This window comes from Populus euphratica, unplaced genomic scaffold (genome assembly GCF_000495115.2).
Source record: "Populus euphratica unplaced genomic scaffold, PopEup_1.0 scaffold178.1, whole genome shotgun sequence".
Taxonomy (NCBI): Eukaryota; Viridiplantae; Streptophyta; class Magnoliopsida; order Malpighiales; family Salicaceae; genus Populus; species Populus euphratica.
In genome coordinates, this window is record NW_011500062.1 from 138,487 (window position 1) to 210,275 (window position 71,789).

At 45.2% G+C, this 71,789-nt stretch overlaps 1 protein-coding gene and 1 non-coding gene across 2 annotated transcripts; one reads left to right on the forward strand and one right to left on the reverse strand.

Moving 5' to 3' along the window:
- The first annotated feature begins 1,954 nt into the window (after positions 1-1,954).
- On the forward strand, positions 1,955-2,028 carry TRNAF-GAA (transfer RNA phenylalanine (anticodon GAA)). Its single transcript has one exon. It is a non-coding gene; the product is annotated as a tRNA-Phe (tRNA).
- Positions 2,029-16,183: 14,155 nt separating this feature from the next.
- On the reverse strand, positions 16,184-55,832 carry ABCI5 (Cytochrome C assembly protein). Its single transcript, XM_011002232.1, has one exon. It carries the CDS (start codon positions 37,904-37,906, stop codon positions 37,154-37,156), a length of 753 nt encoding a protein of 250 aa, XP_011000534.1. The 5' UTR covers positions 37,907-55,832; the 3' UTR covers positions 16,184-37,153.
- Between the last annotated feature and the right edge of the window lie 15,957 nt (positions 55,833-71,789).

Below are 71,789 nucleotides of genomic sequence, written 5' to 3' on the forward strand. Positions count from 1 at the left end.
CAGGGCGGGAAGCTTAAGAAAGAGATCCGGGATTCCCACGAAGCTAACTAAAGAGAAGGGGCATACCCAGATCGAGTAAAGAAAAAGGGAGCGGGGACAAGATGATCGACTTCTAGTTGCAGCGGATCCTGTGGTCCTCCTCCTCTCATATCAGAATCAGAAGAGAGAGAAGATGCTTGCCCGATTAAAGCGGCAGGGATAGGAGCTTTGGTACGAGACTCAAATGGTTCCAGGGTGCCGGAGATGAAAGCTTCTTCTTTAGATCACGAGGCGGGAGGTTACCGGCTTTCTTCGAAGTTAGGTTAGGGTTTGGCGAAAGAAAGATAAAAAAAAAGTATGTCGACGCTAAGCATAGCTACCAATGCAAACCAGTCTGTCTTATAATAAGATAGTAGCTCGCTTCCGACTTGCATGTGTTAAGCATAAGGCTTTCTCTTCATTGAAAGATAGATCTTCCAGAACCGGTCATACTTATACCTCAACCGAGGTTTGAATACTTGCTTCCTAGTAGCTCTCTTTCCTAGCTTCAGGGAGAAGCCCGAGAATATCATCGCTCGATTCGAAGTACCCGACGATTTTAGTCACCGATAACGGACCAAAATGGATTGTTTAGCAAGTTAAGGATTTTTGACTCAAAAAGTTTACGAGCGTATCCTAATTCGCTCGTATCACTCCCGAGGGACCGGAAAAAAGGTTTTTCGGGCTGAACAAGGGGGGGCTTCACACACTCAAATGAGTAGAGATAAGGGGAAGGCTTCTCTCGAAATCTTCAAGCAACTCGATTAGGGTAGGCAGTGTGCATTCTTCTCTCGGCTCTAGAACAGGAAGAAGGGAAGTTAGCCTTTCTTCTTTCTTTGCCAAAGCAGGGCCCACCGCTATCATGCATGATGCAATCTCTTGGTCTTCATCTGAGGAATGGTTTTGTTGTTCTCTTTGATTTCAGGTGGTCCGCGACGGGTGACCGGAACCGTCGAATTCTTGCTTTGGGGTAACCACTTCCCAATCGTCATCCTCATGGAGATCGGGGTCTCCCCACATTATATCTCCATCTGGGCTATTGACAGCTACCAACCCCCGCTCTATCTCTTCTGAGTCATCAGGGATGCCCCGAACTTCGGTGTCCAGAGGATCCATCTCTTCGACGGGTATAGAGGCTGGTTGCAGTGCTACAAACCTTATATACACCATTTTTGTAGTCGCTTGTCTTATGAGTGAATCTCGATATATATCTATCTATGGCCTATTTGATTGAAGCTGAAGGCCTGTTCAAAAGATCAGATAGGCGGGTGGAAGCAAGAAAACGGCTGGCTAGCTCGTGCAATCTCAAAACACGTCCTTCGCTTTAGTAAAGTAAGCTATCTTTGGTTTCTAAGGTTCTCGGGGCACTACGGTAGGACGTAGATCGATCATGACGAGAATGGACTTCTCCGTAATGTAATAGAAGAGTCACAGCCCCTTCTCGACTAGACGAAGGAGATATGAATTCCATTCAGGCTTGGCTTGACCCTCCTGGAGGCGCAAAGTTCATCATTCAGTGTGGTGGGGAGCCTCGCCTGGCAGATTGGGATGACTTGGATGCTGGGCAGATCCGGATAGAGTCTCGCTCATAGATAGAGGAAGAGTACGCGCGCTACGGGCATCGGATCAGATAGCCCTTCGGGCAACCAACCGCACATCCAATTCCGATCATGGAGGGATGGCTGAGTGGCTTAAGGCATTGGTTTGCTAAATCGACATACAATCTTCTTGTATCATGGGTTCGAATCCCATTTCCTCCGGCAGAACGGGCGGGCGTGAGAGAAAGAACCTCTTGGCGGAGTTCCCAAAATAGCACTACTTAGTGACTAGGAGCGGAGAGCCTGTTTCGCGTTTTTTTTTTTTTACTTTTCCCTTACTAGTCAAGTGGTAAGGTAGGGCGCTCTTCGATGAATAAAACACAGACTTTAGGAAAGTGGTTCAGGTAGCTCAGCAGGTTAGAGCAAAGGACTGAAAATCCTTGTGTCAGTGGTTCGAATCCACTTCTAAGCGGGCGAAGGGTCATGAGGACACGTAGCCGGGAGCGAGCCGAATTTGGAAATTCAAGTGAAAGAAAAAGCCAAAAAATCTCGCTCCTGCACTCTACGGCTTTTTGGCGTCGCCATATCTTGCTGGAGGCAGATTTTCTAAAAAAAGCGGTTGATTACTCGGATTGGTTCTCGCCTCCCTGTGTCCAAAAGGATGGGCGAGTTCGGTTCAAGTCTTCATCGATCGGGTGGATCTATATGCTCCGGGGGGGTGAGACGAGGTGTAGCGCAGTCTGGTCAGCGCATCTGTTTTGGGTACAGAGGGCCATAGGTTCGAATCCTGTCACCTTGACCAAGGAAGGGCTATTTTTTTTTATATAGATCTGACACCCTTTCCCGGGAAAAGAAGTTAGGGATCACCATTTTGGGCAACAGAAAAGCTGTTGTTTTGCTTCTCCATTTCCAAGCAACCCTGTGATGTGACTATCTGTAACCATATAAATGATGAGTATGAATAACGAACTGCCGTAGCCCCTTTCTCATCTCTAATGGCCATGGATACATAGTGGCTGGTCGAGGGGTTCTCGCTGGCACTACTTCCACTTGATCGCTTCGTACTTCACATTCGATCAGCAACTTTAGGCTAGTTTATTTCCCTTCGTCCTGACCTGGCATACAAATAAAAGCCCATGACCCTCTTTTCGTCTTCAAGGAATGTCTGTAGCGTTCTCATCTCTGTACTGAATGATTGAGCTACCCATGCTATGACGGAACTACTCCACTGTCAACTGATCGAACTAGACTGATCTAGCGACACTAGCATCTATCCATCAAGGAACTGAGCCACGGATGTCGCTCTGACTGAACTACCGAGACTGACTGACAAACGAACCCAGCTCTCAAAGACCTAGCTATACTACTTAATTACTGACCCATGCTACCTATTCTAGTGCGCTAGGTAGGAAAGGGAGACAAGAACTACATTGCTATACCTGAATCAGTTTGACTCAATGCTTGCACTTAGACCTTTCCCCCAAGCTTCCTTCTATGCTGCCAGAAGCGGAGAGGAGGGTTTTCACTTCTTAGAACAGAACACTTAAACCGAAAGAAGAAATGCCCTAGCTCAGCTTCCTAGCATGACACATCAGCTACGCCATCAGAGACTGAATTAGAGCCTGGAATGATCCTCCACTTGCTAGTCAGGAAATATCACCGCTCCGTCTTTCGTTGCTCTCTTAAGCTGCTTTACGAGTGCAACCAAGTTCAAGAAACTGCTAATTAAGATACTATGCTGGTATCTATCTAAAAGTCAATATCTGTGAGAAGCTTCTTTCTCATAAAAATCCGAAGCAACGAGAGATGTCCAAAATCCTATTTCCTCTTTCCTCCATAACCTTACCAATACTCCCTCGCCTGGAATTCTCCCAGTAAGTTGATCAGACACAGCCCTGGACTTCCCTTCACTACCAACCCCTCCCCTTAAGATTCCTCACCGCCTGGGTATGAAGATCCCTCACTGCCTGGTTATGTTTGCAAGTTGCAGAAAGCATTGTATGGTCTTAAACAGGCATCACGCGCTTGGTATGATAAGTTTTATAGCTTTTTAATCAGTAAAGGCTTTCTTATGAGCCGTAGTGATTCCTCGTTATTTATTCAAACTAACACGAACTACAATTCTTGCGGTTTATGTGGATGATATTATTATAACTGGCAGTGATACCTCTTATATCTCCACTCTAATCACTGAATTAAGTGCTCAGTTTGCTATAAAGAACCTCGGGAACTTGAACTATTTTCTTGGCATTGAGGTACTCAAGACAAGAATGATCGTGGACTTTTTTTAACACAGCAAAAATATGCGTTGGATCTCCTCCAGAGAGCTGCTATGCTGAATTGTAAGCCCTGCTCTTCTCCAATTAACTTTAAAATCAGTCCTCTGCTGCAGTCTCTTCTACTCCATTTCATAATCCATCTCTGTACAGAAGCATCGTTGGAGCCCTGCAGTATATTACAAGACCTGATTTGGCCTTTGCTGTTAACTCTGTTTGTCAACACATGCAATCTCCTACAGATGACCACTTTACTGCAGTAAAACGTATCTTGCCTTATCTCAAAGGGACTGTTACAACTTGGTATTCAGTTCACTAGAGGACCTTTCACTCTTACTGCCTATTCAGACGCTGATTGGGCAGGTGATACTTGTGATCGTCGGTCGGTTAGTGGCTATTGTCTTTTTATGGGTAATAATCCCATTGCCTGGTGTGCTAAGAAGCAGGCCACAGTTGCCAGATCTTCAACCGAATCTGAGTATAGATGCTTAGCTCATACTGCCGCTGAATTATCGTGGCTTCGCATGCTCTTCAAAGACTTACAGATTCCTTTGTTTCATGTGCCAACCATTTGGTGTGATAATATATTTCAGCCATCTCCCTCGCCTCTAATCCTGTGTTCCATGCTCGCACGAAACAAATAGAGGTGGACTACCACTTTATTCGGGAGAAAGTTATCCATAAAAATCTTAAAGTGCGGCATACGAAACTTATAGCACAAAGTCGGTACCATTGACTGAACACAAACACAAGATCAATCAAGTCTCACATGTGAACGAAATCGAGAGGGAAGAGCATGGATGCTAGCAGCACCGGAAGTTCTCGTTCAGTATGAAGTTGAATGCAAGCCTATGTCCATCTCGTGTAGTTGAAGAGGCCCGCGACAAACCTCAATTTCTTCTTGCTGCTAGTGCTTCTTGTTAAAGCAGCTTTCAGTTTTCTCTTAATGTTACAAGCTGTTGTTGATCTAAAAAGAGTAAGTATAGTTACGGTTCTTTCCCCGAGCTAGAAGCAGTTAAAAAGATTCTCAAGTTACAGTTTTTAATTCACTCCAGATGGGGTAAATGTTCAGTGGCTATCTTCTCGACTGTCTGCTTTACGGAACGAAATCAAGTGTGATTGAAGTAGCGAGGTTGAGACAGGTCGGCCTTCTTGTCCTGCCTTGAGAGAGGACTTGATTAGATCAACTGCCCATGATAGTGCAATCGAGAGAGTGAAGGGAGAGAGACCTCTGGGGCCAGTCAAGTAGGAGGTTTAGCAGTAAATTACATCTCGAAGAAGACCTCCTAAGGACGCCAGCCAGTAGAAAACAACAATTTAGTTGTAAGGTCTTGTCCACCCTTTCTTGCAAATCGATGCCCCATGAACAACGTTTATGAGAAGTTGATCAAGGACCCATTTTTCCAGCCAAACCTTAATGCTTGATCCCTATAGAGGCTTACTAGTAAAGGGACCGGTTGGAACGACTGACAGAAGAAAGAAAAGCGCGAAGGGAGATGATCTTCACAACCGCAAGGAACGGCTGCTGGGAGTCGGCCTCCATTGCTGCCGGGTTCACACCGCTGCTGCAACTTGTCTGCCGAAGAGGAGGCTGCACACCGTCATCAGCATGACTGTGAAATGATGAGGATGGCCGCTGCTCCTCTTCTCTTGGCTTTCATGAGGTTTCATCCGTGGAGAACACAACTTTTCGTCTGCGCGTTGCTCCTACCTTTCTTTGCTGAGGTTTTCCAAGCGGCTCGTTAAGGCTAATGCTCATGGTGGATTTTCCCATCAGATGCAACCGTAGCAGGGCTTATGGCAGGGACTCTTGCTGTTGTGTGATTGCAGCACCCGAGAAGCACCCACCACGGTCTGACATTTCACCACAAGGACCAATCTTTTGTCACTCATGCGGTCCATTTTCGATCATGATGGAGATGGGAGAGTCATGCTTTGAGTTGAATCTCTACTACTCTGCCATCCACTTCCGAAACATCACCAAGCCTGATACCGAACAAGGCATCCATCACCGTCTTCCTGCAGCAAAGGTTCTTTGCTTGACAGCTTTGAAACGTCGTCCCCGACCCCCTTCCCTCGCGAGGTTTGGCTATGCTCTATAATTGCCTTCTCGGAGAAAGAATGTAGCCGGCTTTGAAGCCGTGACCGCACCCATGGCATGATGTTTTAAGATCGGTCCTAACATGGTTTGCTAAGCATGGTGTTAGCATGGCGTTCCAAGACCAAACCTGATGTGTTCTCTTCATTTTGTTAACAAAAAAAGAAGAAGGAAAAGAAAATGTTGAGAAAATGGGCCTTTGGGCGTGGCCCTCACGAAACGGGCCCGGTGCCAGTGTGCACGACCCGTGTAACATGGGCTTTAGACCTCTACTCCCCTTAACTAAATCTCCAGGCCTGCCAAAGACTGCTCACTTACGAAATAGGCCTAAGCCCATATAGACTCGGCCCGTCCAAATGATGTTCAGCGGTCTAAACCTACCTGGATCTATTGAATCACCACCCGGCAATCATAGAGAACCTATCAGAAAGGGTATGTTTCATTCGATATAAAATCCATTTAATAGGTCCGATCCAAGCGACCTTATTGCTTGCTCCGACCCAGGTAGTGCATCCATAGCTCAATCAATCTCATTTGGTGGTAACTTGGGGTCCATCTCCTTTCTTTCTTCCTTTAGGGGTGAAAACCTTCCGGACTGGCTTATCATAAAGGCCAGTGAAAGGGGTTAGGACATAGGTTCCAAATTCTATGGCAAGGACGTCTCGATGCGAGTATCATATGTATATCGAATGGATAGAGAGAGTATCTATCACACTAACCAACCAACTAAGATGGATTCAACTGGTTGTTTGGGTGCCGTAGATATGCGAGATCGTATGTGGGATTATTCCCCTTGTTGATGCATTGGCACTGTAGGAGTAGTAAAGTAAACCCATTGGGATTGGCATACCACCTCTCCATAGAGAAACTTCTGGAAATAACATTATTATTCACTAATACAATCCCTTTAATGTCCCCGAGAAGGAGAAGCTAGTCATACAACCCCGGTTTCTAAAAAGAAAAACATTTCATGAAGTGAAATCCGATGGATTGGACCTTTGTATAGATCCCAACATAAGGAAGGGTCACGTATTTGAACTCAAACCTCCTGTGAAAGGGTCATGGGTAGTGCCGTTGTGAAGACCTGTTGAGCTAGCAGTCTCTGCTGCTATGGCATGGCTCCAATGATTCAGCATCTTGAGATGGATTTCTCATCTCCGTCCTCTATGTGCCCCGATTAGGAGAGAGAGGGGATTCAGCGAACCCATCCAAATGAGGACCATGGAAAAATGTGCAATGAGGAGGTTTTTTAAATCTGTCCCAAACTAACATGGAGGGATTTTCTATTCCAAAGAGAGACGAGTATCGGCTGTATGGCAAGGACCCTCAACCGATGTGGATGAGACACTGGCTGGATGACGGCCGGCTAGCTGCAATGATCTCCTGGGAACTTACTTATGTGTCCTCCCTGTGAATTAGGCTCCTTTGATTAGGGGCCCCTGTAGCACACTATGTGTAGCTCTACGTGTAAGCCTCATCCTCGTTACCTATATGGTGTCTTCAATTAGAACAGCTCTACATTGTACTAACTGCTGAATACTCCTTTCTCCTCTAGGTCTTGTGGATTAGTCCTCTCTCCCGATATGTGTGAAATCAATCAGTCACTAACCAGTACTTCCTGGACCACTCCTTTGTATCGTATGTGGGGAATCAATCGATTACTAACCGGTGCCACTCCACCTCCACTCCCCATCGACTGGCATTCTCTGGCGTGACCGAACTCACTCTGTGTCTGTCCACCTACCTTATCCTAATCACTGGATCGTAAGTAATGCCTTGTTTATGTAATATTATTTCTTTCTTGTTACAATGGACTAGGTCAACGTCTCCATGGCGATATCGTATATCAATGAGAAGTAGTACTTTCTATCTAGTAGTTCTACTCGTAAGCTACTACGGAAGCGGACTGGGACTGTGCGTACTGGGGAAGGGGGTTGCCTTCCTTGCTCTCCCTTCGTTTATTACGGAACTCAACTAAGTAGGATTAACTCAACTCTTTTCTTACGAGTAGTTCGTCAAAAGTCCTACATCCTCGATTGCAGGCGAAGAGGCAGACCGTGCAGCTACGGCCATTTAACAATATGAAATACCTGCCTTAAGAGTAACAAACTCCTTGAGTGCACTCACACGCCTAAAAAGGAATTATTAAAGCCCGGCCCCATCCATATTCAAGACAGGAATGGGCTAAGGTCCGACCTATCCAATCCTAAGAAGGTAGCTAGATCTTCTCTCTTGTTTCCTAGCTGCTATTAGTCCTATCCGAGTTGCTAGTAGGAAGCTCTCCGTCTAGCTATTAGTAAGTATTAAGAAAAACGTCAATAGCAGCGTGAAGTTCCCCCGATCCCTCTGCTGGACCTATCCGCTCTTTCTTGACTATCCGCCCTATCCGAGTTAGCCCTCTCAATCTTAAGGGGGCACCTTAGCGCAACTTGAAGGACAGGAAAGGGGCAGTTTTGGCTAGACTAAGAACCCGAACCACGCCTATTTAGGTATTTATTAACAAGGCCCTTTGCTCGGTCGGAGATAGCATCTGGGGCCAAGGCCCTGTTCTGGTTACTATAATTAGTGTAGCACCTTTCTTTTTAGGGCTTAAAGGCGAAGCGCTTCGTCCGGGTTTTCTCCCCGGGCGGCTTTGAGTGGGCTTTATCCGTATGAGCGGAGCGTTCAGCGGTGTGGGCAAGATCTGGAGAGATTTGTTCATGAAAACATCCCCTTTTCGGTTCGGGGTATTCCTCTTTAGTGATTGGCACCTTTAGTCATTTTTCTGGCAAAGGCCATGAGGTTTTGGTGTTTGCCGGCCTAACTCACTAAGCTTCCAGTCTCATCTGTCTGAGATCCTAACTCGACGAAAGTATAAGCTGAAGCAGAGGCTTCACCAAGAGGGATTTCCCACACTTGGGAGTTGGGTCGCGGGAATACTTTCTCAAAAGGATTTGTCTCTGTATGACCGGTGTCTGACCAGGAAAACTAACGCAGATTGACTTGGATGAACCCGACCGGGTTTGAAACGAGCAATTTATGAATAGGAAGATGCCCACCAAATGGAAGCTTTTCATAGTCTCTCCCGAACCCTCCGGGGTATGGTATAGATAGGGCTCAAGATGTCTTTTTTGACCTGGCCGAGTTCTCTTAAGCAAAAGTTGAGATCTTGACCTAGTTCTCTGACTGCTCTAGATGGGCTTTGAAGCATGCTGCTCTCCTTGAATCAAAAGAGGAATTCACTACAAAGAGATGCAAGCTAGACTCCCTCGGTGCTGTCCTTTTTGATACACCCTCTTGGGCTGTTTCCCCTATCTATTGATAGTTGTATACTCAAATCTTACCTACTAACGTTATTCTAGCTGAACCAGGCTGGCTCTCAGCTATACCCGCCACAGCCGCCCTTGATAGCTTCGATGACCTGCCTTTCCCAGACAAGAATACTTGGGAATTTACTACTATGGATCAACCAATTGGTTGTGACAGAACGGAGAAGGGGAATTTGTCTGAACTTTCTCTTCCTGGGAGCCGTGCCGTGAGACTACCTAACCGGTACCAATTGGGATCTCCTTTTCTAGGGACAAAGAAAGAAACCGTCTCGTGGTCTCACCAACCTCATGCTCAACGCGTTGCTCAGACAAGCTGATAGCGAACGGTTTATGGCAGTTCTGAAGCTCCGAGGAACCGGGCACCAGCTCTCGATTCTTCCTTTAGCCGTGGACCGTAGAAGCGATGTGCTCAAGAGCGGGGGAAGGTTATAAATGTAGTTTCTTCCATGGTATTCAGTAGTTCCCTCATTAATTAGATTAAAATTCCTTTGGTTTCGAGAGCTGATTGAGATGCTCGGAAGAAAGAAGAAAAAACGAGAGACAAAGCAGAAAAAAAAATAAGATAGATGGGAAGTCGAATAGAGCTTAGCGGTTAGAGGGTTACATCCTAATTCCAAGCACTAGAGAAAAAGATGAAGTGATTCTTGGTTCAGTCGAAGACTTTCCACTTTTCATGGAATTAGCAGATACTAGATGACTCGATGGCGATACCCATCCTTTCGATCGTTTCATGCGGAATGAGAAGTTGTTGGAGAGAGACCGGGATAGAGTTGGAGGTTACCCTAAGGAGAAAGGAACGAGACGGATGTGGGCTCTTTGCTCCTTCCCAGATCGGACTAGCTTCGTAGTTCCATGGATTCGAACGAAGTGGTTCCAACGAACCGGACCGGGAGAGAGCAAGAATGATTTGAACAAGGGGTCCGGTGGGGTGGCCCCGAGCTCGGTTTGGAAGGAAGGTTTTTCTTTTTGAGAAAGGGGTTCCTATACAAAATGCAAACGTTTGTTCTAGAAAGAGAATGCCTACTATACATAATCTAAGGGAAAAGACATGAGATCAAGTGAGAACTCAAGAATGTTATTGCTCCTCAAGAAAGAAAAGACGGCAGGGAACTAAGGTGATGGCTTGTAGCTTTTCCACCTACCTATCATACAATCTCTACTTTGAGACCTGATGAATGAAGGGCGGGAGCAGAGTCTTCATCTGCCACCTCTATTCAATCACTGAAGCCCAGCAATAGATGTTGATGGATTCAGCCCAATAGAGTGTAGTGTCACATGGCTGCAAATAGACTGGATTAGGTTTCACAAGATCTCCTCGTCCTCGGTCAAGAAGTGGAACCAATTGCTTAACTTCGCGCAAAGGCAGACATGCGGTGGTTAGTACGCCTTGAGTGAGGAGTGAAGTTCAGGGCTGAGTCGCTGCTGCTGCTTTCTGTCCGTAGTTATAGCTGCTTTATAAAGGATGAAGCTAGGCTTTGAGGAGCATTGCATTTCTTTTGCCAAAGGCCAGTGATTGACTAACTGTGTTCTACGGGTGTGATCGACTAGGCTGAGGAACTACTCTCTATATAATAACTAAGATAATAGAAAACTCGCTTGATCTTGTTCATACAGATGGCACTAGAAAAAATCCCGAATCTTCTTCTGTTATATACCATCACTAAGATACTCGATTCAGACTCTGCCTCAAATAACTTTTTATTAGGGAAAGGGTCAAAAAGAGGTACTTTCGCCCATGGTGAGATAGAACATTCGCTAGATGAGTGAAAACTTTTTCGATCTGATACCCCATAATGAGAACTGGTTCATAAGGTTTGCCACTAGGGGATGGATAGAGCTAGACCTTTATTGATTGGAGACCCAGATTATAGAGGACTTTTTGACAGAGGGCATAGCGTTATTCCTTTTACGGATAGGTGGGACTAAGACCGATATCATGGTCTTCCTCCTTCTCGATGCGCGGTAAAAAGTCTATTTTGGAATTCCTTTAATGGACGAGTTCATACAGCCAGTGATTGTCCAGAGACTTCGACTGCTGCTTAGCGCTTAGCGACTGAATCAGCCCAGGAAAAAAACCGATCGATACATCGATACATAGGGTGGTAGTCTATCTAGCTTTTTCAAGCAAAGGTAAGCTTGTTGACTCAATTAAAATGACCTTCGACCACAAAGAGTTTTTCAATCTTTATAAAGTCAAGCTCAATAGGAATCCCTTTCCTAGTGAATGAATCGTCAAAATCCTTCTCAAACCGAGATCTTATCTTATAGGGGCACAAATCAATGGGTGCCGGCGCTGCTACAAAAGAATTGCATTAGCGGGAGCTGCTGTCTAGGTCTATATACAGTACGTGATTTGTTCTGCAAGGAAGGCACAAGAGACTTCTTAGAAAGAAGAGATTGAGAAGAATGAATTCCTCCGCGGTAAAGTCTTAATTGGATCAATCGTTAGCCTGAATAGCCTACCAATAGCAAGGAACAGAAGAGTCACCCGTGACGTGAAAGGAGAGAAAGTCAATAATTTTTTCAAAGTCATTTAGGGCAACAAATGGTAGAGGAACGAAAGTAGCTCGACCGAGACCTAAAAGGTGGGAAGGGCCAATGCCAATCATTCCCTAAGTGAGAGGAAAAAAGCTCATAGTTAGGAAGTAACTTCAACTTTCTCGAGTTGCAGGAGTGAAAGAAAGAGTCTCGACTAAGAACTCAAAGTAGCGGAGTCTGAGGTTAGAGGCATATGAACAAGGAAAGTGGGAAAGTGACACAAGATCCACTCGACGAAAGGCAGGAAATAACGGTAGCTAATTCGGCTTCGGTTTACTCATTACATCCCTGCCTACCTTGCAGCACTCTTACCGCGTAGTGGGAAGAAAGAGGAAGGAGTGGCTGTAATTCGAAAACGGCAAACAGTGCTTACTCATTAAGCAGTCCTCGGTAAAAGAAGGCTGGAAAAAAGAGATCAAGATGGGAGCATCTCACTCAGCTGTGAGGGAATGGTCCGCTGTTGTGACGAATAAGGGCTTCAGAAGGTGCTCTAGGCGATGGGATTGTTTGAAGGCATTACCGGTCTTAGCAAGAAGGACTTGCTTGCAAGAGGGAGCTCTTTTACATCGTTAGTGAAGCTAGTACCCTAAGTTAATCAAATCCTTCTCACTGAACTCCGATTGCCCTAAGGCAAGTAACTGAACTGACTTAATCTTAATGTCCGAGATTGAATTAGAATAGGAAGTTGTTTCAGAAGGAGCTCTTACCGTGAGAGTATCCGCTCTTAGTCTTTTGCCACTAGATCAACTTCTTATCAACATTACCCTCCTCCACATTTCCGGGAAAACAATCATTTTTCTTTCTGCAGAAAAAAAAACTTTTCTATACAGCTTTACCCAATTTCATTTTCATTCCCTGTCTTTCTCTCTTCTCTTGTTCTAATGAGAGAAGAATACAATAATTGCCTTTTTTTTTGGTTAATATTGAAAAAAGCAAATAAATAATAGTGTTATATAATCTCACACTCTCCTTCAAGCTTCAGGGGTGAAATCACGCTTGTCTTTCAATTACTGAAAGCGAAGAGAAGATAGCCCTTGTTCTAGTCAGAATAGAGGGCAGTTGGTCAGATGATGGCACAAACTTAAGAATAAGATCGGCGGAGGCCACTCTTTCTCGCAGCTATTGAAATGGCTGCTATCTTCCTAAACAGGAAAGGGGGAAAGAGGGGTCGGGAAGCCCAAAGCACGCCTTAGTTCGTTCCGCTGGGACGAACAGGTCGAGACGTGGTGTATGTAAAATCACTTTGGTGAGAGATCGCTATGCCACGTGTCCTTAAATAGACTGGACATATTGCTTAAAAATAAAAAAACTCACACACAACAGGTTGGAAAGGCCTGAAGGGTGGCCTAAAAGCTTTGGAACGGCTTTCGCGCGACTCACCATTATTATTATTCTTTGTCTTCGCATTACCCCAGTTCCTTAATCCAAATAGCCATAGGAGAAGCTGAGCTAGCTAACCTAAGTCCGTAGCTAAAGTTCTCAAACAAGAGTTCCATTCCCCTTACTCGTATTGCAGGCAAATCCCGTTACTAGTAGTTCTGGTTAGCCCATTTGCCCGAGCACACTCTCAACTTGTAGATGCGCCAATCCCGCCTTCCCCGACGAGAACAGAAAAAGCAAGAGACTACGAACACCAGCACGCATGAAAACAGCCCTTTTTAAAGCATACCCAAGGAGAGCGGGCATCCATCCAATCTTCACTTATAGACATGGCCTTATTTCCGTTTTCCGTTCGTTAACTACTTCTAACGAGCAAGTTTTCAGCCTACCTCGGCTGCGAGAAGGAAATAGAATAGTGGACAAACAGCAATAACCGTGCTTATCCTTCTAATAAAGAAACTAAACCTTACCTAAGAAACCGATTTCACCCACTACTGCTACTACTAGTATAGAAGAAGATCTATTAAGACGCACGACTACCTATATAACAAGTTGCCTCTGACCTCTCCGTCTCACGACCGCAAATAAAACCTGTAGCTTCATGCCCTGACCTGAACTGAACTACTACTGGCTTAGCTGTCTAGCTACTAAAAACTTGGCACCCGTCCTGCCAATATAATATAGTAGAAAGAGTATAAATAGGATTCCCCTCAGGGCACACTTGTTAGCTACAGTTCCCATCTGTCTTGTAAAGAACTCGAACTGCCCGCAGTTACGAGACTAGCTCCCCTGGCCGTAGCAACTACAGTTACTCTTGCTCCTGCCAAATCCTTACTTCAGGGGATTAAGGTAGTTTACTTGCTGGCTGATAAGTCAAGTAACGAAGCCTAAGATTAGATGACTGATTAGATTACTAGTTTGTTTAACTGAGGTTCTCCGCCTCGCCTAAGTCTCATATCTTAAAGTAAAGAAAAGACTATAACTCAACAGCAAGCTGCCTTTACTTGGCTTCAAGTCCCAAAACCCAAAAGGTGTTATAAGTTGGAAGCTAAGAAGCTACTCGTTTATGAGTAGGAGTTCCCATCGGTCCAGAACTAGAAGTAAACTCAAAACCTGGATTTGGCGAAAAGGACCTATTATTTGCATTCTCCTACTCCTAATAGTACCCATTATTCTTATTCTAAAGTACCATTAGAGCTCCTTTTCCCGACAACAGAGGGGGGATCTTACTTTCTCAAGTCATACGTCTTTTGTTCAGCCACCGATAGTCAACCACATGTTTCATAAAGTCCAGATTCTATTCCCAAACAAATCTCATTCCTCTTTGAAAAAGTCCTCGTTCTAAAGAAAGTAAACTTAGGCTCTGTTAATTCCGAATTGAGAGATGAAAGGAGAATAGAGGAGAAAGAGAGAGAGAGAAAAGGAAAAAGAAGATGGTAGAAGAGAAAGGATGATAAAATTAGGGCTCAAGAATGAAGCCCTCCTTCATTCTATTAGGTAAAAAATGACATTAAAAAAAAAAAGGATTATACAAGTTTCAAAAGTATACTAGTATATCCCTACTAAACACTACCGTTGGAGCATAGATGTTAATCATGCCCAACTTGCACATTACTAGCTCGATCAGTCTATCCCTTGAGAGTGCTTTAGTAAATACATTGGCTAATTGGTTACGGAAAGCAACATGTGGTGTGATATGGGACTCAATCTTTTCTCTTAATGAAGTGGCAATCCACCTCAATGTGTTTAGTCCTATTATGAGAAAGTGGATTGTTGGCAATATGTATAGCGGCTTGGTTATCACAGTATAGCCTCATGGGTACTTCTACCACCTCGCCAACCTCTTCCAAGAGAGACTTGATCCATAATCCTTCGCACATACCTTGTGCCCTGGCCCTATACTCAGCTTCTGCACCCACTATAGTTGCCACCACTGATTGCTTTTTACTTTTCCAGGACACCCCCTAACAAATGCACACCATCCTGAGGTTGATCTCCTGTCCTCTACTGAACCAGCCCAATCAACAATGCCAGTGAATGAGGAGATCGACACGCGGGGGCGTCGACGGAAAAAACATCCCAACTTCGAAACCCCCACTGATGAAAGGTCAACCCCCGCGGCTGCGGAAGTCAAAGAAAGAGCTACAACTATCATACTAACCAAAAATGCAGCGCTATGAGGAGATTTGTAGGAAGGAAGGCTTACTGCTTTTTGGTTGTTACAAGCGAATAGCTTTCCGGTTGTCTGCTAGCCTGTGTAATAGTAAGAGCCCCCGATGGCTTCTTCCCTTCTAGCATCTCCCGTAGCGGAAAAGGGACCTCTTGCTTCGAATCAATCCTATCATTATCATCAGTAGGGGCCTAATGCCAGTCTTCGAGGCAAGCGAATCAATCGTATCAACCTTTCCGGCACTAATCCTTGTGCTAATTCTTGTAGTGCTTGACTCAGTCTATCCGTCAGTCCTAAGTCCTAAATCCGTCTCGATGGAATAGGCTTGGATGACCTCTCCTTCCTTTCATCTTTGGCATCTCTCTTACCTTACCACTTTAGGGACTACCGGAATAGAATAAGACTGGTAGGAAGACTTCCAGGGCTTGGAATGATTACTCACGCCGGTAAAGCAGTTACAACCACACTTCCATTCACTCACAGAACAATAAAAAGACTTGACATCGCTCCTCACTCAACGAAGACGGAAAAGGAAGGAATTGCTTAAGTAAGGGGAGCAGCTTCACTCGCTGAGGCAAGAAAGAGAAAGAAGGAATGAATTGCTTCGAAAAGCAGTTTTTAAGGATAAAGGAATAGTGTTCCAGCGGCCTGAAACAAAAAGCGAGATGCCAGTGGGGATAGACCCGGCATTAATAGAAAGTGAACGAGCAAGACCGGGAGAAACTTCAATAACAAAACCAAGAGAAGGAATTGATGCGGCTTTCGTAATAGAAAAACGTGAGGTAAACCCTAAGACAAGGTACCTTAAGCGATAGCGCAATGGGCATCCAAAAGGAAAAGCAATAAGCGTACGGGGCCCTCCAAGACCCGTGCTTTACTTAAAAGTGGATAGGAATGAAGGCTTACATAGACTTGTTGAGCTGAAAGCGAGCCCAAACTGATTTATGATATGGGACAGCTTAGGCCTTATCCGATACGGCAAGGGTGCTTACACATGGAACCCCATTTCCTCCTTCTTTCTTATCTGATTCTGATGGCTTGACAGAGTCAGGGACTAATGGGACTGAGAATGGTAATCTAGAAAGTTTACCTCGGGGACTTGATTCTAAAAAGCGGGCGACCTCAAGCATTCGGCTTGAAATAAGCCTTAAACCATTTAGAGACTAGCGGCGATTGAGTTTTGGTGGAACATGATTCCCGAGCTCCTTTAATGGTCATTGCTAACAAGCTATTCTGTCAAACAAAAGAGTGACTTCTGTCGGGGATGGAATTTCATTCCTGACAATCAGTCTGATTCCAACAAGAAGGCAAGCAACTTCAAGCTCTCACCTATCAAAGTAAAAGGAGATGGGATAGATGTTCTAGAAGAAGCTCTTTGCCGGATAACCTTGGACAAATCCTATGCAAGAAGAAGCTCTTTGGCACAAAGAGAAAGAGTTGGGATTGAGCTTTTTCATTTCGTTATGCCAAGCCAAGAAAGGGCTATTTACGTAGCAAGTAAGTCTAGGCTTTCCCAACTTCAACTCCAGGTAAGGCGTAAGCACTTTTCTTTTAAGGCTTAAGGACGAGAAGATTTTACACTAGCTTTAGACCTAGAACCAGCTGACTTAACATGCCTCCTAGACCAGCTCTCTTCTTTGAGTAGCTTTCTTCCTTCGGTAACGGAGTCTTAGCCTCGGGATACTACTTTTCCAGGAAATGAGCTTAGTGATGGGCTGTATCGCTAGGTAAACGGGGATCAAACCCTAAAGAAGCACTCGATCTATCGCTCACTTGTTGAGTAAAGTCAGCAGTGTAGAGAAGTGATCGAAGCATGGGTTCAAAAAATCTACTCTACATACTTAAGATATTTTGGATTGGGGCCGCAAAGAAAAGAACTTCCAAATCAAATAGATCTTTGCTAGCACCGGTGAAGTCTTAGCTGTCGAACAAGCAATGAGGGGTGAAGCCCAGGCTCTAACGAATATTGAAAGAAGGATTCAAAAAGTCTATAAGAACTTCTTTTTCCTCCCTAGCTGTAGAGGCTTCTTTCTTCGCTAACGCTTGGGAATTCCTAGAGAAAGTCAGTTGAGTTCTATTTCTAGCTTTTTCCTAACTCGAAAAGATATTTCTCTATCTAGCTTTCACCCTCTAGGTTACCTTAACTGAACCCAATCCCATCCTTCTCGTTCGATCCGTGCTTTTAACGAATTACCACTTATTCTGTGGCCTCTAGCCTTCTACCCCTCTCCTGACGTCGAGCCGCTTCGCCCCTTAGTCCAGAGCAGGAGCAGCGGATTCGCCTACTTCAAAGTCTAAAGTCAATAATCCGGATTTCCCCTCTTTCCTTCAAGCAAGGATGACTTCATTAGCTATAGGTAGACTTCACACAAATCCAATCGTACAAGCAAGTAGATCAACATCAACGTTGAATAGTTTCATTCCATCTAGGGTTCCCTGCAAACTTCTTATATCTACCGGGGCAACAACCTCTTCCTTGAAGACCCTGTATTGCTTGTCTTTCTTCTCCTAGTTACTTCTTGGATTCGCCGCAAACAGATGACTAAAAGCGCTTACTAAGCATAGTCCCGGAAATTCCAATGCAATTAGCAGCGAATCTTGCACTTGAGGAGCAGATCTCTATCTGTAAGAGCGGATTAGGCGCATGCCATGGATGCGACTTTACTTTAACAAAGAACTTAGTTAATTATAATTAAAAGGCTCTGCGCAGCAATTTTCCTCGTAGGCAGAGGTTGGACAGAGACTCAAACATATAAGGCAAAGGTGTGCAGGAAAGGCACCCGGACTTATTTCCAATCGCATATAGAGTGAGCGAAGCACGGGTAGATCCCATTACAGATTGAGTAGGGGGAACCCCAACTAAAGTAGCAAAGAGAAAGTCAGCAGCAATTGCTAATCTCTTGATCTATGCACTTTCAATAGCACGCAGAGGTGAGGATCGACTAAGCATTTCCCTCGACATAAAATAAAGTAGGAGAACTCGCCCAAAGGGAACATTTAGAGTTGTTCCAGAAAGGTCCGCAGGTGAAAGAAAAGAGACTGGCTCTCTCTATCTATTATACGCAATATCTTGAAAGGCGAAGAGTGACTACTTCTTTCTGCTCGTACTTCCTGTTCCTGTAGTGATACAGGACTCGTGCAAGAGCGCTTACGGCAGGAGATGAGGCTTAGAATCCAGATCAGATATGGAATCTGATCTTTCCCAAACCAAAGCCGAATGCTTACTTCGAAAGTGCTCTTAATCACTTCTTTACTTGGCCTTCTCTCTCTCTCCAATCCAATAGCAAGAGAAGGTAGAGGAAGAAAAAACCTTATGAAAAAGCTTAATGCTTACTTAAATACTCTTTTCCGAATCATGCCTTACCCTACTTCCTTCATGCCTGATCTGAATGCCATTGATTACCTCCTTCATGCCCGTGGTCTGCTTTGCTCGTGGCTAGGGGAGCTTTCTTCTCTTCAGACCAAGAATATCGTATGTGATGTTAGAGAGCATGCTCAGGCTAGTTGGCTGAGGATTCTCCGATAACGAATTCTGCTTCTTTACCTGGAGCGGAAAAATGGTAAAGGAATATCTCAGAGCCGATGCGCGATCTCCGTGCTTTCCCACTCCGGGGGAGCGGGGAAGAATCCGCATGGGGGGTGGACCGGTACAACTCAGAAAGAATAAAAAGAGGAAGCCCTATCGCCCGAGAAAAGGGGGTTTAACAAATGTTGGGCCACTGACTTCGAAGCAAGAAGGATTTTGAGTCCCTTGCTCCAGAACCAGGATTTTAAGTCCTGTTGCATCTTCTCTCGGCGAAAAGAAGGTCCTACTTGCATGTGTTAAGCATATAGCTCAACCATAGTGGATGATGAAGAAAGTACTGAACGATGGAAAAGGAAGCATGGGAGGAGCTTGCTTCAATCGATGGCGTATATTATATAAGAACATAAACATAGAGTAGAGTGAAAGGGTCCACCCCGAAAGCCGGGTAAGGACAGTTTTCACATGCCACAGTTAGGACTTGCAAGTACGATACTGACTCTTCACTTTATCAAAATTGACTAAGTATAAAGTGAAGTGTGTACCGGCTTTGTTGACCGTTAACTTTAAGCGGGCGAGCTTACTAAGCTAAGTGAAGGCCCTCTCGTGCAGGCAGGGGTTAGCTTTAACACTATACAAAGACCACTACGAAAGAAGGACCAACGACGATGAAGGAGATGTGAGCTCGGTTTGGAATAATGGACTTCCTCTTTCGATGAAAAAAAGGACCTTTTTTCCGGAACTTAAGGTGCGCCCCGCCCGGAGATAGCGAAATCTCCCCAACCTAAAAAGGGGGGACGTGCTATATCCGAAACGTACAAAATATAGTAAAAATCGTAAAGGCAGATGTAGTAGGGGTTGCAAACCAGACGGTACACAACTTGGTTTTGGAAGATATGGCACTAAAAGTTGTAAAGCTGGTCGTCTTTCATATCGAGCCATTGAAGCAGCGCGTCGGGCTATAATCGGACAATTCCGAAGAAATGGTAAGATATGGGTAAGAGTTCTCGCAGATCTCCCTATTACCGGGAAACCTACAGAAATAAGAATGGGAAGAGGAAAAGGAAATCCTACGGGTTGGATTGCTCGTGTTTCTACGGGACAAATTCTATTTGAAATGGATGGTGTGAGTTTGTCAAATGCTCGGCAAGCCGCTACATTAGCGGCGCATAAACCATGTTCGTCAACCAAGTTTGTTCAGTGGTCGTAACGTAATTGCTTAGTGGGGGGGCCGGGATTATGAGAATTAGGCGAAGTCGTTCTTCCTGAACGACGGAAGTCAAAAAACAGAGAGGGAGAGGAACTCCTTTTGTAATCGCCGAAATTGTACGATGAACTCTTTCAGACGTACGACCTATAAACTCAAAATTCTCCAGTCTGGCCAACAAGTGAAAAAAAAAAAGAAAGAGAAGAGCTTTCTGTCTGGTAGCAAAGTCCAGTCTGGCCCGGCCCTCTCACGAGAGTCGAAAGCAAGGGTCAATGGACGGATCTTTTAGATAAAGATTTTGATCCGAGGTAGGAAACAAAGATGGGCCGGCCCTCCAAGCAACTTCTTTTGAGAGATAAGCGGAGTAAGGGTCTAAAGACTGTTACCAATAGCAAGGGGCAGTCTTAGTCTTAGAGAAAGAAGTTCCTTAACAACTCACTAGCATCCTCCTATCGGCATATATGTGTCAAAGATCGTATTCTCTCCATCTTATACTTATATTTCCTGGTATGAAAGAAGTAGCTAGCTCCCTCACAGTGGGATTCCCTCTTGCATTTGATGCCATCTTATTATACGATGCATGCCTCCTCTTCCAACTGAAACTCATTCAAAAGGATGCAGCTTCTTATATTCCCTTTCTACCCGGTCTGAGCTCCTAACTCGTTGACTCACGGATGTCACTGGGGATCCTCCATTGCTTTCGCCTGCTCTTCTCATTTTGCTTGTATTGCACCTTGAGCTGAGCCGGGTGCGGATATGCCGACAATTCTTCTTCTTTTTGCTCCTCTTGTGAAGAGCTTTTTTTGTTTAACTTCCCCGAGGATCACTCGCTTCCTTAACCCATATGCCCGTACCACCAAAAGCAGTTATTCCGACAACAGATGCGGATGAAATGGCTGCTTTTTCTCTTCTTGTATCTACGTCAACTTATGATTCAAAGTGTGCTTTTGCTTGAACTGAATCCTGAAATAGGTAAAAACCCGGTGAGACCGTCTTCCCAAACTCCACTTCTGAAACGTCGAGCAAGAACTGCTTCGTCCTTTGCTACTGATGCCATAACTTCTTCAGTCGAATGCTCCTACTCCTTTTGGTTGAAAATTCCTGTTGTCCCCTCGGGTTCCTTCACTCACTTTTCGAAAAAAGGCATTTTCGGGGCTTCGACGATTTCGAATCATCGAAGTGGGCTAGTCCTAATTACTATTGCAGCTCTCGGGTCTACTCTTGGTAAGAATGAAGCCAATCTCTCCTGTTGATGGTTCATAAGCACTGCTAGCCCCGTAGAAGCTATTAATGGCATAGCCGCTCTTGGGAAAGTATCAGCTCTTCTAACCACTGCTGGTGATCTCTTTGCAATATCCGCCGATAGCCCCGTTGGAGCTCTTGGTCTATGAGTTCTCGTATCAGCTGTGATTGAATCCGCTCTGCCACTTTCTTTTTTTGAACTAGTGGCACATCTTCCTTAATAGGAGCTGAACTCAGACCTTGTCTGGTATAACTGCTTGGAGTTTAGGTCAATAGACAGAAGATCGCTTTTAATATGATGATACTTCACACTAAGCCAATCAATGGGATGAGATGGGAGTCGTCATCCACATAGACGATTGGATTCGGACAAAGAGCAAAAGAAGAAAGCCAGAGCTCATGCGAAGAGCTAACAGGAGCCGTTCAAGTTGGTAAGGAAAGAGAGGAGGTGATTGGAGAGATCACAAGCCTATTTCACTTACCGACGAGACTCTTCTAATAAAGAAATGGGTCTGGAATAGTCACGGAAGGTCAGAGGACACTGTCTGGCTTGACGAGTGCCTGTACAGGCAGTAGCTAGAAAACTTGCATGTCGAACAGATCTAATCACAAGGAGATTGGGGGCGACATGACCTAGAAGCTATGGCTCAGTTCATACTATAGTAGAGGCTAAGAACTGCAAGGGTAGACCATAGTTGGTGGGGTGGCTAGATCATTGGCGACTCACCCCCTCCCCGCTTCAAAAAGAAGGTCCAGCATTTTTTTTGTTATCCGATAGCTAGACTGAATCAAGCTGATAATTGGCAAGGTCCCACATAGTTGACATAATAGCTTTTCTCTTGCTTACGAAGCGTTTGGCGGTATCGTATATAAGATCACTCGCTACCTTGAGAACAGTGAAAGCTCAATCCCAACTCTCTTATCTGGGGCAGAACCTACCCTAGAGCTATTGCCAGATTTCATCTCAAATCGAGCTGCAGTTCTTCTTTCAAACCTAGCTAGGGCGCTCTTCCGTAACTCTTATCTACGATAGCAGCAAACTCCACTTCTTCAACAAGAGAAAAGATCACATCGGCAAGAGCAAGTAAAGTCTGAAATGCCTCAGAAGCAAGTCTCGGCTTAGCTGCATTACCTTCCTACCGATGTCATACGTCACTCTATTATGACCTGAGGTGAACTATCTTAAGCCTCGAAGTCACTTCTCCACCCTCTCGCCCGTCGTATGCTATGGATGTTCACACTAGCCCCTCGATGGCATGGCGGGATTTCCCATTGACTGTTCCTGAGGTTTTTGGGAGATCCTTAATCCCGGAAAGAAGAAAAGGCTTGCATTCACCCGTTCGATCAGTTCTACCTCGACTCGAAGCAGACAGTTCAATTGAAGCGCGAACTTAATTCACCAAGGGTTCGCCTAAAGGCAGAAAAAGAGTACTTCGTTACCGGAAAGGCGGGAGCAGGCGCCTAAGAAAGAGAGCCATGTTTCAGATGCCGTGACCTACCAGCCTTCGTATTTAAAGGTAGACGGATGCGTAAAGAAAGAAAAAAGACAGACGACGTAGTAAGCCGAAGGAGCCCAAAGAAAAGAGGTAGCCAAAAGAGTGATTCACTTTATAGAATCATGCCTTTTTACCCCGCTCTGTTCACGAAATCGAATACTAATCAGCCTTGTTGAACCAGGCCAACCTAAGATAGAGCCCAGAGAGAGACTTTTAGGTAATGCAATTGGTGATGAGAGATGCTACTATATATTCGATTTTATATAAGATGGAATAAAATGCTAGTCCACACCTATCGAATCAGAATTCCACGGCGAATCTGGAATGGTTTTCGTGAGTGTAATGATCACCATGGCTTAACGCTCATGAGACTCCCATTGGATCTGGTCTACTCCAATTGGAATCAAAGCTAGCAGCTCACCTGGGAATCAATTCACATTGACCCTTCTCTACTACCTACCCAAAGTCTGCCTTTATTCGATTCGCTAGGCGTGGTCTCATATGTAACGATAGCTGGCTGACATCTAGGAAAGGAATCGCTTTCACACTGGTTCGTCTACCTTACATCGGATTGAATTCTCAAGATCCCTTTAAAAAAAATATGTCTTGATAGCTTAAGACATTGAAATAGGTACTATAGTAATGGCAGTAAAGGATGCACCTCCCACACTAGTCCATGAAGAAAGACCTAAAAGCTTCTTCTTCCCGCTCTTTCTGCCAATAGGCTTGAAGTAAGTAAATAAAAGAGCTGAGTGAGTCATAGCCCGAGTCCAATTGAACATTACCTTTTTACTGATTAATAGAATCACCCCTGAAAACAGTAGACCAGGATTAAAGATTTTCTCCATTGAGAATCGATCTTAACCTAGCCAATTGCAAATAAAATGACTTATCTATTCCCATGGCTTCGCTTAACGCTCTTAACGTCCACGCTCCGCTTTCACAGCTTATAAAGACTTCCACCTATCGGCTCTAAACTTCGTTACCTTGTTTCAGAAGGAGAGTGAAAGCCTTCTTTAAAGATTCTTTATCATAGAAGATGATTCCCAATTGCAGCCTGTTTGTTCTGTTTGTTGATTTCGGATTCTGCCCCCACGGACCTCACGTGTGTGACTCTTTCCCCCTAAGTTTGCTAGTCCGTCCATCCGGAAGAGTTTCCCCCATCTGGAAAGGGCTTTTCTGCCTCCTGTTACTCGTGTATCGTCTTTTGATGCCTAAGTTCTCCTTGACCTATAGCTAGTGAGAGTTTTGTCATAGAGTGTGAATGGGGCTCAGCTCTGTATCGATAGGCGTTCTCATTCTCATATAACTTCCTTCTTGATCTGAGTGAGATCTCCCGGTAGGCCTTTCAGTCTTGAAAATGAAGAGCCGATAGGCGAACCCGTAGTCGGTAATCGTTCGATTTGGTCTCTTTCTGTCCTGTATCGCCTCTCTACGAGTTGACCGCACTGGACACTCGTTTAAAGCGGATTTTGAGCAATATCACAGTCAAAGGCCCCAAACGAAGCCTATTGGCTTTCCGCCCAGATGTTTTCGAATCGAGTAAATGTTAATTGGTAGTGGTCAGTCTGATAGTCAAAAGTCAGTAACAAAGGGCCCCTATTCTGGTTCTATTCCACAGGCAGGATAGAATCCATCCATTTATAATAAGAAATAGAAAGCTCACGTAGATGCCACTCTTAACGGCTAGGCTAAAAGGTCTGTCTCCCTTAGAGATGCTTACTCTCGAGGTCTTTACATTGACAGCTCACTAATGCGTACACGTTAACATAGTAGGGGCGGGAAGGTCAGGTCACGACATCTTATCCTCTGCCAACTTCGGCTCTCTATAGAACCGTCGGTTAGAAAGACAAGTCTTTGTCATTCAGACCCACTCCTCGGTCTCGTTTCAAACATCTCATATTCGTGTGAGGAAGAATCTTTCGAGTCACCTTAACTTAGAAAGAAAGGCTTCTTTGATGGACATCTTTATACAAGATTCTAAGCTCCAGATGCTGCTACCGGGTTTGGAATAGACCACCTATCCGATCTTGATTTCCTTCTCCCTTCCATACGTAATTTATTGATGACTAGCCGCATTGAATCGAATAGGGCTTCCCAGGTTGCATTCGAACCTACGCTATGACCGGTCACGTCACTTAAAGTGCACAGCCGATCGCTCCACCACTGAGCAACTGGGACGAGAGGTAGTTGCCTACGACGTTTTCATCACTACTATTTAGCCTAGCATAGGTGACGGGAGGAGTTATGGAATCCGGGACTTGACATGGATACGAGCTCACGAGGGCACATCTCCTGTTTCAAACATTATGTCTGACGAGAACAAACCGCTGGCTCTCTATTCAGCTTCTTGGCTTAGTCAGCTCTTCTTTCAGGCGCTCCATCAGCAAAGGAGGCGAGGAATGAGTCCGATCGATCTTATTAGCTTATTCCAAAGTCATTGACAAGTCTCCCTCCCTAGCTACTAGAACTATAGGACTAAAGATCATGGTCGTAGGTCAACCTGTATGGAGTTTTACCTGTGCCATCACTAAGGGTGGCCTTCCAACATCAATTGAACCCACCCGAGTTTACTGAAGCTATCTTAGTTGAATTGGACGGTCTAGAGGAGGAAAGGCTGAAGGCCCTAAACACTTGGCTTTCCGAAAAGAGTCATATCATAAAGGATCGTAGGCAAACGGTGACCGGCCACGAAGGCTCTTTGGGCGCTGCTCCTTCTCCTTGTCTCTAGAATAGCTACCTCCCGGACGAGAATACCGGGATTTTCGGAGGATGGCTGCGTGAATGGGGAGAGCTGGAAAGAAGTGGAAGTCCTTACCAGATAGAGGAAAGTCAACTGACGTCAGAGGGAGGCTTACGCACTATATCCACCTTGTCGAAAAAGGAAAAAAGAATGAATGTATAGCTGTAAATACCAAATCCTTAATCAGTAGTGGACTACTAGTTAACACACTACTAAAGCAGAGTAGCCAGCATGCGCACATCATGATTTGCCAGAGGAGCTCAGAGCTCAGCGAATGAAAGAAGGCCGAAAATAAAAGGCTTTGTCATAACAAAACGGAAGGTGCGGAGCAAGGGGATTCCGAAGAACAAAGAGTTTTCGCCGCTGAGAGATCACTTTTCCCCTCCTCGTGGATGAAAGGAAGCAATGCCAAGTGCCCATGGAGTCTCTTCCCAGACCGGTGAGCGTGAAAGCCATGCTATCAAGAAAGAAAACCAGCCCCTCTTCGACCTTGAAAGCAGCGCTGGAAAGGACGCTTTGCTCCCTGGATCAGTCAGTCCTTAAGTAAGTCAGTAAATAGTCTTCCCGGTAGTGGAAGAGTTCGATTCCCCTTTTTTAAGCAAATAAGCTACTTTTTTCAAGACTGAAAGGAACGAGCTCTATACTTTGACTATCGGTTTCGAGGATCGATGTAATAATTGACGGACCAACGGGAGAAGAGCTGAAAGCCACTCTTTAGTAGGGTTCGAGCATAATAGAAAGAAGTTTTTTTTCTTTAGCACAAGGGTAGAAGGAAGCCTAGAGGCAAGGGCGTTAGCCTCTTCCTGAAATTGTGCTTAGTCTCGCTACCTCTTTAGTTGCCGCCCCCTAAAAGTCAGTGCTTGCTGCAGACCGATGAGCATGGATTATCCAGTATTGAGCAGCGGTCTAGCATCCCTACGCCTTCTACTAGTCTAAGCCACGCTGGGACTGAGAGTGGAGTCATTCCCGTGTGAATTAAAAAGGAATAGAATTACCTCGGTGTCGGCTCTGCTTGTTGTCGGAGGATGAAGGGATCTTCGCCTTTCTCCCCCCTGTGATTAGGGCTCGCCCGCCCAGTCTAGTACCAAAGCATCCCGGTTCAATACCCGGGAGTAGAAGAGAGAACTCCTCTTTCTCATAAGTAGTGCTTCTCCTTCTCTACTACCGTAGCTGTCGGAAATAGCTAATTTGACTTCTTTTCCCCTTTCCCTCATCTTCCTAATGGTGTTGGCAAGAATCTCTTCGCGAATAGAACTATTATCCTTCTAAGACTTTTAAGGACGCTACAGGTGATCGTAGAAAGAGAGACTTTTTTTAGTTTTTTCCTCAGTTCGGATTCTTATCTGCTTCTCGGGAAGATGAAGAGGAGAGTCGTCAAAGGGATCAATAGTTTTCTTTGAGTCTTCTTGTCTGCGGTGGGGAAAGCATTCCGGTGCGATGTCTCCGGTTTAGACACCTGGCGCCAACCTTCCTAAAACGCTCTGTCTTTAGGTGAAGGCGAGTAGGTCAGCGCCAAAGACTGGAAGTCTATTTAACAATGAAAGACAGATTCTTGATCTTCTAGCGCTTTGGTGCGCAGGCTTGGCTCCGGATCTTTGAAAAAGTCCTCGTTCTAAAGAAAGTAAACTTAGGCATCTTCAAGAGCTATATGCTTAACACATGCAAGTCGTATTAGAAGTGGAATAAAAAAAGACTTTTATAGTACCGAAAAGTATTTGCAAGCAAACCAGTAATGCCACGGGGTTGAGAGTTCTTAGATGAAGCCTATGTTAAACCCACTGGGAAAAAGAAGAGACCTGCCATACTATAATCTCCCATACCTTAATGCCTACCTTCCGCCTTTTACTATAAGCGAAGATGATTAAGAATATGCGGGCATAGGAAGTTCTAAAAATAATGCATGACTTTCAGGGTGAAAATCACATTATTTAATCGCTTTCGGTATTTACTTACTATTGACTTTCAGGATTGGAAAAGTGTTCGTACTACTAATAAGCATTCGGCTTTCGAATCCTCGCTGCGCAATGAAATTCTTGCGTGCTCCTTCGGGTGTGGTTGCAAGATCTCGCTTTCAGTTTGAAAATGTGTATGTAGCTTCCTTGTACAATAGCTCTCTCTCTGAGAGAGTGATCGGGAAGCATTCTCTCTTTCCATCCGTATCTGACCCACCACCCTTGCTTAGCTTGCTTCGTGGTCTGGCTTGGTCTAAACCTACCTTTAATGGCTTGTTTACGTACTAAACTAATGGTTAAATTTATTACTTTTCTTCTCTAGCTTGAAAAGCCCTGTGTTATCACTCTTAACCTTCCGATCGATGGTCAAGAACCTCTTTCTCTTTAGAAAAAACAACAATTTGAACTTCTCGTATCGTATAAGGGCTGAGCTCGTTGGCTACTTTTCCTCTTCTGGTTCTTTTCTCCTCTGGGAAGAGAACGTTCCTCTGCTTCGATTCGATTCTGGGAATCAGGCCAAAGGCCTTCTCCTTCATCTGCTTTATCTGAGGCGGATGTTGAAAGAACAGCTTCCGATTCGGATGCTTTTTAAAGAGCTGCTTCAGCAGATTATTCTAAAACAGTTGATTAAGCGGATTCGTATGCTTCGGGTGCTTCTGTTCCAGCTTCCTTACCCTAGGAATTGAATTTTACCTATTCTCTCTTGTTTAATGAAATTCCTGTTTTAGAGAGAGTGGGAAAGTCAGAAAAGCTGGTGTCTTCCGCCCGAAGAATAGAGAGAAAATCCTTTTTCTTTTCCTTACTCATACGATTTTTCATACCTGTCTCGAATTTCCTATTTCCCCTAAAGAGAGGCATCCAATTTAGAAAAATGTTTGTATATCATATAGCGCCAGTCAACATGAATTTCCCTTATAGCGACATGTCAAAAATGGAAATCTTTGATCTCGCCATGGCCCACTACTTTTGGGTTGGGCATCTTTCAGGGGTCGTTCCTTAAGTTAAGGGAAATCGAGTTTAGGCCAGAGATTTTCTCAATGATGTCAGTTTCGCGCATAGGTGGGAAAAGCCCTATTCTGACTGACCGGACCAATGCATGGATCTTATGCTCTGATCATGCCACGAACTAATCTACTCCGAATAATTGACCTAAGCTGCTCTTTCTTCCTGCCAAACCACTCCGGGGACTAGACCTTGGGTTGTGGGCTAGGCTGAAGACGGAGTAGCATCAGTCAACTTCCTTTCTTTTACCATTTTTAAAAAGTATGCCGCACCATGAGCATCTACGCTGCCTGAAAGAAGGAAAGATCCTAGCCCACATCTCTTTATCCAGAACGGTGTCACTAACGGGCCTGTTTAACTCATTCATCACGGTTGACGGGGAAATCCTTCATAGGAGAGTGTGCTACTCCTTACTAAGCCTTTTTGGAGTGAACTGTAGTGGGTTGCAAATTTTCTCGCTTCGTGTGATTTGAATCAAACCTTTCCAGGATGCTCGCTTCCAAGCATTTAGTGTGAGTGCCATCTTTTATTACCTGACTACTTTCTATGACCTATAACGAAAAAGAAGCATATGGAAAGGGCCCCTTAGGACTACTACGGACACCATTTATCACTGGTTCCATATCGGCTTTCATCACAATGAAGAATCTGGCTTATCCTATTCTCTTTATCCTAACTGTATGTAAATCAATAATCATCACATTATGGTTACACCACACCATTCGAAAGACGAACCTTATCCTAAGCAGGGCAAGGAAGGTCTCTAATCGACAACAAAGAGATATGCCAATTAGCTAACACTTACTATAAACCTCTTTTCGTTAAATCATATAGTAAAACAGAACTCTTATCTTAGTTACTATTCTCCAATCTCTTTAGGGAGTGAATGACTCATGGGTATGGCGGAAGAAGAATAAGTAATAAATACGACTAGACTTTTAGCTTGAAGGTGGGCAATTGCCTGTTTAAATGAAAGGAAGAGATGAGCGTGATAGGGCCGGGCTTCTCTCTTTAAGGCTAAGGGTAAGACCTTGGTCAATCAGTTCCTAAGGATATGCCTCTGGAATTGCAATTAGATGGTTCCTGCTTTCAGTAGACAGGGAATTGGATGAAGTAGACATGGGATTGGACAGCGGCAAAGATAGGCCTGATCCAGGAATGGTGATGTCTCGTCCTGACATGGCTTACCCTCCCTAAACCTACTTTAATGGAACATGCCTAGGGCAGAGAAAGGTAAGTTTATCTAGCCCGATAGGCAAAGTTTTTAAGAGAGGGCACTTCGTGGCTTAAACGGCTCTATTTTCACCGTTAGAGAAGAAAGAAAATACATGCATATAGGCAAACCCCACGAACAACTAAACCATCCGGTTCGGGAGCTCCAAGGAGGAAGAAAAGAAATAGGATTCGGATGAAGAATAAGAAAGAGAGAACGATGCCGAGGCTGAAGTCGAAACCTAAGTCGAAGTTCAAGCTAAAGAAGGTGCCTAAGTTTAATTTAAGTCGATACCAAAGCCGGTCTTTATGTCTTAAATAGGGAACGACCAAGTGAAAGAAGCTCCCCGAAGAGCTGAAAATAGAGGGCAAGCCACTGTCGATGAACTAGTAGAAGTGAACCTGAGTATAGATCAAGAATCCAGGCTAACTTACTCCTCACCGTCACCTCCTTGTGAAGCGTGCGTCATCTCTTGTCTGAATTGAAGGCATCTCAATTACTACCTAAGGCCTCTCCGACCTTGGTTTAGTCTGATTTCACCCGAACTGCTAATGTAGGGTTTTTGGGGGCACCGGCACACTATTCGTCTGAATAAGTTCTCTTTCGTCTTCTGATAGTTCTGACCTGCAAAGTGAGCTCCGAAAACTCCTATGACCACGCTCAAAATGAAAAAACTAGTCTTAGCACCCGCACAGTAGAGGGGAAGAAGCAGGACATTCTTCGGAAGATAGTTTCAGCATGAAGCTTGCTTGGCATGAACTACGGTTGAAATAGGAGATTCTAATACGAAAACAAAGGTAGAAAGCGAACCAGGAAACGCGAAACTGCGTGAGTGAGCTTAACTCGGGCAAGAAGGAAAGAAAGGCACCTTCGGGCACACAACCGCTGAAGTGAAGGTTTCAAGTCTCCAAACCGGCCAGGAGAGAATAGATGCGCGAAGCAGCCGGTTTGCATTTTAGATCTGGGAATCAACGAGTGAAGAAGCCAGTTGTTCTGAGCGATCCTGAAACAGGGAAGAAAGAGCTCGGTATAGAGTTGGGTGAAGTGAACTTTCAGCATTTCGAAAAGGGAGATCTTCTATAGGGGAAAAGGCTTGCAAAGAATCTCCTGATTCGACGTCTTGTAGAAGGGTGCCACGGCTTTTTGGCGCTTCAGAAGATTCTTCCCTGAAGTCTGACCCATGCAAGCAAGTCAGTAAATTCAGTAGCAATCTGCTTTCAAGCGGCTTTCCTCACAGCACGGGTTTGTTGGAAAAAGAGATTCTTATTCCCTAGTCGCCCAAGTGTGGGTCACTTATATCTTCTATTCAAGCAAGATATAGATCTTTCCTAGTGAAGAAAGAAGAACCTCGGGAATGATTCATCTAGAAAACTTCGGTAAGTAAGCTCTTTCATTCCATGCTGTCTGCCGGTCACTGAGCTTGCGAGAAAGAAACAACTCTTTCTCTAAAGTAAAGCAAATAACGCTCTCGAGAGAAAGCAGCAAGACGCTGACTGGCTCACGATCTCAGCAATCTGAACCTGTGAATACAGATCTCCTTACGTTAGATAATGCTCTTATCAATGTGAGCGAAGATGACGGGGATACGGCAAAGAAATCGTGGGGCAGTGCCCAAACTCTTCGAGGAGAGATTTTCTTCCTTCCTAACATATTCCCACAAGATAGTTAAAGCCAGCTGAGTCATCCCTGACGTTCACCTTCCGCCGTAGAGGAAGATTTCTATTCATAGAAAGAGTTGCACTAGCGGTAGGCACCTTTGGTTTTGGCATAGCTCTCTTCTGATGAGGGCGAGGGGAGGGAATTTATATAAATATAAAGAAAGAGAATGGAAAGTCTGAGGCTGTTCTCAATGAGCTTCAAAGAGAGTCTGCTCACTAGGATGCGAAAACCACTGCTCGGTCTATGGCTATGTCGGATTTCGATGCCCACCTTGCAGGAATGAAATCCTTTGACAAGAGCTTCCGAGAATATGAATGATTTGGCAGCTTTCCCAGTAAAGACATGCTTCCGGTCGTCCTCCTTCACCGCTATGATCCCTTTCTTCCAGCCTTCTCTAAGTCTAAGGATTCGGCTTGCTTCCGTGATTGGTTATTGGCTGGACATTGAATGGCATTGACCGGCTCTTGTCAATAGCAATAGGTTGTTTGGCAGCAAGCGACGAAAGATATGGCTTCTGGTTGTTGTGTCCGAGAATATTAATAGTTTCCGCGAATGTAAGTTGTTTGACAGCTTTACGCGAATCCACACTAGCTAACTTTACACAGAAGGACTCCTTAGTTTATTAGAGGAATTGGATTCAGGAATCTCCTATAACCATATTTTCCCCATCCCTGATGATGAAATGGATAGTTTAGCTAATTGATGTGCCACCCTCTTACCATTCTTATGAGTATCCGCATTCAATTAGAAACTTCAAAATCAAAAGAAGAAATTAGAGCTTTAATATCATCCACAATGTGTCCAATGCTAGGCTCGGGTCTTGTTGGAGCACGGCTCCCACACTGTCTGTCTCCACATCTATTCGGTAAAAGAAAGCTTCCAATGCTAGCTTCATTCCATAGTAGACAGCCCAGGCTTCGACAACTCCAGCATCAGTGGCGTGGAAATGAAACCCACCAACTTGGTGTTTTTCGGTAGCCACGACAATGGAACTACAACTGAAAAGACCTGTTATCCGAGATATAACGTTTTGAGGAGTTAATGCCCTTTTTTCGGCATGACTCAAGGTTATCATAATAAAGGGTCGTATCCAGCTTTTTTTCCTTTCCATTTCAGACTCACTAAAAGTCGGAAGTTTTAATTCCAAACTCTATAGGTAACCGCATAAAAATGTCTGCTCTTATTTCTCGCCAAAGAACAAAAAGGCGTTGCACTATTTAGTGCGATGTTCATCTCAAGAATAAACATTTTTTGTATTTCTTTTATCGACCGGGGGATTCATTTGATTTTCTTTTTTATTTCTTTTTTCCTCTTGACCTTGTCCTCTCCCCTTATGCCCTATCACGAGTGATTACTCCCCGACGCAGCCTGTTTTTCCCAATCTATTATATCCATATATAATTGGGCGGCCGCATTTTGACCGGAATTTGGTCTTCTTCTGCTGTCATTGGACAATTCTTCCATAATCGACAGCAGTTTTTGAAGCTTCTCGGGCGTGGCCCGTTCCAGGTCGAGGTCCCGCGCGGCATTGTTCAAGAAAGAATCATTGACTTTTTTCTTCCTAAACTGATTCAGGAAGGCTCTCAATGATTCTTTCACTTGGTCTGATGTTGGTGGGGCAGCGTTTGCTGAACCCCCATCCTCGCCAGCAGGACGAGCTTCCTGTGCGCCGAGGCTCGTGTTGGCGGGTTCGGGTTCTTGCGCTGGAACGGGTTGTTCCGCGACGGGATGGGCAGCCGGTTGCCCTACGGGTAGAGTCGCAGCCGGTTGCTGCCCCGGCGTATTTGCGACTCCATGTCTTTCCCCTGCGGAAGAGACTTCCCCGAAGGACGAGTCCGCCCAGCCTACGGAACTGAAGCTCCCTAGGGAGGACAGAGGGGAAGAGTCCGTTTCCGGCAGGGGAAGCCTTGTGCCCGAATCCGACCCAGAGGGCATCATGAGGACCCACTATATCGGATGCTACCCCGGAAATGGTAATGAGGGCCCTTAGCGCCAATCCAGCTAGACCCCCCGAGAGGCCTAGTTTTGAAAGGAGAGAGCGGGCCCCGCTGGAGAGAAGAAGGGCTTTCAGCCTTTCAAGGAAGGCTTCTATCTCCAGGTTAAAGACCAGGCTCCCAAAAAAAAGAAGCACCAATCCTCCGATTACGAGGAGGATTCGAATGAAAATAGGAATGAGGAGGGGCCTCAATCGTAGAAAGGTATCTAGTTCTCTTTTTTTTTCTTGGCCCCTTTAATCAAATGAAATTACCTCGGAATGCCATTCATTGGAAAGTGAGAAGGTAACCTTTGGGAGAAATCGTTCGAACTTTCTTTTCCTGCCTAAACCAAGATTGCAATGAGAAAAATCCCGTTTCACATAGGTGTAAAAAAGTGAATTTCACTCATAACCAGGGGGAAGTTTGCTCTATATGGTATGGCATATTTTGTCCAAGCGCAGGGTACCCCTCAATCAAATGACCTTGGGGGGGAAGGGTTTTTTTTTCTCTAGCACAGTCTGGTCAGCGCATCACAGACGCGGCGGACCTAGCACCCGAAATCGCTAGCTTTAAAGGCCATTCCAACCCTGCCAAGATAAGCACCGCAGAAAAGGAGGCAAAGTAATGTGATCCGACGACATCTTGATGAGCCTTCTTCTCACGAAAGACATAGGAAAGACAGAGGGGTTGACGTTCCAGCAATTTCCTAATATCTATCGATGGCTAAATCAAAAGCGGACGAAAGCCTCTCTCTATGGGTGGATTGGTCATAGGCCCTTTCCCTTTCTAAGGTTTGGATTCTCCTTTCTCGGGTTACTTTTCCTTCAAGAGAGAATTCCCTTCTTACTATATTAATCTTACTGACCAGGGTGAGGGTGGAAATCAATCCCAAAACTGGGCCTGGGAACTTCACAATCTTATAAGACGAATCTGTCCTAAGTTGAGAACCTTTCCATAGACTTAAGTGGGTCCTTCAATCCACTGCTTGTGGACTTTGCAACTTGGCCTATGAAGAGGTTGGGAGCGCGCTGTACACTTGCTATATCCAGCCATGGGCATGGTCAAACCAACTTTACTTGGACTTGGAACCGATAGAAAGCTATCCACCAATTCATTCTATTCTTATTATAACAACAAAACAAGAAAGACTGATTCCCATTTCAGCTAGGCTGACCATATGCAATGATGAAGTGGCGAGGTCTTGCTATCTGCTGGTGCCATTGGTCCTAGGCCTTATCTATTATTTTGGGAGATTCCTGTGGCATATCATCAAAAATATGTGGGGCCTATTTCTTATGTTATGATCGAGTTAGTACGTGAGTTGACCAAACGGAAAGCAGAGGGAAAAGCGCCGATGGCATCGTAAATAAGAAGAAAAGCCCCATCACGGACGGCCGGGTTCGAATAAAGGCAAAGAGCACCCGGGCCGTTCCCCCACGCAGGCACAGGTAAACCGAACGTCGATATCAGTCGAACGCCGCAAGTTATTCAGGATTACCGCCTTATTGCATTGCATGAGACGGGTTTCCGAATATCCAGGCCCCCCCACAAACAAAGGAGGGATCTCTTATGTTGTACCAATGGATTTTAGCTCTCGCATTGATCTTTCCCGATCTCCTTGAATAAAGTCTTGTACGCCCTTTCTCGGTCCGGTCGAAGGGGCGAGTAGACTGATCGACCCACCATTTAAGAACCAAACAAAGCAATCGCGAAAGCATGCCCAGGCCCAGTTATAGAATAATGTTTCTTTGTTCGGAAAATAAGCCTCTGATTTCAGCTTTTGTTTCCTCATCTTGTAATTGAGAGATTCGAATCATAGAATACATAACGTGGGGAAGGTCAAGTATGAAAGCTTAGCTCTTCAAACCTTTCCAATTCGGTCTCACCTCTTTCATTGACCCGGAGATCACTCCAACTCTGAGCCTTAACGACGACGTCAACCCTGACTGCCTTTACTCCAAGCCGCCTACCGTGCAACGACCTGGCCTGGGATCAACGAACTCAACTCTTACCGGGGTCGAGAAGCTTACTAACCCCTTTCCCCCCCGAATTAACTCAGTAATGGCTTATATGAGAGACTAATTTACCCTTTTAGTTTTCAGCCAAATAGCTCCCCTATCGTCCATTCCGGTTTCTATCTCTACATACTATCTAACCCGAAGACCATTCGGGAAGTCTGATAACCCGGAGGTCTTTTCTGCGCTTCCTTTTTCAATCTTTGGTAAGGTAAAGGTAGGGTACAATATACCTTTTTTACCAAGCCCCTATTGAGTAAGGCGGAACCAGTACGCTCTTCTGATGACTCAAAGGCATAAAAACCCCTTGAATACCATAGAGCGCCCCCTTTTGGGTATGCAGATGTAAGATGCACAAATAGCTCTTCATCCATATGGATAAAAAAAAGCGAGTCATTTCCGGTGAGAATGTTATCGTCAACATATAAAAGAAGAATGAGGCAACGACCATGACGTCGACGAACAAACATGGAAGAATCCGCACGGCTACAGTGGAACCCTTTATCAAAAATAAAGCAAAACGAGCTAAATTTCTGAAAGAAGGCACCCTTCGTCAGCTCTTGGTGCCTGCTTTAGTTGTCGGAGGCCGTAACGTAAATCGCTTTCTTGAGCTTGCATACCAGAGAAGAGAAGCCTGTAGTTGGAGGAGGCTGAATAGAAACTTATTCTTGCGAATCCCCCCTCCTTATGTTGTTGAAAGGCATTCTTCACGTCAAGTTGAAATAAGGGCCACTTCTTGATTGCAGCCAAAGAAAGAATGCCACGAATGGTGGTAATTTTTTCAACCTGGGGAAAATGTTTTCCCTATCTTTAAAGGGGTTCGACGTGATATTCTTGAAGGAATCCTTGTTCTAATAATCTAGCTTTGTATCTCTCTATCGAGCCATCTGCTTTATGCTTGATCTTGATAAATCCACTTGCAGCCAATGGCTTGTTTCCCTGCAGGCAATGAGACTGACGTCTTATTCTTTTTTTCCTGGGCATCTTCCTGCATAGCATTTCTCCAGCAAGAATGATTGAAGGCTTCAGCAAATGATTCAGGTTCATGAGAAGATTGAACTGACATGAGGTAAGCTCGATGTTTTGGGGACATAAGATAAGACAAAAAGACTTAAACAAGATAAGAAACTCACGAGGATCGACGAACCTGAGAGAGGGATCCTGAATCTGAGGAAGCGACTGGAAGGGAAGCAACTGAGCTGCTGATCTTCTGGAGTAGTCTTACCTGGGGAAAGAGACTGTAATCGCCGCCGAGAATAAACATGCTGCGCCGGGTGATTGGAATCCTCTTAGGTCAGCTGAACAGGCTGACAATCGGCAGATGGCCTGAAGAGCACGGCTGATCGTAACATCAACTGCAGAAGAATGAGGTTCGAGTTGATGAACAGGAGAAGGCCGCAATAAATCTCCATCACCACCCGGTGCTGATTAATTAGATTAAGGAAAATATGAGGCGACCCGAGAACATTCGGGACATCCAAGCCGATGCGATGGTAATCTCGTCCTTAGTTTCCGAATCTAATGGAGGTTTCAATCCGACGGATCGTAATTGGAAGGTAAAACGAGGCCTCGACGGAGATGATGGATGGCCTACTCTGACTATAGTTTCGATCTCTAAGCGGGATTTTAAGTCCCTTTTCTTTCCGTGAAGAAGGAGTGGATGTTTTGAACGAGTGTTGAGCGAGTGAAGTGCCCCAATAAGGGCGAGCTATATGTATAAGTGAGCAGCGATTGAACTGAACGTTCAAAGTGCATCCAGCAGGAATCGAACCCACTCTATTATCCATCGCTTTAACCATTCAGCCATGGATGCAAAGAGAGTCAGCGAGTGAACTAGGTTTTGGTATGGATTCTCGAGCTTCTATTTCTTCCGTTAAAGGAGATTCGAGAAAAGATGGAATAGGAAGACGTGTTTCCAGAACAAAGAAGATACGGGTTGAGAGGGGGGAGTTAGCAAAGTTAGACAAGATTGGAATGGGCATAGGAACATGTATTGATGTACCAGATCGGCTAATGCTCCCAGGTTGATGCGATGTATTCCACCAGTTGACTGAAGACTTTATTATTGGTATATCGATCGGTCCAACACAGATTGAAATAGAAGCCGGTTCGACAGGAAGCTTTTGAAAACGCAGTGCACCCAGGTAAATAAAGAACGAGATGAATACAGAGGTTAAACGAGCATCCCACACCCAAAAGGTGCCCCACATAGGTCTTCCCCGAAACCCTCCAGTAACTAAGGTAAACAACGTAAAAAAAGCACCCATTTCTGTACCGGTTCCGGAAGAGCGAAGAAAAAGGGGGTGTTTTGTTAATAGGAACAAGAAAGTGTTTATAGCCGTAGCGATATAAACAAGAATACTCATCCGAGCCGCAGGAACATGTACATACGGAATACGAGAATTTCCACCTTGTTGAAGATCTAGTGGTGCTACCCGAAGACTTAAATGAATAGCCATCGCTGTTAAGAACAACCGAGATCCAATAAGAATTTGCGAATAGCTTCTGGTCTTTGACATCAAAAAAGAAGGTTGTAATAACGAAATGGACATGTGAGAATTTGGTCCTAGCTAGTGGAACAAGAAAGACATTGATCTATATTCAATACGCAATCAAAGGATTTTCCCCCAACGAAGAATTCCCACTGCTTTGTTTTCGCTCCGCTCGTGCGCGGCACTCCTTGCTCGCGGAGCAGCATACCGAAAAAAGAAAATGGAAAGGTCCTTATACACTCAATTCCAATAGTGATCTTACTTGTTTGAAGGAACAAAGTCTTCATTCTTGTAAAATGAAATCGAGAAGATTGCGTTGAATATCGCGCTTTACTTGAGAGTTTACGGAGCTCTCCTCCTTCTTTAAGTCGGTTAAGAGCCGGGAAAACGATCGATGTTTTGAGCTCAAGCTACATGGATCAAAGATATAGGCGTGCCGTTGGATAGCCACATAATTGTCCAAGTTGCGGAAATCGAAATCCGAGCGGGAAAAATTCCTTTTTTTGATGCCGACCTCGAGTATAGGGTAGACTATGCTGTCGATGAGCTTTTCAATGATATAGCCATCTAAGTTATCCGCTAAGAACTGTTCAAAGAACTCCCCCTTTTTTTCATAGGCAGCCTCAAAAAAACTGCACAGGACTTGGTGGATGGCTTGGCAGAAGAAGTAGTTTGCCAAGTTTGCGAACCCCTAAAACAACTGACGCAGAATTTGAAGGAACGAGAAGCCAGCAATTAGAAGAAGAGGTAGTCGATTACGAACCTTCTTCTAATGAGGCTGCAGCTGAGCCAGAAAGCGCTCCATCAATTCCAACAGAAACATGTCTAACATGCCCCCTCAAGCTGAACGTGGGGTTCCAATGTGAAGCTTGCCACGCAAAACAAAAAGGCAAAGCGAGATGTTGACAGAGATTTGGTGAAGACATCTGCTACCTGGTGCTCAGTAGGAATGTAGCGCACTTTGAGTGAACCCCGAGCGACTTTCTACATTGGAAGCACATCGGGAATCGTTTAGTTGAGTGCTTCGAAACGCGCATGTGCCTGAACAAACTTCCCCCGAAACAATGAGTCAAATGATACCTGGCGCCAAAAATCATCACATTTTCGGATGACGAACTATCCGTCGAAGGGCTAGATCATGGCCGACCTCTCCCCTGTTTGATGCAAGAAATAGTTGGCTGTAAGTCATCCAAACCAATTTCTGGCAGAGTGGCAGAATCTTCTTCATCTCCTTCGAATACTGTCCAGTTTTTGCCATTATCCATGGCTGAAGAAGGCTGGAAACTGGCACTTACACTAGAGGAGATTACCTTTTTTCTAAAACTATATGGCTGGCAATTCTCACTGCAACTGGATGGCTAGAAGAAGGGGGATTAAGTAAGACTTTTTTGAGGCGAAACTAGCAGCTGTAATTAGATCTCATACTAGATCAAACTCGAACTCTTTCGAGGAAGGAAATAACTGTAACCTGATGGTGTTATTGGAAGGGCTTTCAATAGCGAGCAGGGATGAAAGAACGAGAATTGAATGGCAAGAGAGTCTCTCTGGGCTGGCTGGAGATAAACGAACTTGACAAATCTCCGAGCTTAAGAGCTTATTGGCTTGTCCTAGAACTGGCTATCCAAGACAACAACTGCAACTTTCGCGCCAACTGGATTACTTGAAACTCCTTCTACAATGGCTTACGAGGCTTACCCTATGATTTCAACTGGATATGACTTCAATCGAAGGGACCTTATTCATTCGCCTTCTACTAATCGCTCCTATCCGAATCTCTTTTACCCTGCTCGCTTTTTGGCTGACTTTAAAGAAATTAAGCAAGAAATAGCACTTCCTGTATTGGGAACTCACGATTTTTGAACAGTAGACTACGGAAGGTATGATATTACTCCTACTTCGAAAAGTTAAGCTCGATGGCTAGAGGTTAACCTGGCTGGCAGAGAACTTCCCTTGGCTTGACTTATCTAGTTTACTTTTTCTTGTTGAACTAGCTTAGTAGGCCCTTACCTTTTACAGGTAGTACTGCTAGCCCTTAACTCCCAGACCTGAGAGCTCACCCGCTTCCTTACTCACTGGCACTGAAATCTTATCCCTTTCTTACCTTGCTGTTCTAGAAATTGAAGCTACTGGTTTGATAAGGAAACTTATACTATAACATATCTATATTTATTCTGTTTTGATTCCCCTTATAGAGCCTTCTTGGTTGGAAGGAAGGTCCTTCTACGCCCGTCAGAAACGACAATGTATGTGGCACGAAACCCAGAAACACGACGGCAAGGGAATGCCGCTACACTAACAGGAGGTAGCCAGGACTCGCAGACGAATCTCTTAAGCTATAAGCTCTGAAAGTGCAACATCTAGAGTGGGCAGAGGAGATTTGTGCGGGAGCTGGCCTTTGATGGACTCTAGGCGAAGGTGCATGAGGAACTGCAGGTTTTTTAGATAAAAGCTTTTGGGATAGTATGTGGCGGTGAGTCGGTCTCGGCTGCCTCGTTCCTCTATCGACTTCTGCTCACGATGCCAGATCACCACTTGAATGATTGGCACGCACCAGGAAGTCCTCCATTGAATTCTTATTCCATCGGCGCAATGAAAGCAATACAGTCCCATTTACTAGGGTCGGCGTAAATACTGGCAGCATTCTTTGTGTCCTAGATCGTCGGTGGAATACCTTCGACGATGCTCGCAAGAGTACAGCCATCTCTGGCAAACGGAGCCGTCTCTTTTGTTGCTTATCCTAATTTCGCTGTGTCCATCATTGATCCTTACATCAGCGAGATTTTGCAACTTAACGTCCGAACGTCAGGGCTTTGAGATTCCCTGTGATGGTGAGCCATTATCTTCGTTAAACAAACCCTGGAGCTCTTCCTTTCTGTATTGCTTGTCTTTCTTCTCCTCCACTTAACTCCGCTATCAGACTAGGGCTATTCTTCGCATCTCGAAAGAGGTTCCCTTAGCAAGTCCAACGAGCTTAGGCTTAGATCCCGTGTTCAGGAAAACCTTCTATGGGTGCCTGAGTTCATAGCAGTTCTTTCTCTGATCCTAATCGTATCGTACGTACAGCTTTCTTTGTCTTGAGGGTGAGGAACGTCTTTCTTTTCGATTTTGGATTCAAATTGATGTGTCAGGGGCGCTGTAAAACCCTTTTCTTATTCTTTTAGTTCTTGTAGCTGCTTTACCTGTGTGGGACCATCGCCTAGTGTCTTATGGTTGATTGGTCTGACGGTTGGGAGTACGAGTATAAGGTCTGTCCCCATGCGCCTATCATCTTAGTCAGCGGCAGTGCCTTTCCTCACGTTCTTTGTTAGAGTTCCCCGGTTCGCTCCTGCCCACGGAGCAAGGAATGAGTTTTGTGTTCGAATCAGAGTCAGGTAAGGGCATCGGATCGAGTTTATCTTCTTGCCGGCCTAGCGCCATTGGCTTTTGCTTGACTTCTTGTAATTGTAAGAGCTGACCCAGCAACAAGTAATTTTGTTCCTTCCTTTCTTAGTGAAGTGACTGACCTTTCTTTGAGGATCGGAACGGAAATCCTTCCGTAAACATTCAAAGTCTTCGATTCGGCTCTTTCCTTGTTGACTTTTTCTAACTCCTCACCCGCATCATCGCCTGATAGTGTTCGAAATGTTGTAAGTAAGCAGTCCCGAAGCGGCAAAGGCCTATTTTCTTATTGCTTGAAATTTGAAACTCCTCCCTTGAAAGCTCCAGGTGCTGCGACTATCACCGGTAAGTTGCGTCGGATCAACATCGGGATTAGAATCCACTGCAAAAAAAAGCAACTAAGTCAACGCCTATTTGCTCTGGATCTACTGGCCCGGACGCTTGAATCTATTCCACCGCAAACAACCTAATATACTACTGCAGGATCTTTCGCTGCTTCTGTTGTTATTGCTCTCGCCTGTCACTACGCCACCTCAGCAGCTGGGACTGGAACTGCTTCCGCATCTGGCACTCCCCAACCTTTTCTATCTATCCTTAGAAGTAGGGCGAGTGTCTAAAGACCAGGTTATCTCTCTGAATCATGTTATTCTTTGTTCTTGTGATTTCGTAAAGCTTTAAGCTAGAAAATCCAGGGGTTTTAGCAAAAAACCCTCCCCTCGCTCTTCTTATCAGCCCGCGGCCTTTAGGAACATAACTGCATCCGCCTGGGCTAACCAAACCTCAGGACAACTACCATACTAGGCGGCTAACCGAATCGTTAAGCGACCATAGGTTCCCGAATATCTGACGAAGCGATTTCGAATACTACTTACGAAATTTCGTAATAGGATAGCCTCAAGACTGTGGAATTCTTAAACCTTTCTTTGCATATTCCCGCCGTCTTACAGCTTATTAGAGTCCTCAAGTCAGCAACCTACCTTTTTTGCAAAATGGCCGCTCCTCTAAGAGCTGTCCTACTAGCAACTGGCGGGTGGTACCCAGGTTTTGATTTCCCTACTTCATAATAGATAGGCAGACGCGAAGCGAAGGAAGAGGAAAAGGGCAGGCATAAGCAGGAGATGCCACCACTGACTTCCTATATTAGATATGAAATAGGATAGCGGACCCTTTTACAATAAGAAAGAACTGCGAATCTTGGTCGAAAGATGGGAAGCTACTCCGATAGCTTCCTACTCGCAGCTAGGAGAGTAATGATAACTACAAGCTAAGGAGCTCAGAGGAAATAGGCAGCAGGTTTTAGTCCTCTATTGTTGAAAGAATGAAAGAATGGGAGGCTAAGCTTTTCCCCCTTGAGTAATGGGGGGAAGCAGGCTATTCGAATACAATATTGATATTTATCTTTTTCGGCCGTTACCCTTTATATTTACCTCTGGCCTCGGAGAAAGAGCCATTGACGGACCGAATACGGACCTTTATGTGCCAAAAGTCACATTTATTTCGTGCACTAACTAAGCCGCTACTCCTACCTTGGGACCAGTATCCAGGGAAGGCAAGGTTTATCTTACTCCCAGACAGGAGAGGGAAGAAGCCTTCCTTTTTGCCTTTGCTTGGCCCAGACCTTCAATCAACTTGAAGGACTTCGTAAACCCCTCTTCTTTCATTCATTTCTTTCTCATATCCGGTGAATTAAGACTATTTTAGCGGATCAGACTATAATAAAGAAAATTCATCTGCACCGGCATCAAATCGTCTGATTGTAGCGTGATTGAACTCTCACAAGCCTGAACAGAATAAGTCAGGCCTCGACCACCTCTTTTAGTGGTTACATAACCAAGGTGAATCAATCAAGTCAGGTTATGAGGCAAATTCCACTAAGAGTTGAGTCCAAAGGTAGCCCCCCCCGTTGTCAAAGTTGAAAGACTCGTCGCCTTGAATCGGGAGTCGGCGTCGAACGAAGGAAGGTCACATTCCGGTGTCAGAGGTTAAAAAGTCGTCTGCTTCATCATTCCACCTGTCTCCAACCTGAGGCCAGACCTAAGTCGAGAGTCGTGCTTTCTTGGAACGGGAAAGAGAATTCCGAGCCACCTATCCTAGTCAATAAAAGATTCTTTCATCGAAAAGCTAACTGCTAACAGAGTTGGTTGCTTTCTTAGAAGGAGACCCGGACCGAAGGATCTGATTTAGCTGGTTTCCGCATAATAATCATCGGGATTGATTGCAAGTCTGGGATCTCCCAGAAAGTTTGATTATCTGTACCGCGGCTTCGAATCCTGTCTTTCGCGCTGGGGCTAAGGTTGTCCATTCGATTGAGCTTTCTCCCTTTCTATTAGTTCGTGTGTTGAACGGTCTTCGAGTACCCCATAATAGGGGAGTAGTCGCAATAGATAGATGGGTAGGTGTATTGGCTTGGTATGAACGCCTTTCTTTGGGGGGCAATCATAGTCATAAGGAGTATCCGAACGAATGTTGAAGAAGGTTGAGTGGGATTTTCCTTCCCTCTTTCCTTTTTTGCTTGTTCGGCCTCTTCTTCATTTTGTCTTGTTCGGGGGCAGAGCTCGTACCTTCGTTCCAGCTAGAGTATAATCTGTCTGTCCTCCGGCAGCGAGTGGAGTAGATGAACGTAGCTAGTATAGTCTATTAGATGATATGAAAGTCTTATAGATTTGACTCGGGGGGAAACTAGTATAGTGGGGGCTCTTCTCTTAGGGTTTCGAGTTAGAACCTCTAGTCTCGGTCTCGCCACAACACAGTGGTATAATCTAATCTGTCTATACCTCACTCGGTTCAGGAAGTATCTCCCACTGCCTTCCTTCAGATTCAAAGCGGCACTCAACTAAGGGACTTCGGGCCAGAAGAAAGTAATGTTTACTGACGGGACGAGACGAAAGAGATCTTTGGCTTTCGAGTATTCACCTCCTTCCCTTGTCAGGCCTTTTCGTCGAGAGAGTCCGGTCTTATTCGAGTTCCTGCTGTAAGCCTAATAAGGTTCTTTATTCCTCTTCATTTTCCCTCAAATCTCGTGATCCTAACCCCCCCGGGAATCCATTTCCAGTCATTCTTCATTAGATCAAAAGCCTGTTCAGGAAGACCATCTAATTCTCCGGTCCTCGCATTAGTTGGGTTCAGTTCCAACTATACCATCTTCACTATCTTAATTCATCCATCCTCCCCGGTTCAGAAACTCCTCTCAACCCAATTCGATTCTTTTTCGACCCAACCCCGGAGAGGAGGGGCTATATGGGACATCTATCTACGGGGGCCTGCACTTTATTATAGGGAAAGGGGGGAAGGACGAACTTCATTCGGTAGCAGCGGAGTATCGAGTCATTGGTAACACCGCCTCATTTCGGAGCCGGATCGAAACCCGACTCACTTAAATGTCCTAGCGAGGGGTATCGATAAGGGTTGGATGCGAACCCCTCCTATGAGAAAGAAAGGAGCCTAGCAGCCTTTTTTTCTGTCTATTTCTGATCGAACTCCCTTCCTGTCATCGTATCTTGTGTCAGAATCGCTTTCAGGCTTCTTATCGCCTTCCCATCAGTGGCAGTCTCCCGTCCCTACCGAAAGTAACTGATCAACCTACTGTTGGAGAGCATATCTTTTTCCATTATTGGTATCTTTCTATCTCGGAGTGGACTAAGGCATCAATATGAATTCCAAGCCCTATCGCTTGGGAATAAATGCTTCCCTAGCTGCTTGCCGGAGAAAAACGAAGCCTTAAAAATTTGAAATTCATCCCTCCAAGCGGATAAAGGCTTAAACCTATTCATCTATCCTATCTCTCGCTTTACTCTTTTCGGAAAAGGTTATCGTTCCCATGAATCTTGATCTGCCTCCTGGCATTGATAGCAATTGATCGAATTCCTACTCTGGTTTGAGAAGCTTTTCAGTTTTCCTTATCTTTCGTGCGAACTGCCATGAAAAGAATTCGAAATACGTATATCTGGTACTAAAGAAACCGCCTTCGCTGGCCAACCCCTATGTCTTGGTACTCTACTCTCCCATTCATAAGAGAGTGGTAGTTGTCACCGGAAGCAGGTGAAAGCAGTGAGTTGAGTAAGTCTTGTCAACAATGCTTCGCACAACTAAATACTAACACACTGTTCACTTCTGTACTTCTCCACCGCCAAAACACAATGACTTATGCAATTCATACAGGCACGCATGAAACACGAGCGAAAAACGATGAATTTGCCTTAAAAGCTCGCGGGCCCCGACGGTCGTTCCTAGGCCCAGTCAACCACTTATGATGACTTCACCCTTACAAACCAGTGCTGGAGCCTCTCCTGCCGATGTCACCTTCAGGTACTTTCACCAGTACTTGAGCCAGCACCTGAACCGAGACCTAAAGCTGAACCGCTGCCCTCACTCAATTCTAATCTCGAAATCTTTACCCGATCTGGAAATGCTTATCTTATATGGCACCATAGGTCTTAGTTTCGTTTCCTATATGAGCTTCCGTCGACTACACTGAACTCCTCCTAAAAAAGCGCGTAAGGGGCCACCCACCCATTCCCCTTAGCCCTCTCACTCCCTAAGCTAAGGAATGAAAGGCCACATCTACCTCTAAAAACTAGAATAGAATACGAATAAGTCCAATACCATTGATGTCCAATAGCTTTCTATTTCTGACCATCTTCCCCTCTCTCCTCCCCCTGCCTAGATCCCCGGCCCATTTGGCGGATAATGGAAATCTTCCCATTGTTTTAAAAAGGCCGCAAAGAGGTCGGAGTTTGGGTTAACAATATGATGCAGATAAAACCTAAACTCAGGGGATTCGACATTAACGAGGAAAATCGATACAACCCGATCAATATCAGGGTCATGGGGGCTCTCCACCGCGTAACCCAAGGGTTTCAGCATCAGAAAGACCTTTTTTCGCATCTGGCGCTCAAAGACCTCTAGGGCTTTGACGGCCATCTGCTCCTCCCGACTTAAATTAAAGGGGGTCCTCTATTTTTTAGGACCCGAGGAGGCTCTTCCTCAATGGAAGGAGAAGAAGGTCCCGCGGGAAGATTTAGATCGGGTAAGACTGCAAAGAGAGTCTGCTTAAAGACAAGCCCCCTAACTATCCCGCTATTCCTGCCCTAAAGCAAAGGAATCTGCTTGGTAGGAATTTCCAGATTGAAAGTTAATGAATCCGTGTAGTGTAATACAGGTTCTTTCCTCGAACGATGGCTACGAACTACGCGAACTGAATTGACTTGGAACTGAATGTACTGAAACAACCAAGGACCGACTCCTGTTGGTGCGCAAACACGACATCCAGCAAAAAAAAAGATATCCCCGGCTGCGACTGCTTTCTTTGCAGTTAGGTTAGCTAGTCCGCTCTTTCCTGTTCTTCAAGCCCAATGAGCTTAGGGTGCCGTTGCACCCCTTCAATTAGAATAGATCTTGATTTAGTGTCCTTTCTTCCTGGGGTTTTGGAATTTCCTGGAAAGTGTGAAATAAGAGTAGTTAGAAGTAGGAATCGTTGGAACTAGATGAAAGCCAGTGCCAGTTCATGAATGAATGGCAAACGGTGCCGCTATGGGGTGCGGTTCCAGCATTGGCGGTTCGTGTTTAACGTCTTTCCGCTTAAAAGCACCTCTTCTTCTTTATTTATTCTTTCATCCGCCTTTCTTTCAACTAGTAGTGAGCCTTTTCCTTGACGAGGACACTCTCAGTGGATTTTCACTCCTTGCTAGGTAGTTTTTTCGGGCTGAACGGAAGCCTTTTGATTTGAACTGAGTTAACCTTGGGCTTCGAAGCAGTTCCCATCTTAGGTCGATCTGTCATCCCGTTGCTTTGACCAGACTGGTTTGGGAAGAAAAGATATCTTAGGCATGGCAGTTAGAAGATCCCCTTTTTTGCCACTCCATGATATTCCCTTATTCCAAGAACTGGATGCGCGTAAACCACCACTTTCTAAAAAATGATTTTTGGGGCCGGTTGATCGGTATGCAGACTGACTGACTCACCTATTAAATTCAGAAGGGGTCCCTAGGTCTACTCTAAAGCTTAGGGGTTTCCTAAGACTGGCTAACAGGCTACTAAGAGATCAAATAAGAGTAAGATGCTAAGATAAAGTAACAAGAGCCCAATGGGTGAGACTATCCCACGCCTTGTAGTTAGATCACGAAAGGTTGGGAAGTTCAACGATAGCTAGAGTAAGGCTTTATTCCAAGGCTCAAGAAGAAGGCTAAGGAGCAGGCTAATCAGGTTCAGAAAATCCGCGGAGAAATTCCCTTCTACCAGTATGTTGAATAGTAGGGCCCATAGCCAATTACAATTAAAAGACAGGTACCAATGACAAACGCATTTCTATGTCTATAAGTCAGGGCAGAAACTACCACTATTCAAAATTCTTCTTTCAACGAGTGGAACTATCTTTCAAGTAACCTTGTTCATTCGTGTGGGAAGGAAGGACTGCGACCGCGGCAGGTAGAAACTACTAATTGTACTAGTAGTACTGTAGTAGTGAAGATAGGACCGTCTTTCCTTTCGGGAGCTTCTGTCTACGGACCCTGATCTTTCTATATGCAATTATCATATCTGTCCGTGAGGCCGGGTGAAGGAAAGGAAGAGTTCCTGCTATGAAGAACAGAGGCGCTATCCCAAGGGAAGGAAAGAAAGCATGATAGTAGTGATCGCCTTCGATTGATAATTATCACCTTCTCTCCTGTCTGAGCTTAGGTCAGCAATCCAAAAAGTCATCTCCGACAAAGGAAAGAAAAGAGGGGTCGGACAGCTAAAGATAAGAGTGAATGCCCGAGGCCGAGGAATGGCTACCCGGCGAACATGAGGTCCCACTCACTATTCATGGCCAGACAAAAAGGGACCACTAGCCTAGAGAATCAAATAGGGAATAGGCCATGAGTTCACCCGCTTGCCCGAAGATGAAGGGGAAGAAAGAGATGCCAGGGACAGAGTAACCTCAGGGTTCATTTCATGCCCCCGGAAGGTAAGCCACAGGAGCAGGAGTGGGGAGAAAGCGGGAAAAGAAAGAGGAAAGGAGTTTTCCCATTCGATTGATCGATTCAGAGTCCCGAACCGAAGCCCATACTCTGACTAAGAAAAGTGGAAGTTCCTACCCTGGGAACATTGACATACGATCTTTCCGGATTAGGGAGCAGAGTATGAACCTGAAACCAATATGAAAGAAAGCCATCAAGCAAGATAGCAAGTGTCAAGTGTAGGTCTCCCATTCTATTACTGGGAGTTAGAACATGAAATGAAGAAGGAATAAAGAACGTTACAGCCCTACATCTCATTGATTAGGTCTTCTGGATCACCTGATAATCGTCTAATCAAAGAAATGTCATGACCTAATGGACTTTTGGACTAAAGCAGAGAAAGAGATGTCCTTGTCAGAGGACCAAGCCACTCGAACCAAGTTAGATTAGCGGAATGCAACTTCTTGACCTGACCGACGAGCTTCAATATGAGCTTCGAGAAAAGCATGCCATGCAAAGCACACTAACCTAACTCAATATAAGGCAAATAGAAAAAGAGCTGCAAGCCACAAGGCGAGATGAGCTCAATACGAAATTCTCAGATATTGATGTTCGCCCAGAGCTGATAGATGAGTCACGTCGGAATTGAAAATTCACACTGGCAACAACACAAGAGATCAAAGCGGCAGAAGAGAAAGGAAGGTGTGATTCTCCAAGGGACGGGGAGCTAGCCGTGCCTCCGAACCCGTTGGGAGCAAAATCCTGGCCCTTATGAGCAATTGGATCGTGTACCGTGAGTGAGTGAGCTTAAGGCCTCAGCCCTTCCTGTAGAGGATTCCCTTTTCGGACAGGAAATCGTACAGGCCCAGAAGCTCATAGTCGCACCAACAAAAGCCTATTCTGATTAACTTCCTGAGCCACCAGCATTGGCTTCATTCTTACCTGTTCCCTCTCGTTGGGCTCTCCTGTCTGAGTGTGTGCTGGCTTTTGTCCTCTCCGCTTTGCTTTCCTTTCTTTTTTGGCATCTCTGGTCTTCTCCGCTCCCAGTTGGGTATCTCTTAGGACTTGAGCTGACGGTTTTTTCCATACTTTACCTATCTCCTTGACCTATCGCTCCATTCGGTGAAGTGCCCCCTTCCATTTAGAGAGGTAACAGGAATCCACCCGTAATGCGTGAACCAGTTCCCTTTTCTTTTGTTTATATATGAAATATATTACAGGATTCAATCTTCACACTTATCACTTATGAGGGTCAGCTTTTAGTGGTTTATTGGATCCAACTTCAATACCCATTTTTGAGAGAGATAGAAGATAAGGTAGGATTCTAAGTCAGAGTTCGAACTGGTGCTTACACCGAAGCTCTTGTCCTTGCCTTAAAGTGACGAACTTAAATAGAGAGTCCCCCACCCTCGAGGAAGATGATATTCGCTTTAGCTGGATCTTTCAGACGGGCAGCCAGCATGCGGTGTTCTTTCTCCTTGCATAACGTAAGGAAGACAGACTGTCACACGGCCAAAAAAGTCAGTGACGGCAGAGCTTGAAGTTACTAGAGGCATTCTACTTCCCGGTTCTTTTACCAGCCAGCCTACGGCACCGCTCCGTGGGCATCTGCACGACGTTCTCATTGTTTCAAAAATAGAAAGAATGGCCCACACGCAAGAGATGCTTAAATAGCATGCATTTGGTCAACCATTTTGTTTTCTTATATAGAGAGAAAAGGCCCTGTGCGTCCCATGCTGTTAGTTGGTAAAGAACCAACAAAAGTCAAAGTTCTCTATACTAAAGTCTTGAATTCTTTCGTTACTAGATCTAAAGTCTTGAAATCAACCTAATATCATGCATATCCTTCGCCCATTATCTCCTCATCTTCCTATTTATAAGCCACAGCTCACTTCGGCGTTTCCAATTTTCCGTAGATGCTTCTTTTTTTTTATGAGAAAAGGAGGGATTGTCAGTCTAATCCTAGTTTATATGACTCCCTTGCTTTTCAACTGGGGCTTGACTTGGGGCGCCCCTTTCTTTATTTTCTTTGCCGAGTGGATCGATTTTCTTCTGTCTTCAATGGAAGGATTCCCTCTTTCCATTGGAGGCGGGGGAAGCGATGCCGGCCCTTCGAGACGCCCGGTTCTCGATCTAAACAGCACCCCCCAACCGGAGCTAGATCTCAACCAACCTGCTGCTCATGAGCAGGAGCCGGAGCCCGCCCCCCCACTCGACGACCAAGACCTGCTAACGAAGAGGAAACGGGTGAGCGAAGAGCTTCGTTTGCTTCTTCAAATCGGAGCCGTCAAAAGGAAAAACAAAATAGCTGACCAGCTCCTCGATTGGATGGGACTGGATAATGAAACGGATCGTACCCTCTTGGACGATTTATATAATCACTTATATGATCTGTCTGAGGAGCAGGGGAGAAGGGTGGGTCAGCCCCAAATGTTCTCTAGTAAAGGGATCAAGAGTCTCAAACTATGGTTCTTAAATAGGAAGGAAAGATAGCACGGGGAATCCACAGACCCCACTATCTCGTTGGCGGGATGCGAGACCAGCTCGCGTTCTACGGGGAACTTTTTTAACTCTAAAGGTGGATAATATAGAATAGTACTTTTTTTTCCACGTCAGGCAAGCCTTGGTGGCGTGCTTCCTCCAGTTCTTATTCTTGGTCAATGCAACTTTGTTGGTTCCGGCTTATTAAAGAATCTAGCAGCTCTTTCTGTTGTCCCAGTTGTTGGCTAATCGATATTTGCTGTTGCGAACTACTTCTGCTCTGCTTGCCTTCTCTTTTTCTGATTGCGGTAGTCCTTCCGCTTTTCCTAGATTGACAAGTCAAAATAGGAAGTCTCTCCGGTTGTATCGGAAGTCGGGTCATCACCGGGTTCCACTTTCTTAATGGTGTCTCTGGATTTGGATCCGTATGCAAATCATTACGTGACCGGCTCATATGATGAAAGAAATGGGACATTTCCCTGGACTTGGCTTGTGAAGGGGAGAGAGTTTGACAAGCTGATGCAGCTAAGAAGCAAAAAGTGACGACTATTTTCTTCTAATCTAAATAGAAGTAGAAAAGGCATTAAAGGAACAAGCACTTCAAATCAAAGCAAAGAATCGACACAAGAATTCTCCGGATGAACAATCAAACATTCCAGCAACGGTTACAACTTAGAATTCAAATTAGAGAAGAAGGAAATTGAGTGTCTCCCTGGCAATGGACCTCTTCCCTTAGTGAACTGCTCTGTCATAGATTCTTACCTGAAGTTCAACAGCTTTCCGGACAAGATTGGGAGAGCTTACCAATACAAGTAGTGTAACCAATTCCTTCCCGGAGAAGACAATCTGACCAGAGTGGAAGCCAATCCATTCTAGTTGTTAGCAGTTCCGACAGTCAAGTAATAAAGAGTGGATTCAACTGCCCTGGGAAAGATTCCCTTCCTAATCAGGATAGGATAGTGGATCTCCATATAGGGGCAAAAGTGCTACCTTATTAGTGCCATTCGGTCGGATATCCCAATCTTTGAGTTTGAGTCACTAGTGCCAGTCTTTGATCAAGAAAGGTAGGCAGATCGACTGTATCCATTCAATTCAAGATTAGCCAGTACCCTTTCCCTTATCAAGAGCTTACCGGACTGATTGTCTTCAATGTCCGGAGTAGGAGTCTATGTCTGATCACTTACTTTCAGGAATAGAGTTCAGATTCTAGTCTTAGTAATCTTATGTTGTGAGATAGGAGATAGAGTTCACTTCCTGTCACTGTCCGGGAAGAGAGTTTGACTTCAGGGAATGTCTTGAGAGTGAGTTCCGGAGTACTTTCCGGGACATGTGATCTTCTATTCTGTTTTGAGATAGGTTGTGAGAATAGCTTCTCTTAGGAGAGTCTAGTCTATCTTTATTCAATTTCCTGGCTTTCTTCCGCTGTTACATCATCGAATCATTCTTTAGAAATGACTTATGAATTATAAGAATCATTTTTTTAAACTACTGGCATATAAGTCTTAACTTCACTGAGATACTGCCTAAGGTAAGGCATCTTGCTATACCTGTTGTTGCCTTGCCCTTGCAATGAATATCCTTTGCTTTCGTAACCGGTGTTCTTCTTTGGCGAACTCTTTCATGTCAGCCTATCCGCTTCTCCCTGCCGCTGCAACAGGAGGGATTTTAAAAAATCTTCGTAACCGGTGTTACTGGATTGACTTTTGCTGGAATAACCGATGGTATTGAATGCGTAACCGGTCTTTTATCTACGAATCCCATATCTCCCGCCCGATCCAGCAGCCAAGGAGATAGCCAAGCCCACTCAAGAGATCCTACTATGGATATGGATCGGGGAGGTTTCCCAACCAGGATGAGGACAGGGCTCATTGAATCAGCAGGGAGTGCATAAACCCCGGTGATAGATGTGATATTGGTTTGAAAGCCCTTCCCCCTTCTCTTTATTTTATGTAGGAGTGAAACCCGGCAAGATCCAACTTGAAACTTGAAAGCGAGTTTGATCCTAACAATGCTTTTGATATTTTCAGTAAATAAAAAACTTGAGATGAATATAGACCCAATCCTTCTCTCTCCAGGTGATGAACCAGTTCCATGCATTGGTGGCAAGATTACGGAGGCAAATACTATTCTGTATACTCATGAATAATTCACTTTCTTCTATCTTCAGGTATTTCGATTAGGTGCAGTCTATAAGGCCTGTTAGTCAGTGTGGTCTCTCTCGTCTCGTCCCTTGACCGCTACACCTTCTTTCTTATTTCTTCCTATGTTGGTAAAGATCCAACCAATAAGAATTGTTATCTCTAAAAGAGAATAAATCCATCTTCTCCCGGGGAAGTGTAGTTAAGGTCGGCAAGACCAACTCAGTTCTGTGAAAGCGGAATCTAGCTCCGCAAGGCAGACACTTGACGAAATGTTTATAGTTTCGCCTGTCAGGACAAACTAAACCAAAGCGGGTCAAGCGGATCAAAATGGAAAGAAAATGGAGGTTGAAATGGGGTTGGGGTATTGTATTTCCCTCTTCACCGTAAGCTGTCTTGTCCCCCCTCAACTATATATAGATGTACATACCATGGACGCTGACGCTGACCTAAGGGCCTTCGTACCCACGCAATTAAGCTCTTCTGTAGCGGTAAGGAACCACAACTAGATTCTGTCTACTGGACAATCTTCCTCAGATTGAAATGAAAATGAAGAAAAAAGAGTTGAGTCTTAAATGTCAGGCTGTTTAAGTCTCAACGCCGTAATATTCCAATAATAGCAAGAATTTCGTATATTAGTGGAAGAAAGCAAGCAGTGAGTGCAACGAACGAGTAAGAAGGCTAGTAGCTAGGAAGTGACCAAGCGCCAAGTACGGTTCAAAGCCATTCGGTTTACGTGGAGTCAAGGCTGTGATCCGAGGGCGTAAAGCGAGAAGAAGTTTACTGAGGGTTGATAAATAGTATTATTTTAGTATTAGAAGACAAGATAGTCGTTGAGGTGTTTACTTACCTAGGAAGGTAGTCATCAGCTAGTAAGAGAGCTGCTAGGAAGCAATGGTTGCGTAGCTAGTGGTTTACAGGTTAGAAACCTTCTTGCCCCAGGAATATTCCATAAATAGGAGGTTATTTCGAATAGAAGAAAGAGAGCGTTAAGCGATGGGTTGGAGTCCAGGCTTCTAGATAAGAAGGCGAATGAGCTGACTTGTCAAAGTAACGGAGAGCGACAAAGACCAAGGTCTGTTATGGAATTAAGAGCTCGCTCCGCACCTGTTAGAGCTTTTAGTGGAGCTAGTACATTTGCTGTTACCAGTGAAAAGAAATGGATCGAGTCAGATTCAATAGCCAAACCAGAAGGAAGGGTTGGTGGGGAAGGCTGTTTAAGACTTTCGGTTTCGGCTACGTACCTGACTTTTCGGAAAGTCGAAGCAAGACTATGAGTTTAGGGTGTTAAGCTCCTAGTAGATGAGCAAGTACATTTTATGTTCCCACGTACTAGTCCTGTACAGAGCCGATGTTCTTAGGCCCACAGAGCAGTCTCTTGCAGCCATTTCTAGACCAATAGCCGAAGCAGATGGGCAGGGACGAAAAAAAAGGGGTAGGCAAGGAGTTGAACGACAGAGCAAGCCATTCCTGGTAGAGCTGGGAAGGTAGGAACCTCTGATGGTGGTTGTTAACCTTCTATTTCCCGGTATAGTTGAGTTCAGTGATTCGAAGGAAGGGAAAGGAGCCGCTTAAAAGCACCTGCCCTGCTGTTGGAAGGTTTGCGGAAATTGATAGAGGCCGCTAAGGGCAATGGATCCAGTAAGCTCGGATTCCAGGGCGCAAAGGAATGGGTTTTTCATATCTTTCTTTGGTAGCCAGGTAATAGAGGCCGCTAAGGGCGAGGCCGTTAAGGGTTCCTTTAAATGGCAACGGGAGAGCAGACCTTTTTTTTTGATTGAACCAAAAGTGCAAGCGCGAAGTACGGTTAATGAAAAAATCTCTCTGAAGCTAGTAATCCCAGGTCGCAAAGAGAAAGCAAAAACGAGGGGTAGTGGGAAAGAAAAGAAATGGGAATGGAATCCCAAGATATTTAATTAATTAAAAAGAAATAAGATTGCGGGATAATAGCCCGAGAATGACAGTAAGGGCGCAAGGGCAAGTAGGGTTATTGAATTAATCTACTCCAACAGTTCGCTTTCAGCTCACCAACCATACTTTTAAGTTTTAGATTCGAATCATAGCCATGCCATGGCAGGAAGGTCTCAAAGGAATAAATCAGTAACGGTTAGTGAATCCTTAGCGCCGGCTAGTACGATAGCGACATTGGGTACAGCAGTAAGGGATGTGTTTTATCAACCGGGATATAAATAAAAGAAGAAGGTGCGTCGCGTCCAATCCCATCGGTCGTAGTAAGCTGAAATGATGGTCTACGATCACCTCAAAGAGGTAGTCAGCCCGGAAGCTAGGAAGAAAAGAAGCTATGAAAGCAGGAAGGAAGTTCGAAAAGAGGTAAGTACGGTTATTTCATTGAATGAAGGGGAAAACATCAAGATAAGGCCGCCAAGGAATGTTGATCGAGGTTCGAAGAAGCTCACTTCAGGTGAGGTTTAGAGATCGGATTGATGGAAAGGAGTTTACAAAAAAGTCAAAGGGAAAAAGAGAAGTTTTTTAATCGCGGAAAGACAGATCGCTTCGCTTAAGCTCTGAAGCATCTTTCCTTTCTGTGAAGCTAGTAGCCGAAGTAAGGGCATCAGATCCTGTGCCAATTGCCTATGGGTTTTAACCAGTGAAAGTAGCAGTGGGAGGGGCAAGAATTTTCTTCTTTGTGGAGTCAACTCATCTTCCCCTAAGCGGAACACATGGTCTACAGGGTCCCAAAATCTTGAAGCAACTCTTTCAGAGTTAATTTCTGAGGAGACCCGAACACTATGCAGCCCAAGACTAAAGATATGGTCATGGCCACTCCAGCATCAGGCCAGTATGAAGATCAGTCAGCATCACAGTCTCGACCTTCTTCTTCCCCTATCGAGTGGCCTGACTTCCGCTCTTCTCACTTTGCTTTGTTCGAGTTGCTTTATCAGACAGAACAGTTAGGCAGGTCAGGGAAAGCGGGCTAGTCCCAGAAAATTCTCCTCTCCTAGGTTCTGTTGGGGCTAAAAATCTTATTATTATATACACATTCCAGGGTGGCCTCGAGAAAGGTGCTTATGCGGGACCGGCAGTGTGGGTCTAGATCTAGATGGAGCTTGCTGTGTCCGAGAACTTCGTCTGTTATAGTATTCCCTCCCGCTGCCTCCCTATCTGATGCTAGATCAAGAAAGGAGCTCTTCAACAATGAAGGGCATATGGCCCATAACTAATTTCACTAGTCTCGTCTCTAAGTCTGCTCAAATCTCTTTTTTCTTCATAAGGATTCCGAGTTGGGAGTGAGCGTCCTATACTTCTGCAGTAATTCCGCTCTTTAAAAGACTATCAAGTTACACCGCTTCGGGTGACCGCCCCTTCCCAAACCAAAGAAAGTAAATTTCTATTGATTGCAAGATTGAAACCTTCCCTCTCGGATCGGTAGACGAGTCTTTATCTGCTTGACCCTTCAAGTCACATACTAAATGTGATGAAGGAGCGACTCGAGTCAAAGCGTTCCAAGAGGATCCTTGAATTGACTTGATCATTTCAAAGCAATCTTTGTTACTTCCTGAGCTGTCGTCAAAAGGCATTGAAGCGAAAAAAAAGGAAGGGCTTTGATCCAACCTTGACCATAAAGCATATCTTTTACACCAATTACTGGAACATGCCTTCGACACAGGATGCTGCCTTCCATTCGTTGTTCGTTCTTTTGCGCAGGCCTTCTTGCCGGGTTAGAACACTCGGTAACCGGCTTTCATGAGCTAGCAAGGAGGTTATGACCAGTGATGCTTCCCTTCAAATTCAAGACTAATTAAGTAAGTGAGGTTGGATGAACTAGCTCAAATCTTTCGATTGATGCCCTTACCTTAGCCCTTAAGGAAAGAAAAGCAAAAGATTTTCAAGTAATTTTAATTCCCTTCTATCGATCTACGATCAAGGATTTTCCTATTTCCTTTTCTGTTGAAGAGAGTGAAATAAGCGAGCTTCACTTGTTCTAAGGGAAGAAGCCTTCTTTGTATTTTGTATAGCCAAGTACAGTCATGCTAAGCGTTAAACGAACCTATCTATATATGAAAGAAAACGAGCCTATACTCTATACTATAGGCGGGGGCCTATAAAGGGACCAAACCAAGCCTATCCTATAAAGGCTCGTTGAGACCTCTCATCTCTCTGGAAGGCGCAAGGTCTTAATAGTCTTGCCCGAGTAGTCCCTATTCCAGTAATAGGTCTTCGGCCAAACCCAAGGTCAACAACCAAGGAGTATGCCTAACCCAGCACGGGTCTTTCCTCACTCAGGAATGCAGGTAGCGAAGCTAGACCGCTAAGAAGCCTTGAGCTCTTTCGTCTGTGGAAGGGCTATCTACTTTTTTCTTATGTCCCAAGGGACTTCCTCGATCAAAAAAGGGTCTTAGTATGGTTCTTGAGCGGTTGATGCTGCAAGAGTAAGTGCCCAAAGATGCGACCTATTTATGTATGGGTCGGAAGATCATTACTGTGGAGGGAGGCTCGCACCAACCTTGCTAGGCGGGGAAGTTCGCAATGTTCTAACCGAGCTAAGAGCTAATACAGGTCCGAAGAGGCGGTGCCGTGCCATAGGCCCGAAATGGTCCTAAAGCCGCTAAGTAAAGCAGCTAAGACAGGGGCGAAGTCCTTTGTTCCAATACGGGTATATCAGGCACAGGAGACAAGGTCCCTCAGACACGGGGGCGTAAGAAAAGATCCCATTCGGTGGATTCAAAGTGGCATAAACTCGCCTATATCGGTCATAGACCAAGGTCTGCAAGCCTGCTTATTATTGAGTTAGGAAGCCAAGCCTTAGCGAGTCTATGCCAATGTCAAGAAGCCGGTTGATCGTGATTCTGTCTCCTTCTTAAAAATAACAAAAAAGGGGCGCCCCCAATGTGTTGACCTGGTCGGAAAAACGCGATCAAAGTAAGGAAAGAAACTTTCTTGTTAAGATTCTGATTCATCTCAGTCCTTAGATGCTGAATCTGTTCCTGCTTCTTCTATGTTAGTAAGCAAGGACCCCAAAAAAAAAGTCTTTCTTGCCTTTAATTTAAGGTAGCTCCTTTCCTAGCCAATAGGCGCTTCCAACCCGTTGGAGAACGAGCTTTTTCTTTTCATTTTCAGTCCCAAAACTCTGTAAGGGAATTATGTAGCCCGTCGCCCCCCGGATTCTTATCTTAGCTTAGTCAGTCATTTCTCAGGGAAAAGCGGAGGAGTTCGTCCCTTCTTCCTGAAAAGGAGTAAGAGGGGGTGTGTCGGCAAAGGAAGGGCGGGTAGCCCGACCCGAAGGGATGGCGCGGCCGGGGTCTGTTGATAGTAAGCGCCGCATGGGAGTAAGTAAGCTAGACAGTGTAGCCTCTTAGGCAGTAGTCGTCTTAGTCAGCGGGCAATGCCCTGAAAGCTAAGAGCTCAGTCAGGGGTTAAGCTTAAGAAAAAGAGAGAAAAGGAGGTAGTTTTTCTATGCCAATGCCACCAAAGAGGCCAGTTTCTCGTTCTTCCCCGAGGCAATTTCTTTTGTGGAGGAGTCAAGTGTCGCTGTCGAGTCAGTTTTCGTTGTTGAGAGTCCCTCTCTTTATTTATTCTAAAATTCATATATCAGTATATAAAATATAAAGAAAAGAAGGCTGTCCCTTGGCGAATAGATTGTCGATCTTTAATCAATAGCAGTAGGAGTAGCTGGCACTGGCTTTCGATTCGGGGATATCATATCTTCTTTGCTGTCTTATGCTTATGTTGGTATAATAAGTAAGGATTGATTGCATTATTCCGGATTCAATAGCTGCAGCAGGGGAAGAGGGGCTACAGGGTATCTGACCCCGATGACATAGGGACGGTTAGGCTTGTTGGCTGGCTTATGAGAGTTTCCTGTCCCAATTCAACACTCCCTTTCTGTTGATTAGAAGAAAGAGTGAATTTTCTTTGTGTCCAATAATGTTGATTCGCTGGCTTTCCCTCTCGACAGAATAGAAACTAAGTTGAAATTGCATGGAATGCCGTACAATCAATAAGTAAGAAAGAGCGTTCCTTTTTGTATCTACTTTCAGGAAGAGAAGTGGGATACCGCTAAATCACGTATACCTCTAGAAATATCCATTCCGATTGAATGGACAGATGTCTGCTAGGAAGTGACGGCACTAGGAGAAAGGGCATGCCACTAATCGGATCACGGGACAGACTTCACATTCAGGCACGGAATCAACTGTGATCGAATAAGCTGTTTTGAGGTCTAGAAGCAAGGGAGCCAGAGGCGTCGGGAAAGGCAGGGAAGTAACTGACTTAATCTAATCCCTTTTGTATTCGAAGAGCTGAAGGCTTACTAAGGCAAGCAAATGACATAGAATAAGAGTAGGCAGAGAATGCCATGGTTCTTGTTCAAGAATAAGCCGTTGTCAGACTAGCAATTGAATCAACTGCTATTGAATTCCTAACCGCTGCAAAAGACAAGAAGAACGTAACCGGTGTTAAAGTTATAAGGCTGACTGCTCTCGTAGTCGTAGCCGCTTTTGGCACTGATTCCTTTCCTGGCCTTAATGCCAGAGGAGCAGGGTCGATGGTCGAAGAGAAGGGATAATAGTAGTAGGCGGACTAAGAGGAGTTGGAGAAGAAAGATTTGAAAGGTTTTTTGTCACTTCTGTAAAGGTGATAAAGGACAAAAGGGGGGAGACGGCCTGAGGCCAAAGCTATGGCAATATGGCCATATTCCTTAGACATCATACTTTTTGGATTACAAAGAAGATGATGACTAAGAAAGTGAAGAAGAAAGGCACAATGCTCCTGACCTCTTATCTCACCTTTCCCCATCTCGCTACGAGCGCAGGAGCCGAAAGAGATATGTGTATTATCTGCATTAAATTTCACATCACTCCAAGTAGTCAACATATCCACAGTCACATCCAGTCCGTAGAATGGCAAGCTAGTTAACAAGGACACGTCCATGACCGAAGGAATGGAATCAACCCAAAGCCGAAGTCAAAGGGTAGATGTGCTCAAGAAGCAAAGGGCTACAGCGATCATCGAGCGGGGATATTTTGCTTGGAAAATGGAATGCATTCGTAGATGCCAACATTCTTCAAAATCTCGACAATCTTGTCATCACTCTCTATACGCTCTGCCCAGTTAAGCCATTCCTTTTGAGGTTTTTGCCATGTTCTCACAGAATTATACTGGAACCATTTGGTCCGAGCCTGAAGGTTGAAAAAGAAAGATATCCGTTGTCCGATATGGTAAATAGACTCTTGCCCTGCGTGTACCTTGGATATTCCCTTTGGTGGTCTTCTCAGCCGGAACTATTGAATTTGTCTCAGATTATAAGTGAAACATCGTCTGCCGCGGATGCTGTAGATAAGAGAGATGAGTCTGATTGTGCAGCATTCCTCAGATACCTTCACGGCGGTCCGAGATACTTGAACGGGAAGTGCAGATGGTGCATAGCTCGGAGCAGAGAGCTATGATCGAGGCGGAACTTACTGAAGCGAGTGACTGGAACAGTAGATACAGTAGACTTTGTCCCATGCCTCCAAGACTTTATGGCCGCTTCCCTATGGTATCGGAGGCAACTCAAGTGCTACCTTCTTTCGCCTGACGCTAACGAAACCGAAACCCTAGCTATTAGGTAGGGCTTTCCTCGGGGCGGGGATAGAAATGAACTGATGATAGAACTTTCAATAGGGCGGGTTCGGGCAGTTTAATACTTAACTTAGTAGCCCAGTATGAAAATCGAGTTTTCGGCTTCAGGGAGTGGGAAAGCGGGTTTGATGGCATTTCTAGGAACTGGGGAAGAAGGGTCAGATGAGCTTTTAAGACTGGATTCCCCTTCATGTCTGATTTTATATTACTATTAAAAAAAGGGGGGCTTTGCTGACAGATAGATGGCGCTAGCTTTCTAAAAGAGTGTGGAGGGTAAGGCTTTCACCTTTCACATCCCATTTCAGTACGTTGCCTGATTCTCTCTTCATTGGCTTAGTCAGCCGGGGCTTCTTCCACTTCAAGGCCCTAAGAATGAATATCCCATCCAGTTGACGAGACACTAATGACCTAAAGTAAGTAGCCAAAGCTCATGGAAAAAGGAGTTCTTGCCGCCCTCTTTGGTACTGTTTTTTACTAATTCCCAGATGAGCCTCTTTCCCAAGAGCCCACAGAGAAGCGACTGGCCAGACAAATAGCTTAGTCGCAGGAAGATTCCCCAACTGAGAATAGGTCGTGGGATCATCCGATCTATGAGAATCTCTCGGAAAGCTCTCGTCGACTCAACCGATCAATAGAAGGAAGGACCACCTCTTAGAGGAGCCTCTTCTAATTCTTGCATGACGATCCCTTCCCCTTTCTTCACATCAAGGGATAGAAAGGAAGAAGATTCTAGCCTGATTAGATTATTATATCGAAAGACTTATATTCTAGGAAGGTTAGCACTATCCCGAAAACAGCCTACTTGAATTGAATATTGAATAAGGTAGAGTCAGATTCATATGTAAAGGCTAGGCACCTTCCCGCATTCGCACCTTAACTTAAATAAAGTATTAAAGAACTAATGCTACATCTGATCTGCTAATTGAATTAGATATTCTATCTCTTCCTTGGAACAGGTGAATCAGAAATTGGATCTCCATGCCCAGAATCTGCTGCTTGAGAATCAGCTGTGGGACGTCGAGGTAGTGCTAATGCTAGCAATAGCAATAGGGTAAAGCAAGCAAGACTGATTGCACACGCCTAAAGGAAGCAAGGTGAGGATAGAAGAAGCCAACCTGCCAACAAGTAAGCCCCTCTTTCGAGTTCTAGAGCTAAAGTGACGGTATGTATGCGTAGTTAGTAATCCCACCAGCGCTGTAGGTTCTAGAGTAGGGGGTAGACCTGGTACTAGAGCTAGATCTATTTCATTATCAGTATGGGAAGGTTCTAAACCAGCTAGAGGAAGCGGGATAGCATAAGCAAACCAGCCAACCCCGCGTTCTGTTCTATAATTCCCTCTAACCTGGTGCTGTAGTATACCCGGTAATCCCAGGTGCTGGAGTTATCAAAAATGAAAGGAGATATGCGCCTTTTCAAGGGATTGTCTTGCTCAACCGGAAACAGAGATAAGCTCGAGTGACGTAAGTAGGTCTATCAAGAGGGATCGGTTTACGGTTCACACATGTTTCAGTCGAGAACTTCCTTTCCTGTGGGAAATAGCTTCGACGATTGGTCTTCTCAGATAATTCGATCGGCGAGTAAGACTCCCTATGTTATGTGGGTGCAATTTATAGAGGAGTGCTTCCTCGCTAGAAGCACGACTCGCAGTGCTTGAACGTGGCAGCTAAGGCAGCGTTAAGGCTAGGGAATAGAAGTCAGTCAAGTCAAAAAGCCAGAATGTCTTTCCTATGGCATCTGTCTTATAAGCGCTCTTTTTTAACCTTTCAGGGAAAGGCGGTCTGGTCGACCTTCATCCAAGTTCAGCACACCCGAGAACACAGCGCTCGCTTACACTTGAGTCCTATGCTTGTTGGCCAGACTTGTTCCATCTTTACATGGTCCTGCGGTCGTTTGGTTCAGGTACCGTCAGACCGGCCTCTGTAGCCTCTTTTCAGCAGCTGACAGAAAATATCTTGAATGAACCATTACGCCTTTCATGTGCAGAAGCCTACCAGACTTAGTGATTTCATAGATGCTAGAAATCAGACCCTCTTTGACCTTGCGACTGAGGATCATCAACCGGCACAGACTCTAAAGCGCGATCAGAAGCAAGCGGTCCTGGAAAAAATACATTAGATATAGCAGGACTTTCTTTTCTCAGGGGATATAGAAAAAAGTATAAGCCCATTAGAAATAGAAAGAATTGAATTAGCTAAGTCAGAATGAAGGGGGCCCAGGAAAAGGCACAAGACGTTCTTAGATTGGACATTACCGGTCAAAGCATGGATTCTAAGCCTTTCCTCGATCGGTAGGAGACAATCCTGTTAAGGGTAAGGAGAAAGTAAGTAGTCGGCCTAACCTTCGGTTCCCGTAACCAAGTTTTTTTTTCTTACTTAATTAATCCATACTTTTTTAGAAGTGTGGGGCAAAGAGCGACTTCTACTTCTAACTAAAGGCGAACAGCCGGCAGTGCAAGCAAATAGAGAGCCTCCGCCCGTTTGAGTCGTTGCGAGCCGGAAAGCGTACCGGCAGTTTGAGTCGCAAAAGGGCCGCTTGCTTAATTATATTATATTATTAATTCTAATAATAGATATAGAATATTATATATATAATAATATAATCCATTTTTTTTTATCTAATTCTTCATTCCTGAGAAGAGGAAGAAGCAGATAGAGCAAAGGCCTCCCCGTCGCCTTCCGTCTGCTCTTCCCGAAGTGAGCGAATTGCATGTAGAGATCCGTAGGGGCTTATAGTTTAATTGGTTGAAACGTACCGCTCATAACGGTTAGATTGTAGGTTCGAGCCCTACTAAGCCTACCACATCATGATTGGATAACCACGCACAGAAGATGATTTCGGGGGAACGGGAGTGCCTTCTTTTATCGTCTTTATGGTTGGTGATATTCATTCTTTCTCTCTCGACTCATAGCATTCAGTATTCAAGTGCGTCTTTCTAGTTGTCGAGTATCTCGTTCAATCGCTTGAATAGGTCCAACCGGGAATCGTCGAATCTCTAACGATCGCATCTTTCTGTCTGATCGGAGGTGGCTAAGGTGGGTTCATCATGGAAGTCTACGGTTTCTGCGGTCAGCTCGCCCTGAAAAGACTGAACTTGCTGCTTGATTACTTGATGGCCCGGACTTCCTTTACCGGAAGGCGTGCACTTAACTGAAGTAATGGATGGCAGTGGAACTCATTGCCTCTGTCCCTGTTTTCCCGTTCTGCTTGCTCCTCTAGCTCATCAATGCCGGAAGTCGAGCTGCTATCGATCCTGGAATCAAAGACAGGTTGGGACAACTCCATTCCCATCTCGTATATCACAGACTTTCGTTCTTGCTTTCTTTCGATCCTCCTCTTTATCACCTGTCTGCTGCTCTGCTATAAGCCGAAACAGGGCCAGCGCTGGAAGATGCCCGAGGAGATAGTGGAGTGGCTCTCGTTCCTTCACCTATGCCCCAGTTTCCTCTGGTCGACTAAAGCTCACTGCTAATGGAAGGGCGCGGCTGGCCGATTCCCTCTAGTCTAGCGGGTTAACTCATTCACCACCAAGAGAAGAGAAAGTCAAGGGATTGGAGAATCTATAGTTTATGCTTCCCCTGTTCATGAATCGGGTCCGCTCCCGAATCGACTTTTAGACCTCAATTGAATCTAGAAAGCGAAGGCCTCTAAGAGATCAAAAAAAATCTCTTCAAATATCATAGATCAAGAAAGGGCTTTTTCTCAGGCTGACTTTCTGACTTGAAGTCTTTCCGTTCCCGATTCAATTACAGCTGTTCTCGCTAAAGCCGGATCTGATCCCGCTTGAGAAAAAAATCCTGATCTTCCAATTGCGTCAATAAGAGAGATGCCTGAATCGGACATATGAGATGAGCCCGTAACCCGTCGCTTTTTTCGTGAAGACCAGATGCGCTCTTAGCTTCATTTCAAGATGAAAAATCTTTCTCAACTTTCATTGGTTTGGCGGGGCTCTTCATCTATCAATCGAAGGTGAGAGTTGGCTTCATTGCTTGGTTTTTGAAGACGGGAGAGATCTCAGATCAGGTTCAACCTAAAGTGAGTCATCATAGGTAGGGTTCCGCTCCTTGCTTTGAGGAACGGACAGACCAGACAGTCGTGATTGTCTTTCTTTCTTTCTCTTTCTTGCCTGAGACCGGGCTTCAGAGCCTATCCTCCTTCACCTCTTTCATGAATTGGAGGGCCTAGTCCGTCCAACCAACGGGATCAGATTCGAAAGTGATTCCAGAAGCATTCATATTAAAACTGCTCACCTCAAAGTCCTAAGTGGTGACTCGCTCAACGATTCTAACCTAACTAGGCACAGAGTCTCGGCTGCTTTTCCGAAACCGACCCCGTCACTTGCTTCAAAGCCGGAAGAGGGGCAGCAGTTGACTGAAACCTCTCCTCTGGCCGGGAAGTCACGGGACCCACTCTCGCCGTTACTTCTATTTCTTCTTTTTAGAATCAATCTGTAGGTGGCTTTTTAAGTCCGCCGTCAAATCCCAGGGCTCAACCCTGGACAGGCGGTGGAAACTGCCAAGCTGGAGTACGGTAGGGGCAGAGGGAATTTCCGGTGGAGCGGTGAAATGCGAAGAGATCGGTGATTCTGGCGCCCACAGAATGGAATCGCCGCGAGCTCTCCTTCACTTCACATCAGATGTGGGGCTCCCATTTCCTTCCGTAGTTTCGGTCTCGTTGTACCCAGGATCCCGCAACTTCGACTTATTCCACCGGGACGCTACTTCTGGCGAACAGAACTCTAACCAACTTAGCCCCGCCGAAACGCTTTCATTGAGAGAGCTCATACTAAAAAAAAGGTAAACGGTAGTTGAGAATTTACTTTTTAAGCATGGGGGACTGAACGCTTTCTTAAGGTTGCTTGCAATACGGGAAGAGTCCCTCTATTTCCCGAAACCTTCCCTCTTTGCTGTACTCGTTCTATGGTTACATACGCTAATTAAGTTGAAGGGACTCAGTCTTTAGGAGCTATTTCCTTTCAGTTTGATTTAAAGTACCTTTTAGTGGCCTCGAAAGAAGCACGAGCGTCTGAAAGCAGGCATGCTTTGGGATACGCCTATGATCCTATGAAGACTTTCTGGGCGTGACCTTGATTGGTTCGAAAGGTGCGTGGGAAGGTATTTACCGGCTTCCCTTCCGGAATTGACTATTCATTTCAGTAGGATTGGAATAGTGGAAGAGGGTGGGGGGAAGAGAAGGATCTTTGCCATAGGCCATTTTTTTTAAATCAGAGGGCCCGTACCATGATTGAAATTCTCCGTCGTTTACCGACCGATGGTTTAATCAAGAGAGAGGGACCTTTGTCCCGGTTAAAAGGTTCAGTGATGTTTATTATTGCTATGATGAACGCTACGGATCGGTGGCCGTTAACGTTGTTAATGGCAATCATGTCAATTTCTTTGGACCTACCTTGGCAAGTTCCGTGTCCAGACTACATCATGGGGGTATAAAACTTTATCAGTGCTACCCAAGCCGGCAGCTGTCTGCTTTGTAACTGGGCAACCTCTCGGATCCCCCTCTTCTTGTTTTGGCCTTTGTTCACACTATCACATCATATGGTAGTGTGGTTGGCAGCGGAGCGGCTTTATCCCGGTCGCCGGTTTCAGGCCTATGCTGTATTAGGTGATGACATTGTTATCGCGGGTTGCTTCTGAGTATGCGAGTGTGTTAGCGGATTTGGGACGTGCTATTTCTCACCAAAAGTCCTTGATCTCTAACACAGGGGTCTTTGAGTTCGCTAAGAGATTCTTTGTGCGAGCGAGGGGGTACTTTAGATTTATCTCCAGTATCAGTTCGAGCATAGAGAATGTCCAGATGGACTCTGGGATTAGCTCTCCTTCGTGACAAGTACTCAATTAAGAAAGTGTACTTGCTCGTTTAGGTGGAGCTGGTTATCGGACTCTTAGTTCGCTTCCGCATCGGCGTTCTCGAACGCTTGTTTGTGGTCTTGGGAAAACCTGGCCGTTCTTCTCCACTTCCACTCCCATTAGACTTTTGGTTGGGGCGGGGCCTTGCAAGCAACCTCAATCCGTCACGTCGAAGGGTCTGATAGTGGACTGACTACGTCCGACGAGAGTGAAAGCCAAAGGAAAAACCTGAGGATCTCACCGGGAAGTGGAAATCCTTGAGCGTACCGTCAATTGGGTTAAGATGTGGCTCGAGCAGCTCTACTGGTACCACACGGTAGCTTGCTTTAAAGCCTGATGCGCAAGTCCAGGAGCTCTTCGATGGGCCGGTTGTCGAAACTTCCGTCATTTTCATCGACGATTTCTAATTTTTATAAGTAAAGTACGGCATTCTATGGAAATGTGTGTTTTGACATCGTGTCTTCTTCGAGGGTTGTTTTATCGGCCACCCATATTGACAGATAATCCAATAGCTTTTCCAAGCTGGATCCTGGGAGGTCTCACAGGTCTGATTTTATTATGGCTCCGGTGACTACCCAGAAAACCAAAAAACCATGACGTATTTTAGCGCACCTGAGTGCATAAGCCCAACAGCTACAGGGGCGAGCCATGAGCGAATGAGCAAGTAGGGGGCGTTTTGTCTCAGCCGTGGGAAAAAAAAAGAGTTCTTTTTCCGAACGAACGGATTCAGTGGGGAAGGACGTCGCATGTGCTGTGCCGGACAAGCTCTATTAACTTTCCCTTATCGCTGATGACCGGCCAGCTGATCTTATCAAATCAATTCCCTAGGACTTATATATAATATAGGATGGATATGCCCTTCGGTAAGCATTCCTTTAGCTCAGAAGGAAGACTAGCTATATGCTTAACTCGGACTATCACCCCCACATCGATTTTCGAAAAGAAGGAGATGGAGCAAGGAGAGCTTTAGAAGTAGCGTATTCGAGGTGGGCTCCTTCAAGAGCTCCTTCGGCCCCTTAGTTTTTCCACAAACCAATCAGAGGAAGTTCGGTTTGCTTGCTTGGGACGCGGGGACTCTTCTTTTATTGCCTTTAGTTGTTTTTCCACAAGTTGATCAGGAACGGAACAAGAAAAAGTTTCAGAAGATTTTGTAGTCATCCCGCTGTTCAGTACCAGGGATATTGGCCACTCTCGGGCCTCTCGTCTACTCCCTCTTTTCCACTCTGTCTTTTCCCTTCGTCGTTGGCTTTTCGATCCTCTCTATACTACTATCAGCCTCCTATTATAAGTATCTTCAAGAAAAGAAAGACGGAAAGGCAGTGCTTGAAGTACTGAGCTACGGAGATTCGTTCCTCAGAAACAGTCTCCGCCTACCCCCCGCCCTTACCTTAGGGGCGCTCCTTACTTATTGTTATACCGCCTTAGGGAAGGTAAAACAGTAACTAAGGAAGAAGCTAATAGGGAAAGTGGGGATGGCAGTCAATTCGCTCCTTTTCGAGTTGCCTAAGAGTTCTTGCTTCCTCAAGTTCTCCCATTTTCATCGAAAAAAGTATGTTGAAATATCTCCTTACACAAGTTAACACTTGCCTTTCTAAGCTTTTAGAATTCGAGACAGCTATAGGTGTCACCATAGTAGTAATGGCCCATGTCTTCCTATTAGGTCAATCGCCGCTCCGCACCTTCCCCGTTACCATTTCTCTTTCGAGATGCGAAGAGTAGCGGAGATAAAGACTCTCTTGGTCCTTTCGAAGCGGATATTCGTACGCCCATTGGGTTATTTGAGGATGGCACTGGTTTCGGCTTTTCTAAAACATTTCTGAGCAGTTCCCCTCACCCCCCTATCACAACAAGGCAGAGCTAACCCTTAATTCTACTGCTCTCTAAAATAAAAGGCCTGCCTATTCTATTAGTCAAGCTTGGAGAACATAGTACTAGGACTTACTAGATGAAAGACCGTGATTGGTGAAGGGCTTAAAAGCGCCTTAGGTAGCTGCTATCTATCGGATCTTTTCTAAGAGGTTAGGTGGTTGAGTCGAAGCGGAGAAGGAGACTAAGTCATCGGTCGTGCCGGGATTGATTTCCTACTTCCAGCTGAATGAGGGCCACACTGCCGTCAACCCTGCGTGAAGTGCTTTCTAGATCCAATCTCCTGGTCTTTCGTTCGCTATTCGAATGTCTGGACCAGTAAAAATGTACGAAAGGTGGAAGCAGCAGTGCGCGTAAGCGAATAAGTTTCTCAAATTTTTCTCACTTGAAGCACGCTTGAGTGCCTTATGCGCTCCGCTCTAGTCTTTACTTGTATTTAGAATACGCGAATGAGAGCGCGCGGATGCAGATGCTTAGAGCGGACGCGCACTACGCTTTCTCTCAAACAACAGGAAAAGACCTTCGGAGGAAAAGAGAAAGAAAGCAAGGCCCGCGGATGGATTCTCAAAGCAAGTGAGCTCACGCGTTTATAGAGCAAATCAATAGCGAGTGAAGGGGGGGTAAAGATGAATTGTCGAGCTCTGATTTTAAAATATCCTTTCGCAAGCTTGATGGCAGATTCAGTGCGAGCGAACAGCCCGCGAGCGGTATCCGAATCTAGACAGAAAGCCTGCGAGTGTTTAGTCTTCAAGTCCACGTAACGAGCCAACCGCAATTGAACGCGTAGTCTACGGTAGCGAGCTCACCATACGAGTCCTAAGTAAGTCTACACTAAGACGCCTAGCAACGCAAAGATAAAAGACTGACCTTTCTGGCCTATGATCTGTCTTGGCTGTTAATAATTCAATCTCTCTCTGTCTCTGTCTAGCCGGTAAGTACCGTAACCGGATGTCAGGGGCTCGAATGAGTTCTAAATAAGTCCTTCCTTCGTACAAGCTCGAGGGAGCCTTACGTGATAGGGGCTTCAGCTCGTGCTTGACTTCTCGATTCAGGCGTACTTGCTCGATGTTGGCAAGGACGAGCGATGGACTCGAGTACAGCGAGCACTGGACGAACTCATCCCTTGAATCGAGCAAGTCCGACTTAATCAATCGAGCAGGTCTCGAGCGAGGTAACCACACACGGGAGTCAAAGTTAGGAAATGAGAGCGTAACGAAGGACCGATCGGGGAGAGGTTTGGGGAGGGGGCGGACCTTTTCTGGTACTATCCTAGGCTAAGCTCCAAAAAAGCCAGCTTATGGCCATCCTTTAGCAAGCCTAAGCCACTTGAAAGCGCTAGTAAGCTGCTTTGTAAGCCACTGTACGAGACCCGAAGTCTCGAGCTAAGTGCCTACAGGATGAGCAGCTAAGCCAGAAGGGTCTTTTTCCTAAGCGATAAGTACTGAATCCTAAGCCCCCCCCAGGACGAAGATAGCCAGAAAGGTCGTTTTCCTGCCTAATCGGTAAGGCCTGAGGGGCTCAGTCCTGAATCGATCAATGTCCGATCACTCGATGAGGGACGTATTCTTTTTTGGTCCTATTCGTTCGAAGGTAAGTCGACTATGTGCCTTTAAGATTCTCCCCCGACTTGGCATCTTAGGCAGGTAATGGATTTCGGAATAGGCAGAGTTGTAAGGTAATTAGTCTCTCTTTCTTTGTTAGTAGTAGTAGTTCGAGGTTCATCGACTCTGGTTCCGTTAGGCTTATCTCGACTTTTCCTGGATATGAGTAGTCTTTTCTCTGTTGAAGGTGTATCTTTCCCCGTAGTCAAAGTGTGATTTGTCAATCTCCGTTAGTGAAACTGGCAAAAGGGAGGAAGTCAAGGCCGAAGCGTGACTCGATCAGTAAAAAAAGTACGAGCGTATGGCCGAGGGTACGAGCGGCTTCTCGAGCGTCACGGATACGAGCGGCAGTACTTAATCGATCAAGTAGGACGAGCGCCTGAATGAGCTTCTTAGTCGAGCATAAAGGCCGGCGCTTGACAGAATTGAGCATGAAGTAGGAGCTCCTTAATCGCTCGAGTAAAGGGTAGGAGGGCTTCTTCCCTCGAGAAGGGTACGAGCGTAGTACTTGATCCTTGGATCGTGAAAAGTGTACGAGCCCGGAGTAAAGCGAGCCCAGAACGAGGGCATCCGATCACTCGAGCACTGGACGATACGAACACGAGATTGAAAGCGAGCGTATGGACTTTTTTATTTCGAGTGCATAGGCAGAAGCGAGCGTATGGACAGGTCATCGAGAGCATAGGCAAGAGCGAGCATATAGGCTTTGAACCCATAATAAAGGAGATCCGGTTGGGAGAGGGATAAGTGAGGAGACCCATGCTTATTGGAGACTGGAACTACTATGCGATACTAAGGTCGAGTGGCTTGCCAACAAGAAGTAGAACCCCCTCATTCCGATCATCCATGAGGCCAACTAAGCGCTTGGGAATCAAGATCCTTCTTTATCTCTTTCATCATCCCCTCTGAAACAACCATGAAATGGCGGGTAGGAAGGCGGAGCTCAAACTTTTCCTACGCATGCTTAAAAAGAAGTGTACCCAAGTTCCTGTTTTTCATTTACCAATCATCTAATCTAGGGCGGATAAGACGGCCAGCATGAGGTTCTCAGTTTCACTCCCTCATGCCCTCCGCAGGAAAGATCCCCTCACGTGGGTGCTAAGACTAGGTCGGGATCGGGGATACTAACTTTGGCTGAACCATCCGAATCCGATGCTTCCGCTAAGGCAGCTAAGTCTTTATCATCCTCTGATCTTGGAATGTAGGGGTAATCTTAAGAGGATAAGGATTTGAACTCGATGCTTAGGCAGCCAATAGCTAGGCCGGGCAGTCAAGCTTTCGTGGAAGTAATGGCATTCCCATTAGCTCTATCCATAGGAGCAAAAAGGGTCTAACGTGCGAAAGAAGGATTAGGAAGATAATAGTAATCCCCGGCTCACCCTTTGATTGAACATTCTAAGCTAAGTTCCGGGCCCTCTCCCGCCTGCTACAGCTACAGTTGCTGTCCTAAGGTAAGGGCAGTTCCTGTTGGAATACCGGTTGTTGCAGGCCCAGGGTAAGCCCATACAGTCATTTGAGTTGCAGTGCCTACTTCTAGGAATACAGTGACAGTCTTTTAACCTTCGCCTTCCATTTCTAATGCTTTCGAGCGAGTGGAAGTTACTGCATTCCTAAGGGTTTCAATGATTGGAGAAAAAAGGTAAGACTCCCCAGGAGAAATGGGAGTTTGCTGGGGTTTCACTTGTACTTACATCCAGTCTATCTAGCTCTATTCTTTCTTTCTTTCTTTCTTTTCCAGTGCAAGTTCCTTCTCCCGGGCATGCGAATAAGTATAAACTATCTGTGGATACGTCAAGAAGGCTATCTGTAGCTACGCGCGTAGGGGGGAGGGGCTAGCATTTTCAATCTTGACTTTCTAGAGCTATCTAACAGTTATCTTACAGCCCAGCCATTGTCCCCATATTCTAACTATACAACATATGCAACATCTGCATAGAGAGCAGGTTCTTATTATAGCTTGCTTATAGTAGGCTATCTGGGCCAGTTAGTTTTCAGACCTTTTATTTTATAAGTAGTTAATTTAATAAGGGTGGGAGCAGCAGTTTTTAGTGACATTCCTCCTATTCCTAGTGTACAGTAGTTGGATAGGTCGACGTCCCTCT

Coding starts and splice junctions, on each gene's coding strand:
- ABCI5 (XM_011002232.1), bottom strand. CDS start 37,906: ATGTCCATTTCGTTATTACAACCTTCTTTTTTGATGTCAAAGACCAGA.